We start from the raw sequence: 72089 nt of genomic DNA on the forward strand, positions 1-72089 counted from the left end.
AGTGGTAAAGATGAGACATTGAAATTGGGACATTATCATGGGCCGTCCACTTTGAACTGTAAAGCTATCTGAAGAAGAACGAAAGAGACGCCAGAAGAATCAGTGCCTGAGAGGGGGGGGGGGGGGTTGGTCAACTGTGCCATTAAATTGTTTTAATTTAGATTAAGAATGCATTGAGATACTGATCTGTATTATAATCATGATTTAAAAAGTTAATAGTAGAATGATGGAATAATTAGACTGAATGTAAATAAATCTGCTAATATTGATGTGTGTTAAATTGAGGTTTTTACTTTGTGTGATAAGACATTTGAATCACTGAGGAATGCTATTCTAAATATTGGTTGGATAAATAGTTGGGTTGTTACTTATGATTTGGAATAGGAATGATTTTACATTTACATTACATTTAAGTCATTTAGCAGACGCTCTTATCCAGAGCGACTCACAAATTGGTGCATTCACCTTATGACATCCAGTGGAACAGCCACTTTACAATAGTGCATCTACATATTTTAAGGGGGGTGAGAAGGATTACTTTATCCTATCCTAGGTATTCCTTAAAGAGGTGGGGTTTCAGGTGTCTCCGGAAGGTGGTGATTGACTCCGCTGTCCTGGCGTCGTGAGGGAGTTTGTTCCACCATTGGGGAGCCAGAGCAGCGAACAGTTTTGACTGGGCTGAGCGGGAACTGTACTTCCTCAGTGGTAGGGAGGCGAGCAGGCCAGAGGTGGATGAACGCAGTGCCCTTATTTGGGTGTAGGGCCTGATCAGAGCCTGGAGGTACTGAGGTGCCGTTCCCCTCACAGCTCCGTAGGCAAGCACCATGGTCTTGTAGCGGATGCGAGCTTCAACTGGAAGCCAGTGGAGAGAGCGGAGGAGCGGGGTGACGTGAGAGAACTTGGGAAGGTTGAACACCAGACGGGCTGCGGCGTTCTGGATGAGTTGTAGGGGTTTAATGGCACAGGCAGGGAGCCCAGCCAACAGCGAGTTGCAGTAATCCAGACGGGAGATGACAAGTGCCTGGATTAGGACCTGTGCCGCTTCCTGTGTGAGGCAGGGTCGTACTCTGCGGATGTTGTAGAGCATGAACCTACAGGAACGGGCCACCGCCTTGATGTTAGTTGAGAACGACAGGGTGTTGTCCAGGATCACGCCAAGGTTCTTAGCGCTCTGGGAGGAGGACACAATGGAGTTGTCAACCGTGATGGCGAGATCATGGAACGGGCAGTCCTTCCCCGGGAGGAAGAGCAGCTCCGTCTTGCCGAAGTTCAGCTTGAGGTGGTGATCCGTCATCCACACTGATATGTCTGCCAGACATGCAGAGATGCGATTCGCCACCTGGTCATCAGAAGGGGGAAAGGAGAAGATTAATTGTGTGTCGTCTGCATAGCAATGATAGGAGAGACCATGTGAGGTTATGACAGAGCCAAGTGACTTGGTGTATAGCGAGAATAGGAGAGGGCCTAGAACAGAGCCCTGGGGGACACCAGTGGTGAGAGCGCATGGTGAGGAGACAGATTCTCGCCACGCCACCTGGTAGGAGCGACCTGTCAGGTAGGACGCAATCCAAGCGTGGGCCACGCCGGAGATGCCCAACTCGGAGAGGGTGGAGAGGAGGATCTGATGGTTCACAGTATCGAAGGCAGCCGATAGGTCTAGAAGGATGAGAGCAGAGGAGAGAGAGTTAGCTTTAGAGTTTGATTTCACTGACCTATTCTCTATTCCTGAGTATATTTCTGAGCATGAGGACTTAGAGGGATGTCTGTCCTATATGTTGTGAGGAGGCCTGTGTTTAGACACTGGTTCTCATGTAACTTAGGGAGCATTTATAAATATTGGTTATGTTTTTATTTTCCTCAAATGGATTATTCTGTGTTATTAAACATGTGCACGTTTGTCTTGTAGAATAACGGTTGTAAACTTTGTTTCAGAAGGGAGAAAGCTTATATGTAAGCTAAGGTATTTGACATTGAGGGGATTTTAATTTTAGTTTCCTTTTAAATATTGAGTTTGTAATTAATATTCTGATTCTTTAGAAGGGACAATGTCCCTGAGAGGGGAATGTTGGGGAATAATTAGAATTAGTTTGTAACATAGATAATATGTTTTATATTCATCATATGTTTGTAAGTTACTTCTCATCAGAATGTTTATTTTTGTATAATACTGTGGCGGGGTTGCAGTTATCTGGTCTCTGTCAGGACTAAATTGCTTGGGCCGCAGAGAGGGGAGAGGTCAAGCGTGTATCTCTTGGCTCCACAATGTCTGAGTGCCAGTCAATGTGTCTCTGTGATCTTGTCAAGGAGGGGTGGATTTGATATATGCCTGTTGATATAAGGATTTGTTTATGGTTCTGAATTTGAGAAAAGGACATAGCTTAGAAGACAGCTGAACGATAAATTATGGCCAATGCTGTCTGGCTATGTGTGTCTTTGCTATAAAGGATCTCAGTTGCAATGTGGAGGGGACTCTCAGATAATTCATTTATAGACACTGAATTGATCTGAGAGTCACAGGGTTGTGATAGAGCTCATATAATTAAAGATGGACTTTGTGATAAACTCTGACTTGTGTGTGGTTTGCTCTCATGATTTGGTAAATACAGGAAATTTCCACGACAGGCCACTTTTGTTCGTTGTAATCAGTATGACCTACAGGAACTGATGGAAGAGGTATAAAAAAAAATGTATAATGGCACTTACACATGCAATGAAACTACGCATATTTTTTTTTGTTCGCACTTCAATGCTAAAAACAAGCTGGTTAGCAGAGAATGGTTTCGATCCATCGACCTCTGGGTTATGGGTCCAGCACGCTTCCGCTGCGCCACTCTGCTTTCAGACACCTCAGAAAAGACTAGAACTCACAATCCATGGCTTAGGAGGCCAGCGTCTTAGGCCACATTTGTTCTTTGTAATCAGTATGACTTATACGAACTGATGGAAGAGGTATAAAAATATATAATGGAAATGACACATGCAATGAACCTACGCATTTTTTAAAATGTATGTTCCCACTTCAATGCTAAAAATGAGCTGGTTAGCAGAGAATGGTTTTGATCTATCGAGCTCTGGGTTATGGGCCCAGCAGGCTTCCGCTGCGCCACTCTGCTTTCAGCCATTTCAGAAAAGACTAGAACTCACAATCCATGGCTTAGGAGGCCAGTGTCTTAAGCCACTTTTGTTCTTTCTAATCAGTATGACCTATATGAACTGATGAAAGAGGTATAAAACATTTTATAATGGCAATTACACATGCAATGAAACTATGCATTTAAAAAAGAAAATTGTTTGCACTTCAATGCTCAAATTTAAATGGTTAGCAGAGAATGGTTTCGATATATTGACCTCTGGGTTATGGGTCAAGCACGCTTCGGCTGCGAAAATCTGCTATCAGCCACCCCAGATGTGACTTGAACCCAAAATTCCTGGCTTAGGAGGAGAGTGCCTTATCCATTAGGACATTGGGGAAATGTCTATCTTTCACAACCATTACGAACTGATAGAAGCAGGAAAAACAATGTCTAATGAATGGCACTGACACGTGCCCATGAAATTACCCTTTCTTTTATCTGTTTGCATTTCATTTTTAAAAATAGACTGATTAGCAGAGGATAGTTTTGATCCATCGACCGCAGGGTTATGGGCCCAGCACGCTTCCGCTGCGCCACTCTGCTTTCAGCCATTTCAGAAAAGACTAGAACTCACAATCCATGGCTCAGGAGGCCAGTGTCTTAGACCACTTTTGTTCTTTGTAATCAGTATGACCTATACAAACTGATTGAAGAAGTATAAAAAAATGTATAATGGCAATTACACATGCAATAAAACTATGCATTTTTTATATTTTTGTACACACTTAAATGAAGCTGGTTAACAGAGAATGTTTTCGATCCATCGACATCTTGGTTATGGGCCCAGCACGTTTTCGCTGCGCCACTCTGCTTTTGTGACAGGTTAAAGGAAATATTCATAGCCAGTTATACATTAAAAAGTATTAGTAAGTTCATAGTATGTGAGGATCTTAAAACATCTAAGGTTAAAAAAACGCATTCAGTATTAGTTGATAGAGATTGATAACATTCATATAATTGTGTTAAAGTTAAAATCTGTCAAAGGGTACGAATTGTGAGAGTAATGTGTAAACGTTATATTGATTACTTTATTTTGTGGTGCCTAAAAGTGTTAATCTGTGATCTACGAAATGCTCTTAATCTATGAGCCGGAGATCGATTGCTCTAGTCTCCACCCATATTCATGGGGAAAATCCCGGTCTTTTCTCATTACACTAAAATTTGAATTGAGAATATAACACCGTGTCATTCTCGTGATTATTTCTCCCCTGTTTTCAGGTACTTTATTGATGATAAAAATAGTAATTTAAATGTTATAACTCGCTAACATGTCAAGTGTTTAAGGTGTGTCTTAGTAACATCTTGAGGAAGTTAGTTAAGTTCGGTTGAAGTGAAGAATAGCATCGTACTGAGAGTAGCTGCCATTTTATGTCGATTGTGAATGAACATGTGCGTTGTTAATAAGATATTTTGCTGTGTTATTTGTATAATGGGTTTTCTGTTGTTTTGTAATGCGTTACTTTTGTAAAGATTACACTAAAAGTTGAATTGAGAATACAACACCGTATCACTCTCGTGAGTATTTCTCCCCTGTTTTCAGGGGCGTAACACTTTCAGCCACTTCAGAAAAGACTACAACTCACAATCCATCGCTCAGGAGGCCAGTGTTTTAGGCCACTTTTGTTCTTTGTAATCAGTATTACCTATACGAACTGATGGAAGAGGTATAAAAAAATGTATATTGGCACTTACATGGAAAAAAGACAGAGCCGGGAGGCTGTGTATCCTAGGCAGCAATGTAAGAGTAATGCTACAATGAATGTGGAAAAGACCTGCCTGCATGCAAAACAAGAAGAAGACGGACAACTCCAAGGATCAACTGTACCACTTTGACTCTATGGACACCAGACTCACTTGAACCTGTGTTTATATCTAAATAAAGCACAATTACTGTACATGAACCAATCTCTTCCATTAATTTCCTTTACCAAGTACCCTCATATGAATAAAAACAACCAAGGAGACAGTGTAACGGGTGTGATATAGTTTATTGTACAGTGACATAGAATAACACAAGCCTTGCGCACCAATATGTGAACATCACAGCATTGACAACATATACACAGAGCAACATTGACCTGGCCTTGCCGCTGCTGTAAGCGCATCACCTTCCCATCCACTCTCCCCTCGTGCATTTAGTAGCTAGCGGATCCATTATTACCATGACTACCGGGACTCTTGTCCCTAAAACTGATTAAAGACTCAATTCAAAATACTGTGTCCATGTGTATAGGATGCAAGTACTTTGAAATTAAATATATTTCTTGTCAACTTTCACTTTCAACTACAGCTTATATTGTACATTGGGCATAGTCTTATTTTCACCAACATTTTGCTAGGTGGGATATCCCCAATGTCACAGTTTAAAGTTGTCCAAATCAATAGTCCAAATCCAGAAAGTTTGTGATAAATTGAAAACCTAAACATAAAATGTGCTAAATACACAAACATCTGCCACAATAATCATATTAAGTATTTATTTAAACAAGCACCTTACAAACTGCACAAGCACCAAAAACGCTAAAACAAACAGCTCAAAAACAACACGGATTCTGCAAATGATGTATACATCACTGGTTAGAGGACAACTTGTAGAAAACAGTTATCTACATTTTGAAGTGTTGCATTAAATCACATAAATAGTACTCTTTCAATTCAGAGCCTGGATCTTTCCCCTGATGCTAATATCCATATCATGTCAAAATCAATAGAACAGGGGTAGACATTTAGGGTTCGACATTGTGACATCAAAATACTCCTACTACTATGTTACAACATTCTACATTATTTCACTGATGTCATGAAACAACTACTTCATGTATGTATTTTCTGATGTTTGATCAGATATCTTTTACGAGGGTATCTCATTTCACACTGATCACAGCTGAAAGGTTTCTCTCCTGTGTGTGTTCTTTGGTGCATAATCAGATTGCTAGATGTTGTAAAACTCTTCCCACATTGATCACAGCTATAAGGTTTCTCTCCTGTGTGTGTTCTCTGGTGTACCTTCAGCTGGCTAGATATATTAAAACTCTTTCCACATTGATTACAGCTAAAAGGATTCTCTCCTGTGTGTGTTCTATGGTGTACTTTCAGCTGGCTAGATATAATAAAACTCTCTCCACATTGATTACAGCTAAAAGGTTTCTCTCCTGTGTGTGTTCTATGGTGTACCTTCAGCTTGCTAGAACAAACAAAACTCTTCCCACATTGAGTACAGCTATATGGTTTCTCTCGTTTCTCTCCTGTGTGTGTTCTCTGATGTGATATCAGGTTTCTTGACTGGGTAAACCTTTTTCCACACTGAATACAGCTAAAAGGTTTCTCTCCTGTGTGTGTTCTCTGGTGTCTCTTCAGACACCAAGAATCAACAAAACTCTTCCCACATTGAGTACAGCTAAAATATTTCTCTCCTGTGTGTCTTCTCTGGTGTCTCTTCAGACACCAAGAATCAACAAAACTCTTCCCACATTGAGTACAGCTATATGGTTTCTCTCGTTTCTCTCCTGTGTGTGTTCTCTGATGTGATATCAGGTTTCTTGACTGGGTAAAGCTCTTTCCACATTGATTACAGCTAAAAGATTTCTCTCCTGTGTGTGTTCTCTGGTGTCTCTTCAGACAGCTAGAACGAACAAAACTCTTCCCACATTTGGTACAGCCAAAAGGTTTCTCTTCAGTGTGAATTCTTTGATGTATTTTAAGTTTCACTGAGGAGTTTAATATTTTCCCACAGTCAGAGCAGCAATGAGATTTCTTTCCTGTGGGTCTCTGCAGGTGTTTCTTGAGGAGTTCTGGTGTGGAGAGACTCTTCTCTGCCTCATCAGCATCATGATGTTGTTGAGGCTCCCCAGAGGATCCACGATAGTCCCGTATCTGTCCTGTGTGAACAAATAAGTCAGACAGATGGTTAAATGCCCACAACAGCAGAAATCCACTGTTTATTTGAGGTAAAAAGGGATAACCAGAGAGTACCCATGAAGTTGTACAACAATTGACATCTGTTAAATGATTTGACAATCTATCTTAAGACAGTCAAGACGTAAGCAGTGTGCCAGATGACTTTTGGCCTCCAATATAGGCCATTTCCATTTCTGCAGCGATGCACATGCAATTTGGTTGCAGAAACTCCTCCATGCTAATGAGAAAACCACTAGTTATGGATGTAGTATATCTGCAAGGAGCAAAAATGGTGAGCGAAGATGATCGTTTTTCAATGTATTCTGAATATTACATCTCACTATCAGTGTAAGATCAGGAGTGCTACTCAAGGAAACTCACATTAAGCTCTGTGTCTATTCACTAATTCACCACCATGGGGGAAAACTCAGGGGAGTTCTCATAGGCTGACAGAATAAAATAGCCTCCATTTACCGGTTGCATATGAGAGCATTTCACATTACTTTTGGATTACAATTGTAAGGCTCGTTTGAATCTCCTGCTTAATATATTTGTGTTATTGTCGCAAATCATCTGCTTTACACTTAAAAAACACTTCAACCAGTAATATGCTCTTTGGCTAGCTTTTTCATCTGCCTGACAAAAAGGGTTTGTACACTAAGTGTTTAACAAATTGGCCAATAACATCACCTAACAATAACATAAACCTACTGTAAGACCCATGACTTCACTAAACAATAACTTAGACCTACTGTAGGACCAATAACTTCCCCTAACAACAATATATACCTAATGTAGGACCGATAACTTCCCCTAACAACAACATAGACCTACTGTAGGACCCATAACATCACCTAACAATAACATAGACCTACAGTAGGACCCATAACATTACCCAACAACATAGACCTACTCAAAACTTCACCGAACCACAATAACTACAGACATACTTGAGCACAGCATACCGGTCTTTACCAGTGCAATGAATGAAGAAGCACTGGTTGTGGTTGCATGTCGTGATGTTTGTCATGTGACTGTATCTGGATTAGCTGATGATAGTTGAACATGTGACTAACTAAACAGCTACATTATTAAGTATTATGTGCAATTATTGAAGAGCCGCATTAATCACAGTATCCATTTGGGTGTTGTCAATAAAGTTAAGGTGACTCTCAGTTAAAACCATTCGATAAAGGAAACTCTGAAATGATTTAGGATTTCTGTGCCCATGAAAACTGTTTTCCCAGCGTAACATAAGGAGACACTAAATGTTACGTAGTTAGAGAGCATTTCAGAGATCTGAATACAAAGAAACTGTCCGACCGTATTTAAGTTGAAGTTCATCAAATGACAAGCTTAACGTTACGACTATAACTACTGTTCCCCGAAGGAGGGAAACTAGGTACAACATACTATTAAATCCGCACCTCACTGGAAGCCCCGCCTTCCACAGGTCATGAGAGTGAGGCTTGGATTCATTCCTTCAATTTAATACCGCTCTTCACCGACCCAGGAAGGTGGGGGGGGGGGGGGGGGGAACTCAACAGGTGTTGTACCATGTTTCAATTTATTAATTGTCTTTTGTTTGAAACACTCCTGTCAATGTTGAATAAGGGCATACACCTGATTACGCATATAGAAGTAGGATTAGTCTACCTGGCTGGATACATAGTAGACACTGAAGGGTTGTGGTATAATACTACCACTGACCTTTATTACCAAGCTGGATACATGTTCCTCTTCCTGAAATGTAACACGGACCAACCCATTGATTGGCTGTGAATATGTCTCATATATCTCAGTTCAAGACGACGTGGTGGGGAAAGGGGGGTGTTAGGGGGTGTTAGGAACATTTGGGGTTAAAAGATGTGTGATATGTGCTCAACATAATATTGGGCTTTGGGATAAAGGCTTTGGGAATCTCCAAGGCTTTTAGTTGTCTGTATAGGCCGGAAGCAGCGGGAATTACGGAGCGTCAGAATCGTTAGATTAAGGAGAAATTGGCCAAGACAAGCTCCGAAGGGAAAGAGTGGGTTATGAATTTACCCGTGGTACTTATGTCAAGGAGGGTGTCACTACTGGACTCACACCACATGACTCACACCACATGAAGTGGTAACTGGCAGACTGATGATACTGGACTCACACCACATGAAGACCGATGAGAGTACTGGGGGCTGTTATTCACGTCACAAATTAATGATGTGGCAATAATGGGAGAATCTATGTCAAATCAAATCAAATTGTATTTGTCACATACACATGGTTAGCAGATGTTAATGCGAGTGTAGCGAAATGCTTGTGCTTCTAGTTCCGACAATGCAGTAATAACCAACGAGTAATCTAGCTAACAATTCCAAAACTACTACCGTATACACATAAGTGTAAAGGGATAAATAATATGTACATAAAGATATATGAATGAGTGATGGTACAGAACGGCATAGGCAATATGCAGTAGATGGTATCGAGTACAGTATATACATATGAGATGAGTATGTAAACAAAGTGGCATAGTTTAAAGTGGCTACTGATACATGTATTACATAAAGATGCAGTAGATGATATAGAGTACAGTATATACGTATGTTGCCCTATTGTTAAAAAATGACCCATGCGTTGCAGTGTGTGTATTCTCAGGTGAAAGCAGCACATGATGATCATGTGTCAGGAGATAACCGAGAGCATGGGCTGAATCCTGGAGATGGAGAGCATGTCAGAATCCACCCGGCTGTTGTTCTGGACGACACAGTACAAGTGGTCTGGGAGAGTATTATTCACCAGTAATGTCCTTTAGTACAGCAACTAGAGGAGTGGTCAGGGAGAGTTTTATTCACCAGTAATGTCCTTTAGTACCACAACTAGAGGAGTGAAGTGGTCAGGGAGAGTTTTATTCACCAGTAATGTCCTTTAGTACAGCAACTAGAGGAGTGGTCAGGGAGAGTTTTATTCACCAGTAATGTCCTTTAGTACCACAACTAGAGGAGTGAAGTGGTCAGGGAGAGTTTTATTCACCAGTAATGTCCTTTAGTACAGCAACTAGTGTGGTGAAATTGTCTGGGAGAGTTATTTTCACCAGTAATGTCTTTTAGTACAGTAAGTAGAGGAGTGGCCAGGGAGAGTTTTATTCACCAGTACACCACGAGCCTGGGGAGAGAGAGCTTGTTGGGGTAATTATAATCTGGACCACATCCTAAGGAGGGAATACATGACTGTAAGTCGCTTTGGATAAAAGCGTCTGCTAAATGGCATATATTATTATTATTATATTAATATGGGAACAAAACTATTGTTACAGTTAAGCATCAGGGGGAAGAAGATGCATATGGGCAGATTAAGACAGACTTACAGACTCACTTAGGGGCTGAACTAGTGACTGACAGAGATCCAACAGTGTAGACCGTATGATGGGGGGTCAAGGGTCAGTCTTATGGAGTGTTAGTTGCAGATTCTGGCAGGACCAATATCAGTCATTCTATGGAGTCCCAAAAACCAAGGTATTAATGTTACAAGGAATTGGGAGAGCAGAATGTAATATGACTGGAGACCAAGGCATTAGCTGGTAGTAGAGGAAGGACAGCTAATAGAGTCTGGGGAACGACACCACTCCTCTGTGTATATTGTTACAGGGGATAGCTGGTAGGAGAGGAAGGACAGCTAATAGAGTCTGGGGAATGACACCACTGCTCTGTGTATATTGTTACAGGGGATAGCTGGTAGTAGAGGGACAGCTAACTGTGTACAATACACAGACTATGACGTTAAATTGAACGTTACACATAACCAGATCACAGTGAGAATAGCAGAGATAGTGTTGTCATTTCAGACACTTGTCAACTTTCAGTAATGGGTTTGTCAGAGAAGGCACCACGCTTGAAAGACTAGCTAGAGATCCCTGTAATACAGGAGGCCACCTCACCAGAAAGACTAGCTACAGATCCCTGCATACAGGAGGCCACCTCACCAGAAAGACGAGCTACAGATCCCTGTATACAGGAGGCCACCTGACCAGAAAGACTAGTTACAGATCCCTGTATACAGGAGGCCATCTCACTAGGAAGACTAGCTACAGATCCCTGTATACAGGAGGCCACATCACCAGAAAGACGAGTTACAGATCCCTGTATACAGGAGGCCACATCCCCAGAAGTGAGGTTCTCTGTAATAATACTGTCACATCTCCTGCATACAGGAGGCCACCTCACCAGACGTGAAGAAACAACAGAGATAACAGGACTGAAGGAGACAGATTTCATGCAAAAGCTATTCTCAATGCAGTCGCTGTGGGGACAGAACTGAAGAAGCAGTCATAGTATCGAAAGGATCTTAATGGATCTTAATGTTTTTCCTCATAATCCTGGACTATCGGACCACCATTTTATTACGTTTGCAATTGCAACAAACAATCTGCTCAGACCCCAACCAAGGAACATCAAAAGTCGTGCTATAAATTCACAGACAACACAAAGATTCCTTGATGCCCTTCCAGACTCCCTCTGCCTACCCAAGGACGCCAGAGGACAAAAATCTGTTAACCACCTAACTGAGGATCTCAATTTAACCTTGCGCAATACCCTAGATGCAGTTGCACCCCTAAAAACTAAAAAAATGTCTCATAAGAAACTAGCTCCCTGGTACACAGAAAATACCTGAGCTCTGAAGCAAGCTTCCAGAAAATTGGAACGGAAATGGTGCCACACCAAACTGGAAGTCTTCCGACTAGCTTGGAAGGACGGTACCGTGCAGTACCCGAAGAGCCCTTACTGCTGCTCGATCATCCTATTTTTCTAACTTAATTGAGGAAAATAAGAACAATCCGAAATTCCTTTTTGATACTGTCGCAAAGCTAACTAAAAAGCAGCATTCCCCAAGAGAGGATGACTTTCACTTTAGCAGTGATAAATTCATGAACTTCTTTGAGGAAAAGATTATGATTATTAGAAAGCAAATGACGGATTGCTCTTTAAACCTGCGTATTCCTCCAAACCTCAGTTGTCCCGAGTCTGCACAACTCTGCCAGGACCTAGGATCAAGAGAGACGCTCAAGTCTTTTAGTACTATATCTCTTGACACAATGATGAAAATAATCATGGCCTCTAAACCTTCAAGCTGCATACTGGACCCTATTCCAACTAAACTACTGAAAGAGCTGCTTCCTGTGCTTGGCCCTCCTATGTTGAACATAATAAACGGCTCTCTATCCACTGGATGTGTACCAAACTCACTAAAAGTGGCAGTAATAAAGCCTCTCTTGAAAAAGCCAAACCTTGACCCAGAAAATATAAAAAACTATCGGCCTATATCGAATCTTCCATTCCTCTCAAAAATTTTAGAGAAGGCTGTTGCGCAGCAACTCACTGCCTTCCTGAAGACAAAACAATGTATATGAAATGCTTCAGTCTGGTTTTAGACCCCATCATAGCACTGAGACGGCACTTGTGAAGGTGGTAAATGACATTTTAATGGCATCGGACCGAGGCTCTGCATCTGTCCTCGTGCTCCTAGACCTTAGTGCTGCTTTTGATACCATCGATCACCACATTCTTTTGGAGAGATTGGAAACCCAAATTGGTCTACACGGACATGTTCTGGCCTGGTTTAGATCTTATCTGTCGGAAAGATATCAGTTTGTCTCTGTGAATGGTTTGTCCTCTGACAAATCAACTGTAAATTTCGGTGTTCCTCAAGGTTCTGTTTTAGGACCACTATTGTTTTCACTATATATTTTACCTCTTGGGGATGTTATTCGAAAACATAATGTAAACTTTCACTGCTATGCGGATGACACACAGCTGTACATTTCAATGAAACATGGTGAAGCCCCAAAATTGCCCTCGCTAGAAGCATGTGTTTCAGACATAAGGAAGTGGATGGCTGCAAACTTTCTACTATTAAACTCGGACAAAACAGAGATGATTGTTCTAGGTCCCAAGAAACAAAGAGATCTTCTGTTGAATCTGACAATTAATCTTAATAGTTGTACAGTCGTCTCAAATAAAACTGTGAAGGACCTCGGCGTTACTCTGGACCCTGATCTCTCTTTTGAAGAACATATCAAGACCATTTCGAGGACAGCTTTTTTCCATCTACGTAACATTGCAAAAATCAGAAACTTTCTGTCCAAAAATGATGCAGAAAAATTAATCCATGCTTTTGTCACTTCTAGGTTAGACTACTGCAATGCTCTATTTTCCGGCTACCCGGATAAAGCACTAAATAAACTTCAGTTAGTGCTAAATACGGCTGCTAGAATCCTGACTAGAACCAAAAAAATTGATCATATTACTCCAGTGCTAGCCTCTCTACACTGGCTTCCTGTCAAAGCAAGGGCTGATTTCAAGGTTTTACTGCTAACCTACAAAGCATTACATGGGCTTGCTCCTACCTATCTCTCTGATTTGGTCCTGCCGTACATACCTACACGTACGCTACGGTCACAAGACGCAGGCCTCCTAATTGTCCCTAGAATTTCTAAGCAAACAGCTGGAGGCAGGGCTTTCTCCTATAGAGCTCCATTTTTATGGAACGGTCTGCCTACCCATGTCAGGGACGCAAACTCGGTCTCAACCTTTAAGTCTTTACTGAAGATTCATCTCTTCAGTGGGTCATATGATTGAATGTAGTCTGGCCCAGGAGTGGGAAGGTGAACGGAAAGGCTCTGGAGCAACGAACCGCCCTTGCTGTCTCTGCCTGGCCGGTTCCCCTCTTTCCACTGGGATTCTCTGCCTCTAACCCTGTTACGGGGGCTGAGTCACTGGCTTACTGGGGCTCTCTCATGCCGTCCCTGGGGGGGGGGTGCGTCACCTGAGTGGTTTGATTGATTCACTGTTGTGGTCAAGCCTGTCTGGGTTGGCGCCCCCCCTCCCCCCCCTTGGGTTGTGCCGTGGCGGAGATCTTTGTGGGCTATACTCGGCCTTGTCTCAGGATGGTAAGTTGGTGGTTGAAGATATCCCTCTAGTGGTGTGGGGGCTGTGCTTTGGCAAAGTGGGTGGGGTTATATCCTTCCTGTTTGGCCCTGTCCGGGGGTGTCCTCGGATGAGGCCACAGTGTCTCCTGACCCCTCCTGTCTCAGCCTCCAGTATTTATGCTGCAGTAGTTTATGTGTCGGGGGGCTAGGGTCAGTTTGTTATATCTGGAGTACTTCTCCTGTCCTATTCGGTGTCCTGTGTGAATCTAAGTGTGCGTTCTCTAATTCTCTCCTTCTCTCTCTCGGAGGAACTGAGCCCTAGGACCATGCCCCAGGACTACCTGACATGATGACTCCTTGCTGTCCCCAGTCCACCTGGTCATGCTGCTGCTCCAGTTTCAACTGTTCTGCCTTACTATTATTCAACCATGCTGGTCATTTATGAACATTTGAACATCTTGGCCACGTTCTGTTATAATCTCCACCCGGCACAGCCAGAAGAGGACTGGCCACCCCACATAGCCTGGTTCCTCTCTAGGTTTCTTCCTAGGTTTTGGCCTTTCTAGGGAGTTTTTCCTAGCCACCGTGCTTTTACACCTGCATTGTTTGCTGTTTGGGGTTTTAGGCTGGGTTTCTGTACAGCACTTTGAGATATCAGCTGATGTACGAAGGGCTATATAAATAAATTTGATTTGATTTGATTTGAAAGAAGCTACAGTAACAGCATGGAACTAGTTTAAAGTAACAGCATGGAACTAGACTATAGTAACAGCATGGAACTAGACTATAGTAACAGCATGGAACTAGACTATAGTAACAGCGTGGAACTAGACTATAGTAACAACGTGGAACTAGACTATAGTAAAAGTGTGGAACTAGACTATAGTAAAAGCGTGGAACTAGACTATAGTAAAAGCGTGGAACTAGACTACAGTAACTATAGTAACATGGAACTAGACCATAGTAACAGCATGGAACTAGACCATAGTAACAGCATGGAACTAGACTATAGTAACAGCATGGAACTAGACTATAGTAACAGCATGGAACTAGACTATAGTAACAGCATGGAACTAGACTATAGTAACAGCATGGAACTAGACTATAGTAACAGCATGGAACTAGACTATAGTAACAGCATGGAACTAGACTATAGTAACAACATGGAACGAGACTATAGTAACAACATGGAACGAGACTATAGTAACAGCATGGGACTAGACTATAGTAACAGCATGGGACTAGACTATAGTAACAGCATGGGACTAGACTATAGTAACAGCATGGAACTAGACTATAGTAACAGCATGGAACTAGACTATAGTAACAGCATGGAACTAGACTATAGTAACAGCATGGAACTAGACTATAGTAACAGCATGGAACTAGACTATAGTAACAGCATGGAACTAGACTATAGTAACAGCATGGAACTAGACTATAGTAACAGCATGGAACTAGACTATAGTAACAGCATGGAACTAGACTATAGTAACAGCATGGAACTAGACTATAGTAACAGCATGGAACTAGACTATAGTAACAACATGGAACTAGACTATAGTAACAACATGGAACTAGACTATAGTAACAACATGGAACTAGACTATAGTAACAACATGGAACTAGACTATAGTAACAGCATGGAACTAGACTATAGTAACAGCATGGAACTAGACTATAGTAACAGCATGGAACTAGACTATAGTAACAGTATGGAACTAGACTATAGTAACAGTATGGAACTAGACTATAGTAACAGTATGGAACTAGACTATAGTAATAGCATGGAACTAGACTATAGTAATAGTAACATGGAACTAGACTATAGTAATAACATGGAACTAGACTATAGTAACAACATGGAACTATAGTAACAGCATGGAACTAGACTATAGTAACATGGAACTAGACTATAGTAACAGCATGGAACTAGACTATAGTAACAGCATGGAACTAGACTATAGTAACAGCATGGAACTAGACTATAGTAACAGCATGGAACTAGACTATAGTAACAGCATGGAACTAGACTATAGTAACAGCATGGAACTAGACTATGGTAACTATAGTAACAACATGGAACTAGACTATGGTAGACTATAGTAACATGGAACTAGACTATAGTAACAGCATGGAACTAGACTATAGTAACAACATGGAACTAGACTATAGTAACAACATGGAACTAGACTATAGTAACTATAGTAACATGGAACTAGACTATAGTAACAGCATGGAACTAGACTATAGTAACAGCATGGAACTAGACTATAGTAACAGCATGGAACTAGACTATAGTAACAGCATGGAACTAGACTATAGTAACAGCATGGAACTAGACTATAGTAACAGCATGGAACTAGACTATAGTAACTATAGTAACAGCATGGAACTAGACTATAGTAACAACATGGAACTAGACTATAGTAACAGCATGGAACTAGACTATAGTAACAGCATGGAACTAGACTATAGTAACAGCATGGAACTAGACTATAGTAACTGCATGGAACTAGACTATAGTAACAGCATGGAACTAGACTATAGTAACAGCATGGAACTAGACTATAGTAACAGCATGGAACTAGACTATAGTAGCATGGAACTAGACTATAGTAACAGCATGGAACTAGACTATAGTAACAGCATGGAACTAGACTATAGTAACAGCATGGAACTAGACTATAGTATGGTAACTATAGTAACAGCATGGAACTAGACTATAGTAACAGCATGGAACTAGACTATAGTAACAGCATGGAACTAGACTATAGTAACAGCATGGAACTAGACTATAGTAACAGCATGGGAACTAACAGCATGGAACAGACATGGAACTAGACTATAGTAACAGCATGGAACTAGACTATAGTAACAGCATGGAACTAGACTATATAGTAACTAGACTATAGTAACAGCATGGAACTAGACTATAGTAACAGCATGGAACTAGACTATAGTAACAGCATGGAACTAGACTATAGTAACAGCATGGAACTAGACTATAGTAACAGCATGGAACTAGACTATAGTAACAGCATGGAACTAGACTATAGTAACAGCATGGAACTAGACTATAGTAACAGCATGGTAACTATACATGGAACTAGACTATAGTAACAGCATGGAACTAGACTATAAGACTATAGTAACAGCATGGAACTAGACTATAGTAACTATAGCATGGAACTAGACTATAGTAACAGCATGGAACTAGACTATAGTAACAGCATGGAACTAGACTATAGTAACAGCATGGAACTAGACTATAGTAGCATGGAACTAGACTATAGTAACAGCATGGAACTGGAACTAGACTATAGTAACAGCATGGAACTAGACTATAGTAACAGCATGGAACTAGACTATAGTAACAGCATGGAACTAGACTATAGTAACAGCATGGAACTAGACTATAGTAACAGCATGGAACTAGACTATAGTAACAGCATGGAACTAGACTATAGTAACAGCATGGAACTAGACTATAGTAACAGCATGGAACTAGACTATAGTAACAGCATGGAACTAGACTATATAGCATGGAACTAACAGTAACAGCATGGAACTAGACTATAGTAACAGCATGGAACTAGACTATAGTAACAGCATGGAACTAGACTATAGTATGGTAACTATAGTAACAACATGGAACTAGACTATAGTATAGTACATGGAACTAGACTATACATGGAACTAGACTATAGTAACAGCATGGAACTAGACTATAGTAACAGCATGGAACTAGACTATAGTAACAGCATGGAACTAGACTATAGTAACAGCATGGAACTAGACTATAGTAACAGCATGGAACTAGACTATAGTAACAGCATGGAACTAACTATAGTAACAGCATGGAACTAGACTATAGTAACAGCATGGAACTAGACTATAGTGGAACTAGACTATAGTAACAGTATGGAACTAGACTATAGTAATAGCATGGAACTAGACTATAGTAATAACATGGAACTAGACTATAGTAACATGGAACTAGACTATAGTAACAACAGTATGGAACTAGACTATAGTAACATGGAACTAGACTATAGTAACAGCATGGAACTAGACTATAGTAACAGTAACATGGAACTAGACTATAGTAACTATAGTAGCATGGAACTAGACTATAGTAACAGCATGGAACTAGACTATAGTAGACTATAGTAACAGCATGGAACTAGACTATAGTAACAGCATGGAACTAGACTATAGTAACAGCATGGAACTAACTATGGTAACTATAGTAACAACATGGAACTAGACTATAGTAATAGTAACATGGAACTAGACTATAGTAACAGCATGGAACTACTACTATAGTAACAGCATGGAACTAGACTATAGTAACAGCATGGAACTAGACTATGGTAGACTATAGTAACAGCATGGAACTAGACTATAGTAACAGCATGGAACTAGACTATAGTAGTGGAACTAGCATGGAACTAGACTATAGTAACAGCATGGAACTAGACTATAGTAACAGCATGGAACTAGACTATAGTAACTATAGTAGCATGGAACTAGACTAGTAACAGCATGGAACTAGACTATGGAACTAACTATAGTAACAGCATGGAACTATAGTAACAGCATGGAACTAGATAGTAATAGCATGGAACTAGACTATAGTAAGTAACTAACATGGAACTAGACTATAGTAACAGCATGGAACTAGACTATAGTAACAGCATGGAACTAGACTATAGTAACAGCATGGAACTAGACTACAGTAACAACATGGAACTAGACAATAGTAACAACATGGAACTAGACTATAGTAACAACATGGAACTAGACTATAGTAACTATAGTAACATGGAACTAGACTAGTAACAGTGGAACTAGACTATAGTAAAATCATGGAACTAGACTATAGTAACAGCATGGAACTAGACTATAGTCCAAAGCGACTTACAGTCATGGAACTAGACTATAGTAACAGTCTACCAACTGAGCTACAGAAGGGTAACTAGACTGTAGTAACAGAATGGAACTAGACTATAGTAACAGCATGGAACTAGACTATAGTAACAGCATGGAACTAGACTATAGTAAGTAACAGCATGGAACTAGACTATAGTAACAGCATGGAACTAGACTATAGTAACAGCATGGAACTAGACTATAGTAACAGCATGGAACTAGACTATGGAAGTAACTATAGTAACAACATGGAACTAGACTATAGTAACAACATGGAACTAGACTATAGTAACAGCATGGAACTAGACTATAGTAACAGCATGGAACTAGACTATAGTAACAGCATGGAACTAGACTATAGTAACTAGACTATAGTAACAGCATGGAACTAGACTATAGTAACAGTGGAACTAGACTATAGTAACAGCGTGGAACTAGACTATAGTAACAGCATGGAACTAGACTATAGTAACAGCATGGAACTAGACTATAGTAACAGCATGGAACTAGACTATAGTAACAGCATGGAACTAGACTATAGTAACAGTGGAACTAGACTATAGTAATGGAACTAGACTATAGTAGCGTGGAACTAGACTATAGTAACAGACTATAGTAACAGCATGGAACTAGACTATAGTAACAGTAACATGGAACTAGACTACAGTAACAGCGTGGAACTAGACTATAGTAACAGTAGACTATAGTAACAGCGTGGAACTAGACTATAGTAACTATAGTAGCATGGAACTAGACTATAGTAACAGCATGGAACTAGACTATAGTAACTATAGTAGCATGGAGCATGGACTATAGTAACAGCATGGAACTAGACTATAGTAACAGCATGGAACTAGACAAGTAGTGGAACTATAGTAACATGGAACTAGACTATAGTAACTATAGTAACATGGAACTAACCTATAGTAACAACATGGAACTAGACTATAGTAACAGTATGGAACTAGACTAGTAACAGCATGGAACTAGACTATAGTAACTATAGTAACATGGAACTAAACTATAGTAACAACATGGAATAGACTATAGTAGACTATAGTAACAGTGTGGAACTAGACTATAGTAACAGCGTGGAACTAGACTATAGTAACAGCGTGGAACTAGACTATAGTAACAGCATGGAACTAGACTATAGTAACAGCATGGAACTAGACTATAGTAACAGCATGGAACTAGACTATAGTAACAGCATGGAACTAGACTATAGTAACAGCATGGAACTAAACTATAGTAACAGCATGGAACTAAACTATAGTAACAGTATGGAACTAGACTATAGTAACAACATGGAACTAGGCCATAGTAATAACATGGAACAAGACTATAGTAACATGGATTAGACTATAGTAACAACATGGAACTAGACTATAGTAACTATAGTAACTAGACAATAGTAACAGGATGGAACTAGACTATAGTAACAACATGGAACTAGACTATAGTAACAACATGGAACTAGACTATAGTAACAACATGGAACTAGACAATAGTAACTATAGTAACATGGAACAAGACTTTAGTAACTATAGTAACATGGAACAGACTATGTAACTAGACTATAGTAACAGCATGGAACTAGACTATAGTAACAGTATGGAACTAGACTATAGTAACAGCATGGAACTAGTATGGAACTAGACTATAGTAACAGTATGGAACTAGACTATAGTAACAGTATGGAACTAGACTATAGTAACAGCATGGAACTAGACAATAGTAACTATAGTAACATGGAACAAGACTATAGTAACTATAGTAACATGGAACTAGACTATAGTAACAGCGTGGAACTAGACTATAGTAACAGCATGGAACTAGACTATAGTAACAGCATGGAACTAGACTATAGTAACAGCGTGGAACTAGACTATAGTAACTATAGTAGCATGGAACTAGACTATAGTAATTATGGAACTAGACTATAGTAATGGAACTAGACTAGTAGTAGCATGGAACTAGACTATAGTAACTAGCATGGAACTAGACTATAGTAACAGCATGGAACTAGACTATAGTAACTATAGTAGCATGGAACTAGACTATAGTAACAGCATGGTGGAACTAGACTATAGTAACAGCGTGGAACTAGACTATAGTAACAGCATGGAACTAGACTATAGTAACTATAGTAACATGGAACTAGACTATAGTAACAGTGGAACTAGACTATAGTAATTATAGTAGCATGGAACTAGACTATAGTAACTGCATGGAACTAGACTATAGTAACAGCATGGAACTAGACTATAGTAACTATAGTAACATGGAACTAGACTATAGTAACAGCATGGAACTAGACTATAGTAACAGCATGGAACTAGACTATAGTGGAACAGACTATAGTAACATGGAACTAGACTATAGTAACAGCATGGAACTAGACTATAGTAACTATAGTAACATGGAACAAGACTTTAGTAGCTATAGTAACATGGAACTAGTCTATAGTAACAGCATGGAACTAGTCTATAGTAACAGTATGGAACTAGACTATAGTAACAGTATGGAACTAGACTATAGTAACAGTATGGAACTAGACTATAGTAACAGTATGGAACTAGACTATAGTAACAGTATGGAACTAGAATATAGTAACAGTATGGAACTAGACTATAGTAACAGTATGGAACTAGACTATAGTAACAGTATGGAACTAGACTATAGTAACAGTATGGAACTAGACTATAGTAACAACATGGAACTAGGCTATAGTAATAACATGGAACAAGACTATAGTAACATGGATTACATTTACATTTAAGTCATTATTAGACCATAGTAACAGCATGGAACTAGACTATAGTAACAGCATGGAACTAGACTATAGTAACAGCATGGAACTAGACTATAGTAACAGCATGGAACTAGACTATAGTAACAGTATGGAACTAGACTATAGTAACAGTATGGAACTAGAATATAGTAACAGTATGGAACTAGACTATAGTAACAGCATGGAACTAGACTATAGTAACACTATAGTAACATGGAACTAGACTATAGTAACAGCATGGAACTAGACTATAGTAACAGCATGGAACTAGACTATAGTAACAGCATGGAACTAGACTATAGTAACAGCATGGAACTAGACTATAGTAACAGCATGGAACTAGACTATAGTAACAGCATGGAACTAGACAATAGTAACAGCATGGAACTAGACTATAGTAACAGCATGGAACTAAACTATAGTAACAGTATGGAACTAGACTATAGTAACAGTATGGAAAAAGACTATAGTAATAGCATGGAACTAGACTATAGTAATAACATGGAACTAGACTATAGTAATAACATGGAAATAGACTATAGTAACAGCATGGAACTAGACTATAGTAACAGCATGGAACTAGACTATAGTAACAGCATGGAACTAGACTATAGTAACAGCATGGAACTAGACTATAGTAACAGCATGGAACTAGACTATAGTAACAGCATGGAACTAGACTATAGTAACAGTATGGAACTAGACTATAGTAACAGTATGGAACTAGACTATAGTAATAGCATGGAACTAGACTATAGTAATAACATGGAACTAGACTATAGTAATAACATGGAAATAGACTATAGTAACAACATGGACTGAGACTATAGTAACTATAGTAACATGGAACTAGACTATAGTAACAGCATGGAACTAGACTATAGTAACAGCATGGAACTATACCATAGTAACAGCATGGAACTAGACTATAGTAACAGCATGGAACTAGACTATAGTAACAGCATGGAACTAGACTATGGTAACTATAGTAACAACATGGAACTAGACTATAGTAACTATAGTAACATGGAACTAGACTATAGTAACAGCATGGAACTAGTCTATAGTAACAGCATGGAACTAGACTATAGTAACAGCATGGAACTAGACTATAGTAACAGCATGGAACTAAACTATAGTAACAGTATGGAACTAAACTATAGTAACAGTATGGAACTAGACTATAGTAACAGTATGGAACTAGACTATAGTAACAGTATGGAACTAGACTATAGTAATAGCATGGAACTAGACTATAGTAATAACATGGAACTAGACTATAGTAATAACATGGAAATAGACTATAGTAACAGCATGGAACTAGACTATAGTAACAGCATGGAACTAGACTACAGTAACAACATGGAACTTGACTATAGTAACAACATGGACTGAGACTATAGTAACAACATGGAACTAGACTATAGTAACTATAGTAACATGGAACTAGACTATAGTAACAGTGTGGAACTAGACTATAGTAACAGCATGGAACTAGACTATAGTAACAGCATGGAACTAGACTATAGTAACAGTATGGAACTAGACTATAGTAACAGCATGGAACTATACCATAGTAACAGCATGGAACTAGACTATAGTAACAGCATGGAACTAGACTATAGTAACAGCATGGAACTAGACTATGGTAACTATAGTAACAACATGGAACTAGACTATAGTAACTATAGTAACATGGAACTAGACTATAGTAACAGCATGGAACTAGACTATAGTAACAGCATGGAACTAGACTATAGTAACAGCATGGAACTAGACTATAGTAACAGCATGGAACTAAACTATAGTAACAGTATGGAACTAGACTATAGTAACAGTATGGAACTAGACTATAGTAATAGCATGGAACTAGACTATAGTAATAACATGGAACTAGACTATAGTAACAGCGTGGAACTAGACTATAGTAACAGCGTGGAACTAGACTATAGTAACTATAGTAGCATGGAACTAGACTATAGTAACAGCGTGGAACTAGACTATAGTAACTATAGTAGCATGGAACTAGACTATAGTAACAGCATGGAACTAGACTATAGTAACAGCATGGAACTAGACTATAGTAACAGCATGGAACTAGACTATGGTAACTATAGTAACAACATGGAACTAGACTATAGTAACTATAGTAACATGGAACTAGACTATAGTAACTGCATGGAACTATACCATAGTAACAGCATGGAACTAGACTATAGTAACAGCATGGAACTAGACTATAGTAACAGCATGGAACTAGACTATAGTAACAGCATGGAACTAGACTATAGTAACAGCATGGAACTAGACTATAGTAACAGCATGGAACTAAACTATAGTAACAGCATGGAACTAAACTATAGTAACAGTATGGAACTAGACTATAGTAACAGTATGGAACTAGACTATAGTAATAGCATGGAACTAGACTATAGTAATAACATGGAACTAGACTATAGTAACAGCGTGGAACTAGACTATAGTAACAGCGTGGAACTAGACTATAGTAACTATAGTAGCATGGAACTAGACTATAGTAACAGCGTGGAACTAGACTATAGTAACTATAGTAGCATGGAACTAGACTATAGTAACTGCATGGAACTAGACATAGTACTAGACTATAGTAACAGCAGAACTAGACTATAGTAACAGCATGGAACTAGACTATAGTAACAGCATGGAACTAGACTATAGTAACAGCATGGAACTAGACTATAGTAACTATAGTAACATGGAACTAGACTATAGTAACTATAGTAACATGGAACTAGACTATAGTAACAACATGGAACTAGACTATAGTAACAGCATGGAACTAGACTAGTAACAGCATGGAACTAGACTATAGTAACTAGTAGCATGGAACTAGACTATAGTAACAGCATGGAACTAGACTAGAACTATAGTAACAGCATGGAACTAGACTATAGTAACAGCATGGAACTAGACTATAGTAACAGTATGGAACTAGACTATAGTAACAGCATGGAACTAGACTATAGTATAGTGGAACTAGACTATAGAACTAGACTATAGTAACATGGAACTAACTATAGTAACAGCGTGGAACTAGACTATAGTAACAGCGTGGAACTAGACTATAGTAGTAGCATGGAACTAGACTATAGTAACAGCGTGGAACTAGACTATAGTAACTATAGTAGCATGGAACTAGACTATAGTAACTGCATGGAACTAGACAATAGTAACTATAGTAACATGGAACTAGACTATAGTAACAGCGTGTAACTAGACTATAGTAACAGCGTGGAACTAGACTATAGTAACAGCATGGAACTAGACTATAGTAACAGCATGGAACTAGACTATAGTAACAGCATGGAACTAGACTATAGTAACAGCATGGAACTAGACTATAGTAACAGCATGGAACTAGACTATAGTAACAGTATGGAACTAGACTATAGTAACAGTATGGAACTAGACTATAGTAACAGTATGGAACTAGACCATAGTAACAGCATGGAACTAGACTATAGTAACAACATGGAACTAGGCTATAGTAATAACATGGAACAAGACTATAGTAACATGGATTACATTTACATTTAAGTCATTATTAGACCATAGTAACAGCATGGAACTAGACCATAGTAACAGCATGGAACTAGACTATAGTAACAGCATGGAACTAGACTATAGTAACAGCATGGAACTAGACTATAGTAACAGCATGGAACTAGACTATAGTAACAGCATGGAACTAGACTATAGTAACAGCATGGAACTAGACTATAGTAACAGCATGGAACTAGACTATAGTAACAGCATGGAACTAGACTATAGTAACAGTATGGAACTAGACTATAGTAACAGTATGGAACTAGACTATAGTAACAGTATGGAACTAGACTATAGTAACAACATGGAACTAGGCTATAGTAATAACATGGAACAAGACTATAGTAACATGGATTACATTTACATTTAAGTCATTATTAGACCATAGTAACAGCATGGAACTAGACCATAGTAACAGCATGGAACTAGACTATAGTAACAGCATGGAACTAGACTATAGTAACAGCGTGGAACTAGACTATAGTAACTATAGTAGCATGGAACTAGACTATAGTAACTGCATGGAACTAGACTATAGTAACAGCATGGAACTAGACAATAGTAACTATAGTAACATGGAACTAGACTATAGTAACAGCGTGTAACTAGACTATAGTAACAGCATGGAACTAGACTATAGTAACAGCATGGAACTAGACTATAGTAACAGCATGGAACTAGACTACAGTAACAACATGGAACTAGATATAGTAACAACATGGAACTAGACAATAGTAACAACATGGAAGTAGACTATGGTAACTATAGTAACATGGAACTAGACTACAGTAACAGCGTGGAACTAGACTATAGTAAAATCATGGAACTAGACTATAGTAACAGCATGGAACTAGACTATAGTAACAGCATGGAACTAGACTATAGTAACAGCATGGAACTAGACTATAGTAACAGCATGGAACTAGACTATAGTAACAGCATGGAACTAGACTATAGTAACAGCATGGAACTAGTCTATAGTAACAGCATGGAACTAGACTATAGTAACAGCATGGAACTAGACTATAGTAACAGCATGGAACTAAACTATAGTAACAGCATGGAACTAAACTATAGTAACAGTATGGAACTAGACTATAGTAACAGTATGGAACTAGACTATAGTAATAGCATGGAACTAGACTATAGTAATAACATGGAACTAGACTATAGTAACAGTAACTATAGTAACAGCGTGGAACTAGACTATAGTAACTATAGTAACAGCATGGAACTAGACTATAGTAACAGCGTGGAACTAGACTAGTATGGAACTAACTATAGTAGCTATGGAACTAGACATGGAATAGACTATAGTAACTGCATGGAACTAGACTATAGTAACTATAGTAGCATGGAACTAGACTATAGTAACTGCATGGAACTATACTATAGTAACAGCATGGAACTAGACTATAGTAACAGCATGGAACTAGACTATAGTAACAGCATGGAACTAGACTATGGTAACTATAGTAACAACATGGAACTAGACTATAGTAACTATAGTAACATGGAACTAGACTATAGTAACTATAGTAACATGGAACTAGACTATAGTAACAGCATGGAACTAGACTATAGTAACAGCATGGAACTAGACTATAGTTACAGCATGGAACTAGACTATAGTAACAGCATGGAACTAGACTATAGTAACAGCATGGAACTAGACTATAGTAACAGTATGGAACTAGACTATAGTAATAGCATGGAACTAGACTATAGTAATAACATGGAACTAGACTATAGTAACAGCGTGGAACTAGACTATAGTAACAGCGTGGAACTAGACTATAGTAACTATAGTAGCATGGAACTAGACTATAGTAACAGCGTGGAACTAGACTATAGTAACTATAGTAGCATGGAACTAGACTATAGTAACTGCATGGAACTAGACAATAGTAACTATAGTAACATGGAACTAGACTATAGTAACTATAGTAACAGGAACTAGACTATAGTAACAGCATGGAACTAGACTATAGTAACAGCATGGAACTAGACTATAGTAACAGCATGGAACTAGACTATAGTAACAGCATGGAACTAGACTATAGTAACAGCATGGAACTAGACTAGTAACAGCATGGAACTAGACTAGCATGGAACTAGACTATAGTAACAGTATGGAACTAGACTATAGTAACAGTATGGAACTAGACTATAGTAACAGTATGGAACTAGACTATAGTAACAGCATGGAACTAGACTATAGTAACAACATGGAACTAGGCTATAGTAATAACATGGAACAAGACTATAGTAACATGGATTACATTTACATTTAAGTCATTATTAGACCATAGTAACAGCATGGAACTAGACCATAGTAACAGCATGGAACTAGACTATAGTAACAGCATGGAACTAGACTATAGTAACAGCATGGAACTAGACTATAGTAACAGCATGGAACTAGACTATAGTAACAGCATGGAACTAGACTATAGTAACAGCATGGAACTAGACTATAGTAACAGTATGGAACTAGACTATAGTAACAGTATGGAACTAGACTATAGTAACAGTATGGAACTAGACTATAGTAACAGTATGGAACTAGACTATAGTAACAACATGGAACTAGGCTATAGTAATAACATGGAACAAGACTATAGTAACATGGATTACATTTACATTTAAGTCATTATTAGACCATAGTAACAGCATGGAACTAGACCATAGTAACAGCATGGAACTAGACTATAGTAACAGCATGGAACTAGACTATAGTAACAGCGTGGAACTAGACTATAGTAACTATAGTAGCATGGAACTAGACTATATCAACTGCATGGAACTAGACAATAGTAACAGCATGGAACTAGACAATAGTAACTATAGTAACATGGAACAAGACTATAGTAACAGCGTGGAACTAGACTATAGTAACAGCATGGAACTAGACTATAGTAACAGCATGGAACTAGACTATAGTAACAGCATGGAACTAGACTACAGTAACAACATGGAACTAGACAATAGTAACAACATGGAACTAGACAATAGTAACAACATGGAAGTAGACTATGGTAACTATAGTAACATGGAACTAGACTACAGTAACAGCGTGGAACTAGACTATAGTAAAATCATGGAACTAGACTATAGTAACAGCATGGAACTAGACTATAGTAATAATAATAATAATAATAACTGCCATTTAGCAGACGCTTTTATCCAAAGCGACTTACAGTCATGTGTGCATACATTCTACGTATGGGTGGTCCCGGGAATCGAACCCACTACCCTGGCGTTAGAAGCGCCATGCTCTACCAACTGAGCTACAGAAGGACCATGTAACTAGACTGTAGTAACAGAATGGAACTAGACTATAGTAACAGCATGGAACTAGACTATAGTAACAGCATGGAACTAGACTATAGTAACAGCATGGAACTAGACTATAGTAACAGCATGGAAGACTATAGTAACAGCATGGAAGACTATAGTAACAGCATGGAACTAGACTATAGTAACAGCATGGAACTAGACTATAGTAACTATAGTAACATGGAACTAGACTACAGTAACAACATGGAACTAAACTATAGTAACAACATGGAATAGACTATAGTAACAGCGTGGAACTAGACTATAGTAACAGCGTGGAACTAGACTATAGTAACAGCGTGGAACTAGACTATAGTAACAGCGTGGAACTAGACTATAGTAACAGCGTGGAACTAGACTATAGTAACAGCGTGGAACTAGACTATAGTAACAGCGTGGAACTAACTATAGTAACAGCGTGGAGACTATAGTAACAGCGTGGAACTAGACTATAGTAACAGCGTGGAACTAGACTATAGTAACTATAGTAGCATGGAACTAGACTATAGTAACAGCGTGGAACTAGACTATAGTAATTATAGTAGCATGGAACTAGACTATAGTAACTGCATGGAACTAGACTATAGTAACAGCGTGGAACTAGACTATAGTAACTATAGTAGCATGGAACTAGACTATAGTAACAGCGTGGAACTAGACTATAGTAACAGCGTGGAACTAGACTATAGTAACAGACTATAGTGGAACTAGACAATAGTAACTATAGTAACATGGAACTAGACTATAGTAACTATAGTAACAGCATGGAACTAGACTATAGTAACAGCATGGAACTAGACTATAGTAACAGCATGGAACTAGACTATAGTAACAGCGTGGAACTAGACTATAGTAACAGCATGGAACTAGACTATAGTAACTATAGTAACATGGAACAAGACTTTAGTAGCTATAGTAACATGGAAACTATAGTAACAGCATGGAACTAGACTATAGTAGTAGACTATAGTAACAGTATGGAACTAGACTATAGTAACAGTATGGAACTAGACTATAGTAACAACATGGAACTAGGCTATAGTAATAACATGGAACAAGACTATAGTAACATGGATTACATTTACATTTAAGTCATTATTAGACCATAGTAACAGCATGGAACTAGACTATAGTAACAGCATGGAACTAGACTATAGTAACAGCATGGAACTAGACTATAGTAACAGCATGGAACTATACCATAGTAAGAGCGTGGAACTAGACTACAGTAACAGCGTGGAACTAGACTATAGTAACAGCGTGGAACTAGACTATAGTAACAGCGTGGAACTAGACTATAGTAACAGCGTGGAACTAGACTATAGTAACAGCGTGGAACTAGACTATAGTAACTATAGTAGCATGGAACTAGACAATAGTAACAACATGGAACTAGACTATAGTAACAACATGGAAGTAGACTATGGTAACTATAGTAACAACATGGAACTAGACTATAGTAACAGCATGGAACTAGACTATAGTAACAGGATGGAACTAGTCGATAGTAACAGCATGGAACTAGACTATCGTAACAGCATGGAACTAGACTATCGTAACAGCATGGAACTAGACTATCGTAACAGCATGGAACTAGACTATCGTAACAGCATGGAACTAGACTATAGTAACAGCATGGAACTAGACTATAGTAACAGCATGGAACTAAACTATAGTAACAGTATGGAACTAGACTATAGTAACAGTATGGAACTAGACTATAGTAATAACGTGGAAATAGACTATAGTAACAACGTGGAACTAGACTATAGTAACAGCGTGGAACTAGACTATAGTAACAGCATGGAACTAGACTATAGTAACAGCATGGAACTAGACTATAGTAACAGCATGGAACTAGACTATAGTAACAGCATGGAACTAGACTATAGTAACAGCATGGAACTAGACTACAGTAACAGCATGGAACTAGACTACAGTAACAACATGGAACTAGACAATAGTAACAACATGGAACTAGACTATAGTAACAACATGGAAGTAGACTATGGAAGTAGACTATGGTAACTATAGTAACATGGAACTAGACTACAGTAACAGCGTGGAACTAGACTATAGTAAAATCATGGAACTAGACTATAGTAACAGCATGGAACTAGACTATAGTAATAATAATAATAAATGCCATTTAGCAGACGCTTTTAGACTTACAGTCATGTGTGCATACATTCTACGTATGGGTGGTCCCGGAATCGAACCCACTACCCTGGAACATGCTCTACCAACTGAGCTACAGAAGGACCATGTAACTAGACTGTAGTAACAGCATGGAACTAGACTATAGTAACAGCATGGAACTAGACTATAGTAACAGCATGGAACTAGACTATAGTAACAGCATGGAACTAGACTATAGTAACAGCATGGAACTAGACTATAGTAACAGCATGGAACTAGACTATAGTAAGAGCGTGGAACTAGACTACAGTAAGAGCGTGGAACTAGACTACAGTAACAGCGTGGAACTAGACTATAGTAACAGCTAGACTATAGTAACAGCGTGGAACTAGACTATAGTAACAGCGTGGAACTAGACTATAGTAACAGCGTGGAACTAGACTATAGTAACTATAGTAGCATGGAACTAGACTATAGTAACAGCGTGGAACTAGACTATAGTAACAGCGTGGAACTAGACTATAGTAACTATAGTAACATGGAACTAGACTATAGTAACAGCGTGGAACTAGACTATAGTAACAGCGTGGAACTAGACTATAGTAACAGTGGAACTAGACTATAGTAACAGCATGGAACTAGACTATAGTAACAGCATGGAACTAGACTATAGTAACAGCATGGAACTAGACTATAGTAACTATAGTAACATGGAACAAGACTTTAGTAGCTATAGTAACATGGAACTAGTCAATAGTAACAGCATGGAACTAGTCTATAGTAACAGCATGGAACTAGACTATAGTAACAGTATGGAACTAGACTATAGTAACAGTATGGAACTAGACTATAGTAACAACATGAACTAGAACTAGGCCATAGTAATAACATGGAACAAGACTATAGTAACATGGATTAGACTATAGTAACAACATGGAACTAGACTATAGTAACATGGATTAGACTATAGTAACAACATGGAACTAGACTATAGTAACTATAGTAACTAGACAATAGTAACAGGATGGAACTAGACTATAGTAACAACATGGAACTAGACTATAGTAACAACATGGAACTAGACTATAGTAACAACATGGAACTAGACAATAGTAACTATAGTAACATGGAACAAGACTTTAGTAACTATAGTAACATGGAACACGACTATAGTAACATGGAACACGACTATAGTAATAGCATGGAACTAGACTATAGTAACAGTATGGAACTAGACTATAGTAACAGTATGGAACTAGACTATAGTAACAGTATGGAACTAGACTATAGTAACAGTATGGAACTAGACTATAGTAACAGCATGGAACTAGACAATAGTAACTATAGTAACATGGAACAAGACTATAGTAACTATAGTAACATGGAAACATGGAACTAGACTATAGTAACAGAACTAGACTATAGTAACAGCATGGAACTAGACTATAGTAACAGCATGGAACTAGACTATAGTAACAGCATGGAACTAGACTATAGTAACAGCATGGAACTAGACTATAGTAACAGCATGGAACTAGACTATAGTAACAGCATGGAACTAGACTATAGTAACAGCATGGAACTAGACTACAGTAACAGCATGGAACTAGACTATAGTAACAGCATGGAACTAGACTATAGTAACAGCATGGAACTAGACTATAGTAACTATAGTAACATGGAACTAGACTACAGTAACAACATGGAACTAGACAATAGTAACAACATGGAACTAGACTATAGTAACAACATGGAAGTAGACTATGGTAACTATAGTAACAACATGGAACTAGACTATAGTAACAGCATGGAACTAGACTATAGTAACAGGATGGAACTAGTCGATAGTAACAGCATGGAACTAGACTATCGTAACAGCATGGAACTAGACTATAGTAACAGCATGGAACTAGACTATAGTAACAGTAACAGCATGGAACTAAACTATAGTAACAGTATGGAACTAGACTATAGTAACAGTATGGAACTAGACTATAGTAATAACATGGAACTAGACTATAGTAATAGACATGGAAATAGACTATAGTAACAACATGGAACTAGACTATAGTAACAACATGGAACTAGACTATAGTAACAGCATGGAACTAGACTATAGAACTAGACTATAGTAACAGCATGGAACTAGACTATAGTAACAGCATGGAACTAGACTACAGTAACAGACATAAACTGGAACTAATAGTAACATGGAACTAGACTACAGTAACAACATGGAACTAGACAATAGTAACAACATGGAACTAGACTATAGTAACAACATGGAAGTAGACTATGGTAACTATAGTAACAACATGGAACTAGACTATAGTAACAGCATGGAACTAGACTATAGTAACAGGATGGAACTAGTCGATAGTAACAGCATGGAACTAGACTATCTATAGTAACAGCATGGAACTAGACTATAGTAACAGCATGGAACTAGACTATAGTAACAGCATGGAACTAAACTATAGTAACTATAGTATGGAACTAGACTATAGTAACAGTATGGAACTAGACTATAGTAATAACATGGAACTAGACTATAGTAATAACATGGAACTAGAATAGACTATAGTAAGTAACATGGAACTAGACTATAGTAACAACATGGAACTAGACTATAGTAACAGCGTGGAACTAGACTATAGTAACAGCATGGAACTAGACTATAGTAACAGCATGGAACTAGACTACAGTAACAGCATGGAACTAGACTACAGTAACAGCATGGAACTAGACTACAGTAACAGCATGGAACTAGACAATAGTAACAACATGGAACTAGACTATAGTAACAACATGGAAGTAGACTATGGTAACTATAGTAAAATGGAACTAGACTACAGTAACAGCGTGGAACTAGACTATAGTAAAATCATGGAACTAGACTATAGTAACAGCATGGAACTAGACTATAGTAATAATAATAATAATAATAAATGCTATAGTAAGCATTTAGCAGACGCTTTTATCCAAAGCGACTTACAGTCATGTGTGCATACATTCTACATATGGGTGGTCCCGGGAATCGAACCCACTACCCTGGCGTTACAAGCGCCATGCTCTACCAACTGAGCTACAGAAGGACCATGTGGAACTAGACTATAGTAACAGCGTGGAACTAGACTAGTAGTGGAACTAGACTACAGTAACAGCGTGGAACTAGACTACAGTAACAGCGTGGAACTAGACTATAGTAACAGCGTGGAACTAGACTATAGTAACAGCGTGGAACTAGACTATAGTAACAGCGTGGAACTAGACTATAGTAACAGCGTGGAACTAGACTATAGTAACAGCGTGGAACTAGACTATAGTAACAGCGTGGAACTAGACTATAGTAACTATAGTAGCATGGAACTAGACTATAGTAACAGCGTGGAACTAGACTATAGTAATTATAGTAGCATGGAACTAGACTATAGTAACTGCATGGAACTAGACTATAGTAACAGCGTGGAACTAGACTATAGTAACTATAGTAGCATGGAACTAGACTATAGTAACAGCGTGGAACTAGACTATAGTAACAGCGTGGAACTAGACTATAGTAACAGCGTGGAACTAGACTATAGTAACTATAGTAACATGGAACTAGACTATAGTAACAGCGTGGAACTAGACTATAGTAACAGCATGGAACTAGACTATAGTAACAGCGTGGAACTAGACTATAGTAACAGCATGGAACTAGACTATAGTAACTATAGTAACATGGAACAAGACTTTAGTAGCTATAGTAACATGGAACTAGTCTATAGTAACAGCATGGAACTAGTCTATAGTAACAGCATGGAACTAGACTATAGTAACAGTATGGAACTAGACTATGGAACTGGAACTAGACTATATAACAGTATGGAACTAACTATAGTAACATGGAACTAGACTATAGTAACAGTATGGAACTAGACTATAGTAACAGCATGGAACTAGACTATAGTAACAGCGTGGAACTAGACTATAGTAACAGCATGGAACTAGACTATAGTAACTATAGTAACATGGAACAAGACTTTAGTAGCTATAGTAACATGGAACTAGACTATAGTAACAGCGTGGAACTAGACTATAGTAACAGCGTGGAACTAGACTATAGTAACTATAGTAGCATGGAACTAGACTATAGTAACTATAGTAGCATGGAACTAGACAATAGTAACAACATGGAACTAGACTATAGTAACAACATGGAACTAGACTATAGTAACAACATGGAAGTAGACTATGGTAACTATAGTAACAACATGGAACTAGACTATAGTAACAGCATGGAACTAGACTATAGTAACAGAATGGAACTAGTCGATAGTAACAGCATGGAACTAGACTATCGTAACAGCATGGAACTAGACTATCGTAACAGCATGGAACTAGACTATCGTAACAGCATGGAACTAGACTATCGTAACAGCATGGAACTAGACTATCGTAACAGCATGGAACTAGACTATCGTAACAGCATGGAACTAGACTATAGTAACAGCATGGAACTAGACTATAGTAACAGCATGGAACTAGACTATAGTAACAGCATGGAACTAGACTACAGTAACAGCATGGAACTAGACTACAGTAACAACATGGAACTAGACAATAGTAACAACATGGAACTAGACTATAGTAACAACATGGAAGTAGACTATGGTAACTATAGTAACATGGAACTAGACTACAGTAACAGCGTGGAACTAGACTATAGTAAAATCATGGAACTAGACTATAGTAACAGCATGGAACTAGACTATAGTAACAGCATGGAACTAGACTACAGTAACAGCATGGAACTAGACTACAGTAACAACATGGAACTAGACAATAGTAACAACATGGAACTAGACTATAGTAACAACATGGAAGTAGACTATGGTAACTATAGTAACATGGAACTAGACTACAGTAACAGCGTGGAACTAGACTATAGTAAAATCATGGAACTAGACTATAGTAACAGCATGGAACTAGACTATAGTAATAATAATAATAAATGCCATTTAGCAGACGCTTTTATCCAAAGCGACTTACAGTCATGTGTGCATACATTCTACGTATGGGTGGTCCCGGGAATCGAACCCACTACCCTGGCGTTACAAGCGCCATGCTCTACCAACTGAGCTACAGAAGGACCATGTAACTAGACTGTAGTAACAGCGTGGAACTAGACTATAGTAACAGCATGGAACTAGACTATAGTAACAGCATGGAACTAGACTATAGTAACAGCATGGAACTAGACTATAGTAACAGCATGGAACTAGACTATAGTAACAGCATGGAACTAGACTATAGTAAGAGCGTGGAACTAGACTACAGTAAGAGCGTGGAACTAGACTACAGTAACAGCGTGGAACTAGACTATAGTAACAGCGTGGAACTAGACTATAGTAACAGCGTGGAACTAGACTATAGTAACAGCGTGGAACTAGACTATAGTAACTATAGTAGCATGGAACTAGACTATAGTAACAGCGTGGAACTAGACTATAGTAACAGCGTGGAACTAGACTATAGTAACTATAGTAACATGGAACTAGACTATAGTAACAGCGTGGAACTAGACTATAGTAACAGCGTGGAACTAGACTATAGTAACAGCATGGAACTAGACTATAGTAACAGCATGGAACTAGACTATAGTAACAGCATGGAACTAGACTATAGTAACAGCATGGAACTAGACAATAGTAACTATAGTAACATGGAACAAGACTTTAGTAGCTATAGTAACATGGAACTAGTCAATAGTAACAGCATGGAACTAGTCTATAGTAACAGCATGGAACTAGACTATAGTAACAGTATGGAACTAGACTATAGTAACAGTATGGAACTAGACTATAGTAACAACATGGAACTAGGCCATAGTAATAACATGGAACAAGACTATAGTAACATGGATTAGACTATAGTAACAACATGGAACTAGACTATAGTAACATGGATTAGACTATAGTAACAACATGGAACTAGACTATAGTAACTATAGTAACTAGACAATAGTAACAGGATGGAACTAGACTATAGTAACAACATGGAACTAGACTATAGTAACAACATGGAACTAGACTATAGTAACAACATGGAACTAGACAATAGTAACTATAGTAACATGGAACAAGACTTTAGTAACTATAGTAACATGGAACACGACTATAGTAACATGGAACACGACTATAGTAATAGCATGGAACTAGACTATAGTAACAGTATGGAACTAGACTATAGTAACAGTATGGAACTAGACTATAGTAACAGTATGGAACTAGACTATAGTAACAGACTATAGTAACAGTATGGAACTAGACTATAGTAACAGCATGGAACTAGACAATAGTAACTATAGTAACATGGAACAAGACTATAGTAACTATAGTAACATGGAACTAGACTATAGTAACAGCGTGGAACTAGACTATAGTAACAGCATGGAACTAGACTATAGTAACAGCATGGAACTAGACTATAGTAACAGCATGGAACTAGACTATAGTAACAGCATGGAACTAGACTATAGTAACAGCATGGAACTAGACTACAGTAACAGCATGGAACTAGACTACAGTAACAGCATGGAACTAGACTATAGTAACAGCATGGAACTAGACTATAGTAACTATAGTAACATGGAACTAGACTACAGTAACAACATGGAACTAGACAATAGTAACAACATGGAACTAGACTATAGTAACAACATGGAAGTAGACTATGGTAACTATAGTAACAACATGGAACTAGACTATAGTAACAGCATGGAACTAGACTATAGTAACAGGATGGAACTAGTCGATAGTAACAGCATGGAACTAGACTATCGTAACAGCATGGAACTAGACTATAGTAACAGCATGGAACTAGACTATAGTAACAGCATGGAACTAAACTATAGTAACAGTATGGAACTAGACTATAGTAACAGTATGGAACTAGACTATAGTAATAACATGGAACTAGACTATAGTAATAACATGGAAATAGACTATAGTAACAACATGGAACTAGACTATAGTAACAACATGGAACTAGACTATAGTAACAGCGTGGAACTAGACTATAGTAACAGCATGGAACTAGACTATAGTAACAGCATGGAACTAGACTACAGTAACAGCATGGAACTAGACAATAGTAACATGGAACTAGACTACAGTAACAACATGGAACTAGACAATAGTAACAACATGGAACTAGACTATAGTAACAACATGGAAGTAGACTATGGTAACTATAGTAACAACATGGAACTAGACTATAGTAACAGCATGGAACTAGACTATAGTAACAGGATGGAACTAGTCGATAGTAACAGCATGGAACTAGACTATCGTAACAGCATGGAACTAGACTATAGTAACAGCATGGAACTAGACTATAGTAACAGCATGGAACTAAACTATAGTAACAGTATGGAACTAGACTATAGTAACAGTATGGAACTAGACTATAGTAATAACATGGAACTAGACTATAGTAATAACATGGAAATAGACTATAGTAACAACATGGAACTAGACTATAGTAACAACATGGAACTAGACTATAGTAACAGCGTGGAACTAGACTATAGTAACAGCATGGAACTAGACTATAGTAACAGCATGGAACTAGACTATAGTAACAGCATGGAACTAGACTACAGTAACAGCATGGAACTAGACTACAGTAACAGCATGGAACTAGACTATAGTAACAACATGGAACTAGACTATAGTAACAACATGGAAGTAGACTATGGTAACTATAGTAAAATGGAACTAGACTACAGTAACAGCGTGGAACTAGACTATAGTAAAATCATGGAACTAGACTATAGTAACAGCATGGAACTAGACTATAGTAATAATAATAATAATAATAAATGCCATTTAGCAGACGCTTTTATCCAAAGCGACTTACAGTCATGTGTGCATACATTCTACATATGGGTGGTCCCGGGAATCGAACCCACTACCCTGGCGTTACAAGCGCCATGCTCTACCAACTGAGCTACAGAAGGACCATGTAACTAGACTATAGTAACAGCGTGGAACTAGACTATAGTAACAGCGTGGAACTAGACTACAGTAACAGCGTGGAACTAGACTACAGTAACAGCGTGGAACTAGACTATAGTAACAGCGTGGAACTAGACTATAGTAACAGCGTGGAACTAGACTATAGTAACAGCGTGGAACTAGACTATAGTAACAGCGTGGAACTAGACTATAGTAACAGCGTGGAACTAGACTATAGTAACAGCGTGGAACTAGACTATAGTAACTATAGTAGCATGGAACTAGACTATAGTAACAGCGTGGAACTAGACTATAGTAATTATAGTAGCATGGAACTAGACTATAGTAACTGCATGGAACTAGACTATAGTAACAGCGTGGAACTAGACTATAGTAACTATAGTAGCATGGAACTAGACTATAGTAACAGCGTGGAACTAGACTATAGTAACAGCGTGGAACTAGACTATAGTAACAGCGTGGAACTAGACTATAGTAACTATAGTAACATGGAACTAGACTATAGTAACAGCGTGGAACTAGACTATAGTAACAGCATGGAACTAGACTATAGTAACAGCGTGGAACTAGACTATAGTAACAGCATGGAACTAGACTATAGTAACTATAGTAACATGGAACAAGACTTTAGTAGCTATAGTAACATGGAACTAGTCTATAGTAACAGCATGGAACTAGTCTATAGTAACAGTATGGAACTAGACTATAGTAACAGTATGGAACTAGACTATAGTAACAGTATGGAACTAGACTATAGTAACAGTATGGAACTAGACTATAGTAACAGTATGGAACTAGACTATAGTAACAGTATGGAACTAGACTATAGTAACAACATGGAACTAGGCTATAGTAATAACATGGAACAAGACTATAGTAACATGGATTACATTTACATTTAAGTCATTATTAGACCATAGTAACAGCATGGAACTAGACTATAGTAACAGCATGGAACTAGACTATAGTAACAGCGTGGAACTAGACTACAGTAACAGCGTGGAACTAGACTACAGTAACAGCGTGGAACTAGACTATAGTAACAGCGTGGAACTAGACTATAGTAACAGCGTGGAACTAGACTATAGTAACTATAGTAGCATGGAACTAGACTATAGTAACTATAGTAGCATGGAACTAGACAATAGTAACAACATGGAACTAGACTATAGTAACAACATGGAAGTAGACTATGGTAACTATAGTAACAACATGGAACTAGACTATAGTAACAGCATGGAACTAGACTATAGTAACAGGATGGAACTAGTCGATAGTAACAGCATGGAACTAGACTATCGTAACAGCATGGAACTAGACTATCGTAACAGCATGGAACTAGACTATCGTAACAGCATGGAACTAGACTATCGTAACAGCATGGAACTAGACTATCGTAACAGCATGGAACTAGACTATCGTAACAGCATGGAACTAGACTATAGTAACAGCATGGAACTAGACTATAGTAACAGCATGGAACTAGACTATAGTAACAGCATGGAACTAGACTACAGTAACAGCATGGAACTAGACTACAGTAACAACATGGAACTAGACAATAGTAACAACATGGAACTAGACTATAGTAACAACATGGAAGTAGACTATGGTAACTATAGTAACATGGAACTAGACTACAGTAACAGCGTGGAACTAGACTATAGTAAAATCATGGAACTAGACTATAGTAACAGCATGGAACTAGACTATAGTAATAATAATAATAAATGCCATTGGAACTTTTATAGACGACTTACAGTCATGTGTGCATACATTCTAGGTATGGGTGGTCCCGGGAATCGAACCCACTATGGAACCATGCTCTACCAACTGAGCTACAGAAGGACCATGTAACTAGACTATAGTAACAGCGTGGAACTAGACTATAGTAACAGCATGGAACTAGACTATAGTAACAGCATGGAACTAGACTATAGTAACAGCATGGAACTAGACTATAGTAAGAGCGTGGAACTAGACTATAGTAAGAGCGTGGAACTAGACTACAGTAACAGCGTGGAACTAGACTATAGTAACAGCGTGGAACTAGACTATAGTAACAGCGTGGAACTAGACTATAGTAACAGCGTGGAACTAGACTATAGTAACAGCGTGGAACTAGACAATAGTAACTATAGTAACATGGAACAAGACTTTAGTAACTATAGTAACATGGAACACGACTATAGTAACATGGAACACGACTATAGTAATAGCATGGAACTAGACTATAGTAACAGTATGGAACTAGACTATAGTAACAGTATGGAACTAGACTATAGTAACAGTATGGAACTAGACTATAGTAACAGTATGGAACTAGACTATAGTAACAGCATGGAACTAGACAATAGTAACTATAGTAACATGGAACAAGACTATAGTAACTATAGTAACATGGAACTAGACTATAGTAACAGCGTGGAACTAGACTATAGTAACAGCATGGAACTAGACTATAGTAACAGCATGGAACTAGACTATAGTAACAGCATGGAACTAGACAATACTAACTATAGTAACATGGAACAAGACTATAGTAACATGGAACAAGACTATAGTAACATGGAACAAGACTATAGTAACATGGAACTAGACTATAGTAACAACATGGAACTAGACAATAGTAACTATAGTAACATGGAACAAGACTATAGTAACTATAGTAACTATAGTAACATGTGACTAGACTATAGTAACAACATGGAACTAAACTATAGTAACAACATGGAACTAGACTATAGTAACAACATGGAACTAGACTATAGTAACTATAGTAACATGGAACTAGACTATAGTAACAGTGTGGAACTAGACTATAGTAACAGCATGGAACTAGACTATAGTAACAGCATGGAACTAGACAATACTAACTATAGTAACATGGAACAAGACTATAGTAACATGGAACAAGACTATAGTAACATGGAACTAGACTATAGTAACAACATGGAACTAGACAATAGTAACTATAGTAACATGGAACTAGACTATAGTAACAACATGGAACTAGACAATAGTAACTATAGTAACATGGAACAAGACTATAGTAACTATAGTAACTATAGTAACATGTGACTAGACTATAGTAACAACATGGAACTAAACTATAGTAACAACATAGAACTAGACTATATTAACAACATTGAACTAGACTATAGTAACTATAGTAACATGGAACTAGACTATAGTAACAGCATGGAACTAGACTATAGTAACAGTGTAGAAAAGGCCCATGGAGTTGGTGGAATACTCCTTTAATTCATTGCCATTTACTCAGCTGGGCCAGGGGCGCTTTAATTAGGTCAGGTGGAAATGTCCGACAGATCTCAACTCCATAAAAAGGAGGAAATTGCCATCGCCTGATCTCGCTGCTTTCTCTTCCTTAACTCCATCTGATCCAGAAGTTATGTGCGTCCATGAATCAACGTAAGTCCACCGACTCTTACCTTTCATCTGAATGATGAAACCCCACCTCTTTAAGGAATACCTAGGATAGGATAAGTATTCCCCCCCCCCTTTAAGATTTAGATGCACTATTGTAAAGTGACTGTTCCACTGGATGTCATAAGGTGAATGCACCAATTTGTAAGTCGCTCTGGATAAGAGCGTCTGCTAAATGACTTAAATGTAAATGTAAATGTGGTGATCGAGAGAGTGAGCCATTCAGTTATTGTTTATAGTTATCACCGCGGAGCGCGGCTTGGAGCGCAAGCTTCAAACATATTGTGTAATATGAATTGTCAATGATCACGGCCCTACAGATCCTCATAGGCCAATTACACAATTGATATGGTTCATGTGTATTGAAATTAATTATATGTACACATGAAGACTATTGAAAGCGTGAAATGAGAAACGTCATTGTTTGCTAACTGATTGACTTTGATCATGGGGATTATAGATTGGTCATACAATCACTGTTTGTATTCTATAATGATTTATGATAAATAGTTATGAGCCTAAATGACTCGCGGATGATTACTATTGACTTCTTAATGAACTGGACTGTTGAATTCCCTAACTTATGTTAATAATGACTGATATGATTTGATCTTTGATTATGAATTTGATTGTATACATGTTATTTGTTTCCTTTGTGATGCAGCACAGACTACCCAGTAAATATACCACTTTATGGTTAAAGGAATTCCTGCCTCAGTCTCATACATTCCTCTGTCACCTGACACGTGACCACCTGTTCACCTTCACTGTCAGTCATCCTACCTGTCCAGCTACCCACACAGATTCCACTAATCTTTCAAACAACATGGAACAAGACTATAGTAACATGGATTAGACTATAGTAACAACATGGAACTAGACTATAGTAACATGGATTAGACTATAGTAACAACATGGAACTAGACTATAGTAACAGTATGGAACTAGACTATAGTAATAGCATGAAACTAGACTATAGTAATAGCATGGAACTAGACTATAGTAATAACATGGAACTAGACTATAGTAATAACATGGAAATAGACTATAGTAACAACATGGAACTAGACTATAGTAACAACATGGAACTATAGTAACTATAGTAACATGGAACTAGACTATAGCAACAGCGTGGAACTAGACTATAGTAACAGCATGGAACTAGACTATAGTAACAGCATGGAACTAGACTATAGTAACAGCATGGAACTAGACTATAGTAACAACATGGAACTAGACTATAGTAACTATAGTAGCATGGAACTAGACTATAGTAACAGCGTGGAACTAGACTATAGTAACAGCGTGGAACTAGACTATAGTAACTGCATGGAACTAGACAATAGTAACTGTATGAAACTAGACTATAGTAATAGCATGGTCCTTCTGTAGCTCAGTTGGTAGAGCATGGCGCTTGTAACGCCAAGGTAGTGGGTTCGATCCCCGGGACCACCCATACGTAGAATGTATGCACACATGACTGTAAGTCGCTTTGGATAAAAGCGTCTGCTAAATGGCATGGCATGGCATGGAACTAGACATGGAACTAGACAAGAGTAATAACATGGAACAAGACTATAGTAACATGGAACTAGACTACAGTAACAGCGTGGAACTAGACTATAGTAACAGCGTGGAACTAGACTATAGTAACAGCATGGAACTAGACTATAGTAACAGCATGGAACTAGACTATAGTAACAGCATGAAACTAGACTATAGTAACAGCATAGAACTAGACTATAGTAACAGCATGGAACTAGACTACAGTAACAGCATGGGACTAGACTACAGTAACAGCATGGAACTTGACTACTGCACAAATGTGTGCCAGTACTTACTAGTGTTCATCAGGGCCCGGTTTCTCAAAACCATCTCATGGCCCAGATATCCAGTTTCCTCCTCCTCATTTCTCGATGTGACAGTCATCTCCCCCTCCTCCTCTTTAACTTCAAAAACGGCATCTTCCTCATCCTCTTCTACTTTTACTGTAACATCTTCCTCCACTCTGAACGCGTCTTCCTCTTCTTTCACTGAAACGTCTTTCTCTTCTTCTTTCACTGTAACAGCCTCACTCTCTACTTGTTTTTGTATTTTGACAGCCTCTTCCTCCTCTTTCACGACAACGTTCAGCCACATACCCTCTTTCTCCGTCCAGCAGACCTCCTCTTCTTTCTTAGGAGAGTACCTTAGTAAACTCATGGTCGGAATTGTTAGCTAGCTAGGCTAATGCGAACTTAACCAGCCCGCTAGCTGACTAATAACAACACCGTAAATATTAAATTAAATCGGATAACTTACTAGACGACAGAAGGGGGTTTAGAACATAGTGGTTAATATATACGAAAGCGTCTAAAGAGCTTTATTGGTTCGGCTATTTTGTCTAGCAAGCTACAGAGGTGTCTGGCTAACTTTTGCTGCTGTTGAAAGAAGCGTTCCGTCCACTAGAATATACGTCACACCAACAATATAACCTTAAATTCCCACACCGCCATCTGCTGACTGGAGTGGGTAATGAAGTTGAGTAAAATGTACATTTTATCTTCAGACAACAGGTTAAAGTGTAGAAAGCATTAGTTTTTACTCGCCAGTGTAACAAAACAGCGTGGTTGAAGCATTAGTAACTGGTTACCTATAAGCACAAACAGGTATGTTTTTGCGTCATTACATATTCATTCACTTATTTCCAGATATCTTCTCAACTTCCCACAATGCACTATTTCTCAATGCCATATGGAGGATGTACTCTGTGCTACAGTTTGTATGCTAGCTTGGTAGCTAGCTCAAGCTTGCAAATGTTAGCCACGCCTCATGCTTTCCATGTACCGTGTGGTTGTGTTATCTAGTGGAAACGCATTGGCATGGTAGGCTCTGGTGCCTTCTTGCCGTGGGCTCAAAACAAATGGTAAAATCATACCTGCTTGCTCCTTTTTGTTTTGTCAACTTTTCGGTAGGGAAGTTATGTTTATTCCGGAGCTACGAGGCAGTGTGTTTTGAAGTATTCACGCCCTAGAGTGTGCCGATATCACTTTATCAACAGCACTTCATCAATGACGTCTGAAACTTCATTTCATCGAACCTGATTTGTTTGGTATTGGGCTTGTTCGACACTGCAGGCGACTGGCAAATGACGGATTTTCAAATCACCTTACATCATAAATAATTACTCATTATTATTTATAAATCAGTCAGCCAATCACCATTTACTCACAATTCAGCATGGATTTCAATGCTCTCGAACATGGCCAGTGGTTTAGTAGATAACATAAAGGCTACGCCGCGCACGCTCGAGGGCGTGTGGGACGTCATCTATAATAATGTGACTCTTCTAAATTCTGTGTTGCTCAAACCTGTTGAACCTACATTACCGTTCAAAAGTTTGGGTTTAATTAGAAATGTCCTTTTTTTCCATGAACACATACATGAAATTATGTGCATAATGAATAGGAAATATAGTCAAGACTTTGACATGGTAATAAATAATGATTTATATTTGGAATAATAATTGTGTCCTTCAAACTTTGCTTTCGTCAAAGAATCCTCCATTTGCAGCAATTACAGCCTTGCAGACATTTGACATTCTAGTTGTCAATTTGTTGAGGTAATCTGAAGAGATTTCACCCAAAGCTTCCTGAAGCACCTCCAACCAATTGGATTGGCACTTCTTAAGTGTCATACCGTCAAGCTGCTCCCACAACAGCTCAATAGGGTTAAGATCAAGTGACTGTGCTGACCACTCCATTATTGACAGAATACCAGCTGACTGCTTCTTCCCTAAATAGTTATTGCACAGTTTGGAGCTGTGCTTTGGGTCATTGTCCTGTTGTAGGAGGAAATTGGCTCCAATTAAGCGCCATCTACAGGGTATGGCATTGCAAAATGGAGTGATAGCCTTCCTTCTTCAAGATCCCTTTTACCGTGTATAAATGTCCCACTTTACCACCATCAAAGCACCCCCAGACCATCACATTGACAACCACCATGCTTGACAGATGGCGTCAAGCACTCCTCCAGCATCTTTTAATTTTTTCTGCATCTCATGAATGTTCTTGTTTGTGATCCGAACACCTCAAACTGAGATTCGTTTATCAATAACACTTTTTTTCCAATCTTCCTCTGCCCAATGTCTGTGTTATTTTGCCCATCCTAATCTTTTCATTTTTTTTAAACGGTATTAGATATGGATTTTTCTTTGCAACTGCCTAGAAGGCCAACATCCCGGAGTTGCCTCTTCACTGTTGACATTGAGACTGGTGTTTTGCAGGTACTATTTGAAAAAGCTGCCAGTTGAAACCTTGTGAGGCATCTGTTTCTCAAATTAGACACTAATGTACTTGTCCTCTTGCTCAGTTGTGCACCTGGGCCTCCTTCTATTCTGGTTAGCGCCAGTTTGCGCTGTTCTGTGAAGGGAGTAGTACACAGCGTTGTACGAGATCTTCAGTTTCTTGGCAATTTCTTGCATGGAATAGCCTTCATTTCTCAGAACAAGAAGAGACTGACGAGTTTCAGAAGAAAGTTATGTTTCTGGCCACTTTGAGCCTGTAATCGAACCCACAAATGCTGATGCTCCAGATACTCAAGGAGTCTAAAGAAGGCCCGTTTTATTGCTTCTTTAACCAGAACAACAGTTTTCAGCTGTGCTAACATAATTGCAAAAGGGTTTTCTAATGATTAATTAGCCTTTTAAAATTATAAACTTGGAGAATATAAAATATTTGTAGAAAAGGCCCATGGAGTTGGTGGAATAATCCTTTAATTCATTAGGTCAGGTGGAAATGTCCGACAGATCTCAACTCCATAAAAGGAGGAAATTGCCAACGCCTGATCTCGCTGCTTTCTCTTCCTTAACTCCATCTGATCCAGAAGTTCTGTGCGTCCATGAATCCACGTAATATATAATGCCACGTAAGTCCACAGACTCTGTTACGTTTCATGTTACCTTTCTTCTGAACTATCTGTTGCGATCCGGAGATGGGCCATCAGTTATTGTTTATAGTTATTATCGCGGAGCGCGGCTTGTTGCGCACGCTTCAAACATATTGTGTAATGTGAATTGTCAATGATCACGGCCCTACGGATCCTCATAGGCCAATTATGCAATCGATATGGTTCATATGTATTGAAATTAATTATATGTAAACATGAAGACAATTGAAAGAGTGAAATGAGAAACGTCATTGTTTGCTAACTGATCAACTTTGATAATGGGGATTATAGATTGAAGAACCATTCACTGTTTGTATTCTTTCATAATTTATGATAAATAGTTACGATCCTAAATGACTCGCGGATGATTACTCTTGACTTCTTAATTAATGAACTGGACTGTTGAATTCCCTAAATTATGTTAGTTACATTTACATACATTTACATTTAAGTCATTTAGCAGACGCTCTTATCCAGAGCGACTTACAAATTGGTGCATTCACCTTATGACATCCAGTGGGACAGTCACTTAACAATAGTGCATCTAAAACTTAGGGGGGGTGGGGTGAGAGGGATTACTTAACCTATCCTAGGTATTCCTTAAAGAGGTGGGGTTTCAGGTGTCTCCGGAAGGTGGTGATTGACTCCGCTGTCCTGGCGTCGTGAGGGAGTTTGTTCCACCATTGGGGGGCCAGGGCAGCGAACAGTTTTGACTGGGCTGAGCGGGAGCTGTACTTCCTCAGTGGTAGGGAGGCGAGCAGGCCAGAGGTGGATGAACGCAGTGCCCTTGTTTGGGTGTAGGGCCTGATCAGAGCCTGGAGGTACTGAGGTGCCGTTCCCCTCACAGCTCCGTAGGCAAGCACCATGGTCTTGTAGCGGATGCGAGCTTCAACTGGAAGCCAGTGGAGAGAACGGAGGAGCGGGGTGACGTGAGAGAACTTGGGAAGGTTGAACACCAGACGGGCTGCGGCGTTCTGGATGAGTTGAAGGGGTTTAATGGCACAGGCAGGGAGCCCAGCCAACAGCGAGTTGCAGTAATCCAGACGGGAGATGACAAGTGCCTGGATTAGGACCTGCGCCGCTTCCTGTGTGAGGCAGGGTCGTACTCTGCGGATGTTGTAGAGCATGAACCTACAGGAACGGGCCACCGCCTTGATGTTAGTTGAGAACGACAGGGTGTTGTCCAGGATCACGCCAAGGTTCTTGGCGCTCTGGGAGGAGGACACAATGGAGTTGTCAACCGTGATGGCGAGATCATGGAACGGGCAGTCCTTCCCCGGGAGGAAGAGCAGCTCCGTCTTGCCGAGGTTCAGCTTGAGGTGGTGATCCGTCATCCACACTGATATGTCTGCCAGACATGCAGAGATGCGATTCGCCACCTGGTCATCAGAAGGGGGAAAGGAGAAGATTAATTGTGTGTCGTCTGCATAGCAATGATAAGAGAGACCATGTGAGGTTATGACAGAGCCAAGTCACTTGGTGTATAGCGAGAATAGGAGAGGGCCAAGAACAGAGCCCTGGGGGACACCAGTGGTGAGAGCGCGTGGTGAGGAGACAGATTCTCGCCACGCCACCTGGTAGGAGCGACCTGTCAGGTAGGACGCAATCCAAGCGTGGGCCGCGCCGGAGATGCCCAACTCGGAGAGGGTGGAGAGGAGGATCTGATGGTTCACAGTATCGAAGGCAGCCGATAGATCTAGAAGGATGAGAGCAGAGGAGAGAGAGTTAGCTTTAGCAGTGCGGAGCGCCTCCGTGATACAGAGGAGAGCAGTCTCAGTTGAATGACTAGTCTTGAAACCTGACTGATTTGGATCAAGAAGGTCATTCAGAGAGAGATAGCGGGAGAGCTGGCCAAGGACGGCACGTTCAAGAGTTTTGGAGAGAAAAGAAAGAAGGGATACTGGTCTGTAATTGTTGACATCGGAGGGATCGAGTGTAGGTTTTTTCAGAAGGGGTGCAACTCTCGCTCTCTTGAAGACGGAAGGGACGTAGCCAACGGTCAGGGATGAGTTGATGAGCGAGGTGAGGTAAGGGAGAAGGTCTCCGGAAATGGTCTGGAGAAGAGAGGAGGGGATAGGGTCAAGCGGGCAGGTTGTTGGGCGGCCGGCCGTCACAAGACGCGAGATTTCATCTGGAGAGAGAGGGAGAAAGAGGTCAGAGCACAGGGTAGGGCAGTGTGAGCAGAACCAGCGGTGTCGTTTGACTTAGCAAACGAGGATCGGATGTCGTCGACCTTCTTTTCAAAATGGTTGACGAAGTCATCTGCAGAGAGGGAGGAGGGGGGAGGGGGCGGAGGATTCAGGAGGGAGGAGAAGGTGGCAAAGAGCTTCCTAGGGTTAGAGGCAGATGCTTGGAATTTAGCGTGGTAGAAAGTGGCTTTAGCAGCAGAGACAGAGGAGGAAAATGTAGAGAGGAGGGAGTGAAAGGATGCCAGGTCCGCAGGGAGGCGAGTTTTCCTCCATTTCCGCTCGGCTGCCCGGAGCCCTGTTCTGTGAGCTCGCAATGAGTCATCGAGCCACGGAGCGGGAGGGGAGGACCGAGCCGGCCTGGAGGATAGGGGACATAGAGAGTCAAGGGATGCAGAGAGGGAGGAGAGGAGGGTTGAGGAGGCAGAATCAGGAGATAGGTGGGAGAAGGTTTGAGCGGAGGGAAGAGATGATAGGATGGAAGAGGAGAGAGTAGCGGGGGAGAGAGAGCGAAGGTTGGGACGGCGCGATACCATCCGAGTAGGGGCAGTGTGGGAGGTGTTGGATGAGAGCGAGAGGGAAAAGGATACAAGGCAGTGGTCGGAGACTTGGAGGGGAGTTGCAATGAGGTTAGTGGAAGAACAGCATCTAGTAAAGATGAGGTCGAGCGTATTGCCTGCCTTGTGAGTAGGGGGGAAGGTGAGAGGGTGAGGTCAAAAGAGGAGAGGAGTGGAAAGAAGGAGGCAGAGAGGAAAGAGTCAAAGGTAGACGTGGGGAGGTTAAAGTCGCCCAGAACTGTGAGAGGTGAGCCGTCCTCAGGAAAGGAGCTTATCAAGGCATCAAGCTCATTGATGAACTCTCCGAGGGAACCTGGAGGGCGATAAATGATAAGGATGTTAAGCTTGAAAGGGCTAGTAACTGTGACAGCATGGAATTCAAAGGAGGCGATAGACAGATGGGTAAGGGGAGAAAGAGAGAATGACCACTTGGGAGAGATGAGGATCCCGGTGCCACCACCCCGCTGACCAGACGCTCTCGGGGTGTGCGAGAACACGTGGGCGGACGAAGAGAGAGCAGTAGGAGTAGCAGTGTTGTCTGTGGTGATCCATGTTTCCGTCAGTGCCAAGAAGTCGAGGGACTGGAGGGAGGCATAGGCTGAGATGAACTCTGCCTTGTTGACCGCAGATTGGCAGTTCCAGAGGCTACCGGAGACCTGGAACTCCACGTGGGTCGTGCGCGCTGGGACCACCAGAGTAGGGTGGCCGCGGCCACGCGGTGAGGAGCGTTTGTATGGTCTGTGCAGAGAGGAGAGAACAGGGATAAACAGACACATAGTTGACAGGCTACAGAAGAGGCTACGCTAATGCAAAGGAGATTGGAATGACAAGTGGACTACACGTCTCGAATGTTCAGAAAGTTAAGCTACGTAGCAAGAATCTTATTGACTAAAATGATTAAAATGATACAGTACTGCTGAAGTAGGCCAGCTGGCAGTGGGTGCGTTGTTGACACTACACTAATCAAGTCGTTCCGTTGAGTGTAATAGTTTCTGCAGTGTTGCTATTCGGGGGCTAGCAGGCTAGCTAGCAGTGTTGTTTACGTTACGTTGCGTTAAAAGAACGACAATAGATGGCTAGCGAACCTAGAAAATCGCTCTAGACTACACAATTATCTTTGATACAAAGACGGCTATGTAGCTAGCTAAGTAGCTAGCTACGATCAAACAAATCAAACCGTTGTACTGTAATGAAATGAAGTGAAAATGTGATACAACCTGTGAATGCGACCGGGTAGTTGAGTTCTATACAGAAGACGTTGGCTAGCGTTGGCTAGCTGTTGGCTAGCTAGCAGAGTCACCTATGTTAGTAATGAATGATATGATTTGATCTTTGATTATGAATTTGGATGCATGTTATTTGTTTCCTTTGTGATGCAGCACAGACTACTCAGTAAATATACCACTTTATGGTTAAAGGAATTCCTGCCTCAGTCTCATCCATTCCTCTGTCACCTGACACGTGACCATCTGTTCACCTTCACTGTCAGTCATCCTACCTGTCCAGCTACCCACACAGATTCCACTAATCTTTCAATATTTAATATATTGTTTAACACTTTTTTTTGGTTACTAAATTATTACAAATGAGTTATTTCATAGTTTTGATGTCTCCACTATTATTGTACAATGTAGGTAAAATAAAGAAAACATTGAATGTGTAGGTGTGTCCAAACAATTGACCGGTACTGTATATGCATTGTGGAGGAGAACTGATCCTAGATCTGTACAAAAGCATAACATCTACAGCAGGAACAACTTTCTGTGTTAAAAAGGCCCAGCTGGATTGAATTGAGCTGTTTCAAATGACATATTTGAATGTTAAATGATTTGTTCTGTTTGTCAATACAAGACAGGGTCTGTGGAGGCTTTGCCTATTAGTGGTAAATTTGGGGGAGAATTGTAGGTTTGGGGAGTACTGAAGGAAGCATTGAACATGTTGGTCTGGAGGGAGGGGGGGTTGAGCGGTTTTCATCCTGGGTCCTATTCTTACAGTGCTGTAAAGATTCTTTAAAATAACTTTTACTTCAATACATTCCTAAAGAAAATATTATACTTATATATTTTCTCTGACAACCCAAAGTCCTTGTTATTTTGAATGCTTAGCAGGACACGAAAATGGTTCACTTATCAAGAGAACATCCCTGGTTATCCCTATATGGTTTCCTGTATAGGTCTGTGCTAAAGCCTCACTTCTCCCTCTTTATCAAAATGTCCAGATAACGTGTTTCATGTGCATCAAATGTTCACTGCTTGTATTGATGGAGTGGAATCAATTGTGATTTTGTCAGACAGCATAGACAGCAGCTATACACTTTATTGACTGACTGATCCATTCCTCCTTCCATCCCTCCTCAGCCTTCCTCTCCTCTGAAGACCCAGTGAGGGTGGAGCTCAGTCAGAAAGCTGTTGAGGGACTGGTTAGGAAGAACACTTCTACAGCCAGAAAGGTGAGGTCACATGGTTTAGATGGTAAATATTTATGTCCCCTTAGCGGTTCATCACGTAAGCAAAAGGGAATATGTTCCATCTATGTTTATTTACATTAGTGCAAGTTGTCCACTGATTGGTGTAATTTCTCACCCCTCTTGGCTGTATGACAGTTAATTTCCCCTCAGGCACACACATTTGTTCTTTGATATTATGAAGGTAATTTGTGTAAAATGTACTTTTCCCCACTCATTCACCCCATCTCGTTACATTGCTGATGCATATTTGGTGACCTGACTGCATCCAGACTGCATCCAGACTATGTCAAATGCCCATCCTGGTAGATCTGAACATAATGCTGCTTGGAGTGATCAGATGACAAGACGTCACATTTAGGTGCCAGGTGTAACTGAGAAAATAGATGATCCATATCCATTACTTTGAGTGATTTATATAATGTGACTAAATGTGTTTCTGTGTTGCAGTCAAGAAATGGAACAGCAAGGCCACAGAACATGACATAATCAGAGCTGTAGGAGACCACCTCAAGCCCCTGGTAGAGCCTGGGGTGGTGTTTACCACGCCTTCAGCAGACTGGAAAAGTGGGAGTGATACTGTTTTTCATACTAAGAGGGCCCAAGAGTCTGATTGGTCAACAGGTTCATTTGACTTACAATATGTTCAAATCCAGCTTTATTAATACAGCACATTTCAGACATGGATGCAACACAATGGAAACAGGAAAAGCAACACACACAAAAAAAATTAAAGACAGGAAGCAAACCAAAAAAGGTGGATCAACTAAAGGTGATGTGTAACACATACTGACTAACGAGGTGACCCCAATCAGTGCATCCTGCATGCTAACGAGCTAAAGTCCAACCTCAAAACATAGATGGAAAAACCAAAGACTGTAACACCTTCCCCCTTAAGAGAATGCTTACCACCAACAGAAAACAACTTCCATTTCACATTATAATCAAATACAATGCTTCACCTTCACCAATATAAAACATGGTGTCTACTCGCTGTCAACAAGAAATAAAGATGTTTTTCCCCACCAGCTTCTAGAACTCTCATCCCCTTGGAACGAGCCCAAACAAAACTCATCTCCAACAAGGAAAGACATCCAGTCAAAATAATTTGTGATCCATGGCAACTCACTGGCTAAACACACAACTTTTTGACTGCCCACCCTTGAGACAATCAGCAACCAAGTTGTGCTCACCACGGACATGTCTGATTTCAAGAAGAAACTCCTGCAATATCCATAGTAACTTTTCACCTCACTGCAGAGCTTCTCTCTCTTTTCACAAGATAGGCATGTTGTTGGTTCGGAGCCCAGACCCCAATGTCATGCTCTAGTACATTTGGATTGGCACATCTGAGAATTAACCCTAGGCTCTCCTGTGTGTACTTGCAGTTTTATTTTAAGTTCTGATGAAGATTTGCAATCTTTCCCACAGTCAGAGCAGAAGTGAGATTTCTTCCCTGTGGTTCTCTGCTGGTGTTTCTTGAGGAGTTCTGATCTGGAGAGACTTTTTTCTGCCTCATGATGTTGTTGAGGATCCACAATAGTCACATCTCTCTCCTGTGTGAACAACAAAGTCAGACAGATGGTTAAAGGCCCAGGGAGGAGATTCTATAACCAAATTGCATGTGCATCGCTCTCGTACCACAATTTTAGAAAACGCAGAAAGGGGCCTATATTGGAGACCAAATGTCGTCTGGCACACTGCTTAGGTTGACTGTCCTAAGACAATTGTAAAATAATTTAACAGACATCAATTGTTGTAGCAGAAATCCACTATTTATTTGAGGTAAAAGGTGATGCCCAGAGCATACCCATTAAGTTGTACAACAATTGACGTCTGTTAAATTATTATGGTACGAGAGCGATGCACATGCAATTTGGTTATAGAATCTCCTCCCTGTTAATGAGGAAACCACTAGTTATGGGTGTAGTATATCTGGTTGGAGCAAAAATGGTGAGGGTAGATTTTCATTTTTCACAATGTATTCTGAATATTACAGTGCAAGAACAGGAGAGCTACTGAAAGAAACTCACATTAAGCTCTGTGTCTATTCACTAATTCACCACAGTGGGGGAAAACTCAGGAGAGTTCTCATCGGTTGACAGCAAAAATAGCCTCCATTTACAGGTTGCTTTTGAGTGTATTTCAAATTACTTTTGGAATATAATTGTAAGGCCTGCTTGAATCTCCTGCTTAATATGTTTGTTATTGTCGCAAATCAACTGGTTTATACTTTTAAAAAACTTCAATTAGTAAAATGTTCTGTAACTAGCTTTGCCATCCGCATGAAACTGAGGGTTTGTAAATTAAGTGTTTAACAAATTGACCCATAACTTCACCTAACAACATAAAACCTACTGTAGGACCCATAACTTCACCGAACCACAAACTACAGACATTGTGGAACACACGTGTGTTGTACAATAGCCTATCCATCAAGGAACAGTTCTCCACACATTATGAGCTAAGTATCTCTGTGTCCAAACAGACTAACAAGACCCTATCTGTAAATCAAGCAGACACATTATAAACATCAATTTGTTTGGGATTATGGATCCAACGTGGAGCACGGCATAGCAGAGTAATGAATGAAGACGCACTTTGGTTGTTATTGCATGTTTGTCATTTGACTGTCATTCAGAAAATGATTTCTGATCAGCTGAACATGTGACTAACTAAACAGCTACAATATTAATTATATATATATATTTTAAACCTTTATTTAACCAGGCAAGTCAGTTAAGAACAAATTCTTATTTTCAATGACGACCTGGGAACAGTGCCTGTTCAGGGGCAGAACAACAGATTTGTACCTTTGTACCTTGTCAGCTCGGGGGTTTGAACTTGCAACCTTCCGGTTACTAGTCCAACGCTCTAACCACTAGGCTACCCTGCCGCCCCGTGTATGTGGTATGTAAGAAGACACGAAATGTTACATAGTTAGAGAGCATTTCAGAGATCTGAATACAAAAAAAGCTAACCCACTAATTAACTACAAGCTATTCAGTCATTGTTAGCCACTGCTAGCGGCTTTTACCTTCTGCACAAATACCAGCCCTGTTATTAGCCTGGATAATACTCGCCAGTCTACCAGTATCGGACTGTCTCTCCACAACAACGCCGGATTCCTGCCGTAATCCCTGGACCACTACTTCTAATCTTCACAGCTAGCTAGCTCACAGCTTGCAGCTAGCTAGCTCGCAGCTAGCTAGCTCGCAGCTAGCTAGCTCGCAGCTAGCTTGCACTCACCGTGGCATCCAGTACCGAAACTATCCCTGAGGCCCACCTCCCGGCCTACTCAGCTGTTCACCCGAACCCCACTCATACATGGCTGGAGCTCAATACTCCACCGGATCCTTGCTGTAAACTCTGGACCTTGGCACCGGTTCACCGCTGCTACCGATTGGCTACAGTGGCTAACGCCACTGCCACGAAGCTAGCACCAGTTAGCCGTGAGCCAGGCGCATCTCCCAGCTAGCAAACTAAATTCTACAATACCTCTTTCGCCACTGGTCTGCCGACGAATACTCCATCCGCTGTGCCTTCAACCGGCCTCCATCAGAGGGCTACTAACTTTAAACGCAGTGTTGCTCGCGTATTGGCGGCTCCCCTGTTCCATCTACTGCTGCCCTCTGGACACTATGATCACTTGGCTACATAGCTGATGCCTGCTGGACTGTCCATTAATCACGGTACTCCATTCTGTTTATTTATTTTTTATCTGTTGGCCTCAGCCGCGAACTCAGGCTCTGTGTGTAGTTTTTATTATTATTTTTTTTTCACCTTTATTTAACCAGGTAGGCTAGTTGAGAACAAGTTCTCATTTGCAACTGCGACCTGGCCAAGATAAAGCATAGCAGTGTGAACAGACAATATAGAGTTACACATGGAGTAAACAATTAACAAGTCAATAACAAAGTAGGAAAAAAGGGGGGGAGTCTATATACATTGTGTGCAAAAGACATGCGGAGGTAGGCGATATCTCTACCTGTACATGACCATCGGTCAACCTCTAATTCACATATGGTGTCCAGGGCACAGCTGGGAGCTGAGGGAGGTCTATAACAGGCGGCAACAGTGAGAGACTTATTTCTGGAGAAATTAATTTGTAAAATTAGAAGCTCAAACTGTTTGGGCATGGACTGGAAAGTATGACAGAACTCTTTGCAGGCCATCACTACAGTAGATTGCAACTCCTCTCTTCTTGACGGTTCTATCTTGACGGAAAATGTTGTAGTTGGGGATGGACATTTCAGAATTTTTGGTGGCCTTCCTAAGCCAGGATTCAGACACGGCACGGACATTAAGGTTGGCGGAGTGTGCTAAAGCAGTGAGTAAAATAAACTTAGGGAGGAGGCTTCTGATGTTAACATGCATGAAACCAAAGCTTTTTCGATTACATTATTCAAGAAATGAGAGCGCCTGGGGACACACAGGGCCTGGGTTAACCTCTACGTCACCCGAGGAACAGAGGAGTAGGATGAGGGTACGGCTAAAGGCTATCAGAACTGGTTGTCTAGTGGGTTGGGAACAGAGAATAAAAGAAGCAGATTTCTGGACGTGGTAGGATAGATTCAAGGCATAATGTACAGACAGGGATATGGTAGGGTGCGGGCACAGTGGAGGTAAACCTAGACATTGAGTGACAATAAGAGAGGTTGCTTCTCTGGAGGCATTAGTTATGCTAGGTGAGGTCACCGCATGTGTGGGAGCTGGGACAAAAGAGCTCTCTGAGACATGTTGAGTGGGACTAGGGGCTCCGCAGTAAAATAAAACAATGATAACTACCCTAAACAACAGTATACAAGGCATATTAACATTATAGAGATATAAAGTGAGGCATAAAGCAATCACAGGTGTTGATTGGGAGAGCTAGCTAAGACAACGGGTAAGACAACAGTTAATCATCTAAGACAACAACAACATGTAAAATGGCGATGAATGGGCAGAGCGGGTCAGGTAACTACACACAGGGCCTGAGTTCGAGGCGGTGGCCAACAGATAAATAAAATAAACAAAATGGAGACCCGTGATTAATGAACAATCCAGCAGGCATCAGCTATGTAGCCAAGTGATCATAGGGTCCAGTGAACAGCAATATATGAACCAGGGAAGCCGTTAGGTAGTCATTACTATGCTAACCGGTTGAGGGCACATCGGACGGAATTACGTCGGCAGACCAGTCGTGATGGATCGGTGGGGCTCCGTGTTGACAAAGGGTCCAGGCCAATTGGCAAAAGAGGTATTGTAGCTGGAGTAATTTTGTTTGCTAGCCGGGAGATGCACCTGGCTCGAAGCTAACTGGTGATAGCTTCGGGACAAGGGCGTTAGCCACTATAGCCACTCCGTTGCTCAGGTCCAGAGCTTACGGCAGGAATCCGGTGATGTAGTGGCTTCTAGTCGTCTTAGTGAAGAGTCTGGGAGGCATCAGCCTGGCTCAAGGCTAGCTTCGAGGCTGGGCCATTCGGTAGCAGGTAGCTAGCTGCGATTATCCGGTGTAATGATCCAGAGCTCACGGCAGGAATACGGTGATGTAGTGGAGAAAAACATCCGATATGCTCAGGGTTGATATTGCGTTGTGCTGACTGGCAGGTATTATCCAGGCTAAAAGCGGCTGGTGTCTAACAATGACTACATAGCTACTAGATAATTAGCTGGTTAGCTTCTGATGGCTAGCTTCTGATGGAGGTTCTAGCTATAAGGTCTAAAAAATAGCAGATCCGTATCACACTGGGTGAGGCGGGTTGCCGGAATGTATATTTAATTTAAAAATGGAAAAAGAGATTGCAATATATACTAAAAAATAATTTAAAAAACATAACATTTACAACAACAAACACGTCTTACTGCTACGCCATCTTGGATTACAAGATGACTCTGTTAAAAACCATTGGATTTAGCAAACTCTGAAATTATTTAGTATTTCTGTGCCCATGAAAACGGTTTTTCCAGCGTAACATAAGAAGCCACTAAATGACACATAGTTCGAGTGCATTTCAGAATAGAAAAAAACTGTCCGACAGCAAGATTGCGTATTTAAGTTGAAGTTCATCATATGACAAGCGTAACGTTATGACTATAACTACTGTTCTCGGAAGGCTGGAAACTAGGTACAACATACTATTAAATTCACGCCTTCCACAGGTGATGAGCGTGAGACTGGATTTATTCCTTAAATTGAATACCACTCTTCACCGACTCAGGAAGGGGTGGGGCCAAACAGGTGTTGTACCTCATTACCCTCCTTCAGGGAATAGTAATGTCACGAACCGGCTCAAAGCCCGTAACAAAGGGAGACAACGTGGAGATAAGGAGTAACAAAAGATATATTTATTAACTAAAGCAACTAAGGAAAATATCCAATGGTGTGTGTAATCAGTAGTCCGTAGTGTAAGTGAGTGTTTTGCATGCATGAATGTGATAATGCAGGGTGTTGAAAGGTGCCAAAGCACACAAACAAAAGGCCACCAAGAACCACAACACAATCTACAAAAGGTGTCTGCATGGAGAGAGTCTCCTCCATGAATGTTGAAGAGGTCTATTTATCCTGGGAGACACCTGGCCCAGGTGTTTCCCATGTAGCTGACGACCCTCTCAACTCCGCCCACTGGCATCCTAATAAGGAAACAAGAACAAAGACAGAATACGGCAGACAGAGTGGGAGGGTCGTCACAGTAATGATAATGTTAGGTTCTAATTTTTCAGAGTGAATAATTCACGGACACTAGAGAAGCTTAACCAAGTTCAATTCAGCCATAGTTCAGAAAAAAAAACATTTTCTCACCATCACAAGTAAATATACCTCACTTTGGATACTCCTTCTCTCCAATCCTTACATCTTCTGGGTCGACAGGAAGAGGGTAACACGATACTAAACCCTTATTACTCCCTTCAGGAGATCTGATCTGACCTGACCTCAACCCCTCCTTCGCCTAATCCACAGATGTCCATCCGCTTCCCCTATAGCAGTCCTTCTCAAATAGTGGGGCATGCCCCCCTGTGGGGGCTCAGGGCGATGCCAGGGGGGCGCGTGTGACCCCGGGGAACATGCTTTTTTTTGCTCAGGGAGCAGTTTTATTTTGCACTGAACAAGAGCACACAGCACAGAGCAGGAGATATGAAGTGTAGATAACAAAACCTTAAGAGACACCGTGGAAAAATATTTAACAGGGATGAAAAGAAAGGCAGAGAGAGACTGAGATAATGAGACAAATGTAAGTCTCCCAAAAGCTAAGACGAGGAAATATGACGAAGCTTATGTAGCGCTTGGCTTTACTATGACTACGGTGGGAGATGAGGAAAGACCGGTATGTTTACTGTGTCTAAAAATTTTGGCAGCGGACAGCATGAAGCCAAATAAATTAAGGCGTCACATAAAGACATCACACCCCAATCACGCTGATAAACCGCTGTAGTTTTTTCAGCGAAAATGTGCCGAATATTGCCAACATTCGTCCGGCTTTGTGAATGCTACTTCAGTAAACCAGCGAGCACTGTTAGCATCATATAAGGTGGCGTACCAAATTGCTCAGTGCAAAAAACTCCACTCCATAGCAGAGGAGCTGATACTGCCTGCAGCATTAGACATGGTCTCTGTCATGCTGGATGACGCAAGTGCTGCAAAAATAAAAACGATCCCTCTGTCCAATGACACTGTTGCCAGACGTATAAATGACATTGCTAACGATCTTAAAGAACAGCTGGTAGATAAACTCAAAGACAAACGTTTTGCCTTACAGTTCGATGAATCAACTGACAGCAACAAAGACTGTTTGTTTATCGCTTATGTACGTTTTTACTTGACAAACTCCCTGTGTGAAGATCTGCTTTTTTGTAAATATGTCAGAGACAGAGCCACAGCTGAAGAGATATTCAAAATGCTGGACTGCTTCCTGACTGAGAATGGGCTAAAGCGAGAGAACTTCATTGGTGTTTGCAGTGATGGTGCACAGACCATGGCAGGGATGAGAAAAGGACTTCGGGCACACTGTGTTTTACACAGAGAAGCACTGGCACCAAGGCCCCTTTCCTCTGAATTAAGTGAGGTTATGACTGACATTGTAGGTGTAGTCAATTGTATAAAGACCAAACCAAAAAAAACAAGAATCTTCTCTGCTATCTGTGAGGAAATGGGAGCTGAACATCAAGCTGTGCTATTTCACAGTGAAGCAAGGTGGCTGTCACGAAGAAAAGTATTGTCCCGGGTTTTTGAGCTCAGAGAGCAGATAAGAATGTTTTCGGAGCAGGGGCACAAGTATGACCTCGCAGAAAAAATTAGTGATGAGAACTTCCTGGCAAAACTGGCCTACCTGAGTGAGATATTTGGAAAGCTAAATTAACTAAATCTACAGCTTCAAGGGAAAGATAAACACCTCCCTCAGGTCACAGACAAGATCAGCTCTTTCACTCGAAAACTTGCAATGTGGGGCAGGCGACTTGATGAAGGAAATACTGATTCATTCGAGAATCTGCATGAATTTGTTGACACTACTGACTATGATGCCACCTCAGTGATTCCATATATTAAGGAGCATATTTCATCACTGATGGGATTCTTTAAAAAGTACTTCCCTGAAAACAGTTCCCAATTTGACTGGGTGAGAGATCTGTTCAATGCACCAGCTCCAACTGGTTTCAGCTCTGCAGAGGAGGACCAGTTAACTGATATTACATTTACATTTACATTTAAGTCATTTAGCAGACGCTCTTATCCAGAGCGACTTACAAATTGATATGACGTCTGACTCCACATTGAGACTGAGGTTCATATCACAGACACCGAGTGAATTCTGGCTGAGTGTAGAGAGGCAGGATCCACTCTTAGGGCAGAGGGCCATGGGCATTCTTCCTTTTGCAACATCTTATCTTTGTGAGACTGGCTTCTCTGCTGTTGCTGCACTGAAGTACAGGTCCCAGCTAAACATTGAGCAGGAGCTGAGAGTTTCAGTATCATGCTTCAAACCCTGCTTCAAAAAGCTGTGCTCTGCAAAACGTGCTCATTGTAGTCATTAATCCTGACTTCCTCATTTAGATTTTTTTTAAATCAGCAAAAATTGTTTTATTCATTTTTGTTTTATAGGTCAAAGTGTGTCATATATTGTGCTCCTGAGTTAATGTTGCTGATCAATTTGAAATTATTACTATTTATTGATTATATTTTATTTTTCAGTATCAAATGGTCAAAAAATGTTTACAGTTTAAATAAGGATTGAATTATTTTTTAAATTTCAGGCAAATGAATTTACTTTAAGTCTTTTCTGTTACAGACTAAAAAACAATGTTAATAAAGTTATTATTTGATGTAAGTTGATCTATATTTATTTTTCTTCTTTTGTTTTCTTTAATGTTAATAAGGATACAAAGTTATGCAGAGGTGTACTTATAATTTTATAGACAAATTATACTATTTACAGTCGCGGAGGAAAGTTGGGGGGTGTGAAATGTTTACTTGAGAAGCACTGCCCTAAAGCAATCCTTTGTTCTCCTCCCGTCCACCCTGCACATTCCACAGCCACTCTGTCTTTCTACAGATCTCACTCCTTTATATACTCTGAGCCTGACCTATCATGTCTTTTAATATCTCAATGTTCAAAGTTTAGAATCCAACAATAGTCAAAGTTACACTCCCTTTCAGTCGGTCAACTTCGGTACAACATACTATGGGAAAATACAATCATTCCCCATGCAGATCCAAACGGACACTAAATGAAACGGCCCCTGGCAGATCACCCAGACCCGACTCTACAAAACACGTTAATGTATTGTCTTTTGTTTGAAACACTCCTGTCAATGTTGAGTAAGGACACACACCTAATTACGCATACAGAAGTAGGACTAGTCTACCTGGCCTGTGTTGCAAATGTAGGCCTATAAATGTGCCCATTTGGGGATGTCTGATAGTATTTCTGATTGTCTTAATGCACCACCACTAATGAGCTGTGGAGCTTCTCGAAGTATTTTTTTCTTCACCTCCAACAGCAAGTAAACAAAGTCTAATCAAAATCAATTGTGGGGCCTCCTTGGTGGCGCAGTGGTTAAAGGCACTGCACTGCAGCGCAAGCGGTACCAAAGTGCCAAGTCTAGGAAAAAAGGCCTCTCAACAGGTTTTACCCCCAAGCCATAAGACTCCTGAACAGGTAATCAAATGGCTACCTGGACTATTTGCATTGTGTGCCCCCCAAACCCTCTTTTATGCTGCTTCTACTCTCTGTTTATCATATATGCAAAGTCACTTTAACTGTACATACTACCTCAATTGGCCCAACCAACCAGTGCTCCCGCACATTGGCTAACCGGGCTATCTGCATTGTGTCGCGCCACCTACCAACCACTCTTTTACGCTGCTGCTACTCTGCCATATATGCGTAGTCACTTTAACCATATCTACATGTAAATACTACCTCAATCAGCCTGACTAACCGGTGCCTGTATGTAGCCTCTCTGCTGTATATAGCCTCCCTACTGCTATTTTATACCTAATACCTTTTTTTTTACACTGTTGGTTAGAGCCTGTAAGTCAGCATTTCACTGTAAGGCCTGTTGTATTCGACGCACGTGACAAATACACTTTGATTTGATCACAACCGGCCGTGATTGGGAGTCCGTGATTAGGGCGGCGCACAATTGGCCCACTGTCGTCTTGGGTAGGCAGTCATTGTAAAAAAAAATATTTTTAACTGACTTGCCTAGTCAATCAAAGGATACATTTTAAAAAATTAAAAAATTAGTGTTTTGTGACAAATAGTTTTTTTACAAAACAGTCAAGGCACCAACTTTGAGAAGGGTATAAAACAAAGTTTCAAACCAATTCATGAATGTAATTGAATCTAGGTATGTTTCGTCAACAAGATGTCTGAACTTCTTGACGAGGTCGCTAGGTGTTGGGTTAAGGTTGATACAATAGTTTTCTCTATGAATTTGAGTGGTTACATTTCTTCAGCCCCCATCCCTTAGCTGTTTACCAAACCAAGTCTCTGTGCAGCCATTTTGTTGCTGTTTAAAAAACCCACACATCAATCAATCAACCAATCTGCAGTACAAACACTGTTTTGGTAATAAGATGATGGATGCAGCTGGAGAAATGTAACTACTTTCAAATCCATAGACAGACCTATGGATGCAAGGATAGACACCTGCAGACACACAGTATAGTGCCTCCCATGTACTCTCCTAAGATTGGACTTTTCTATATCACATGACTGTGTACAAAACTGCCAATGGTAGAAAACTCTGCCAGCAATATACAGTGCATTTGTAACTTTTAAAAAAATGTGTAAAAAGTGAAGGGGTCTGAATACTTTCTGAATGCACTGTATATATATATATATATATATATATATATATATATATAGGGGCAGTACTTAGTGACATCACTTTATGAAACAGGAGGTACAAATATATAACATAGGTTCAAAATATCAACATTCAATGTATCAAAATATATGATCATGCTGGAAGTGGAAACGCCAGCCCAGCCACAATCCTAGAGGTTCACTGATGATCAACCTCCTCCTTCACATCTGACTACTGATGATCAACCTCCTCCTTCACATCTGACTACTGATGATCAACCTCCTCCTTCACATCTGACTACTGATGATCAACCTCCTCCTTCACATCTGACTCCTGATGATCAACCTCCTCCTTCACATCTGACTCCTGATGATCAACCTCCTCCTTCACATCTGACTACTGATGATCAACCTCCTCCTTCACATCTGACTACTGATGATCAACCTCCTCCTTCACATCTGACTCCTGATGATCAACCTCCTCCTTCACATCTGACTCCTGATGATCAACCTCCTCCTTCACATCTGACTCCTGATGATCAACCTCCTCCTTCACATCTGACTCCAGTGATCAATCCAGACGGTCTTATTTTTGGGGGGAATCCCGATGGACGATGTCATCCAATAGGCCGTCATCACGACCACCGCCCACAAGATAATTGTCATTCAGGTTATCAATAGGAAGAGCATCAGCAATATTTCCTGTCTGGTAACTTGTCTCATTTAATGGATTTAAATTGGCAGGTGCACAGGGAGAAACTCCATTAAAACACGTTTGGAAGTCTTTAACTGTGGCCTGTGATGTTGGGACAAATGATAGTCCCTTATTATACAAGAGACAAAATTCACAAATTCTACAGCACAACGGCAGAGTCATGTCTTCAGTGTAAAACTAACAATGACCCAATAATCCTTCTGGGAATGCTATGATGTCATAAAGTTATGGGAGGAGTTAGAAAGTTGGCTGTCAGAAGTACAGCTATATAATGTAAAATTACTTTTTATCCGTCTGTCTGTATATTTCAAGACATGGCATATGAGATACCCGATGGTTGGATGATACTTTTCTAATCAGTCAACTTAAATATTATACTTAAAACCTGGAAATCAACCAATCCTCTGTTGTTAATTCAATATAATGGTCAAATGCTTTATTATCTAAAAGTTGAAAGTGAGTAGGTGGAGATAAATAAAATGGTGCTGATGCGGGCGCTGGGTGTGTGTTCTAGTGGGTCTGGGCAGGTGTGATGTAGTTAATGGAGATGGAGGTGTGTTCTAGTGCGTCTAGGCAGGTGTGATGTAGTTAATGGAAATGGAGGTGTGTTCTCGTTGTCCTGGGCAGGTGTGATGAAGTTAATGGAGATGGAGGTGTGCTTAACATTTGCAAGCTTGAGCTAGATATCGACCTAGTGTGACCTTCCTAGTCCGGTCTCTCAAGTCAGTGAGTCAACACAGGAAGGTGCAATGGATGGATAGTTAATTTATTTCCAAAGCTGCAATGATGGGACACACACAGTATGGATGAATGATCAGTAGTGACGGGATATAAATAGCACTCCCACAGCAATTCTACATAAATCTGCCCTATTATTATATATTATACTACTAACAAAAAAACAGTTGAAATGTCTATCAAAGTTATTGTGATCGTATAGTGGATTTAACAATTCCTACTTATTCATAATTTCCTATAATAAAATAAATACATTATTTCCATGTGTCTCATATTCACTACATCAGAATAAACTGTCGTCCATTTTAGTATCAAAAATTTATCAAATTAAAGTGAAAAAATACTAAATGTTCCCCTACTGGTGGCGAAGAAGTATAATACACCTAAACTAACAAAAATGGGCTAATAAACTCGCTGGTGTTCATGAGTTTATAAAACATGTACTTTATACATTTGTCATAAATTACCTGCATTGATGAGACACACAGTGTGGATGAATGATTAGTAGTCGACAGGGTAAAAATAGCACTCCTAAAGAAGATGCATTTTCCAGTTAGATACCAATTTGAAAGAGGGAACTTTAGCATAAAACCCACATGGAAATCTGAGATTTGGCAAGTAACATATAAAGAGAGGATTATTTGACGCCAAACCAACAACAGTACTTACTAAAACATCAATTGCGAATGTATGATTTAAAACGTGGATTTTATGATGTAATGTCAACCTTATACATTTCTATCCCAGGACCACTCAATTTTCAAATTCTCCAAAAACCTGCTGTGGATTACCCAGAATCCCATACCTTTATCACTGAGTGTATTACATTGAGTGTAATGTAAACACACAAGCAGCGCAGCAGTCTAAAGTACGGAATCTCAGTGCTAGAGGCGTCACTACAGCCCCTTGTTCAAAACCAGGCTGTATCATAACAGGCCGTGATTGGGAGTCGCATAGGGCAGCGGACAATTGGCCCAGCATCATCTGGGTTAGGGTTTGGCAGGGGCAGTCTGTCAATTGTAAATAAGAATTTGTTAAAGGTTAAATATATATATTTTTTAATGTAACTTCATTACACGTTACACTGGCATACAAACTCAGTAGCACAGAGTTGATCATCCATATGACGTGAAGAAATACTGCATTGTGGGTAGTTTGGAAGAGTTCACAAAATAAGTTAATAAATATGTAATAACGCAAAAACATAACTGTTTGTACTTATAGGTAACCATATCGTGACTACAACTAGCTTACTAAGTCTTTAACCACACTGTATTGTTACACTGGTGAGTAAAAACTCATGCTTCCTACACTTGAACTTGTTGTCTGAAGATATAATCTACATTTTACTAAACTGCGTTACCCACTCCAGTCAGCAGATGGCGGTGTGGGAATTTAAGGCGATGCTGTTGGTGTGACGTATAATGTAGTGGACAGAATGCTTCTTTCAACAGCAGCAACAGTTAGTCAGACACCTCGATAGCTAGACAAAATAGCCAAACCAATAAAGCTCTTTTGACGCTTTAGTGTATATTAGTCACTGTGTTTTAAACCCGCTTCTGTCGTCTAGTTAGTTATCAGATTTAATTCCATACTTACGGTGTTGTTATTATTCAGCTAGCAGTCTGGTTAAGTTAGCATTAGCCTAGCTAACATCTCCGACCATGAGGTTACGAAGCTACTCTCCTTCTAATGAAGAGGAGGATATCACAGTAAAACAAGAAGTAGAGGGTGAGGCTGTTACTGTGAAAGAAGAGGAAGATGCGATCAGAGTGAAAGAGGAGGAGGATGTTACAGTAAAAGGAGAGGAGGATGCAGTTTATGGTGTGAAAGAGGAAGAGGTGGAGATGACTTACATCGAAAAGGAGGAAACTGGATATCTGGGCCCGGTTTCCCAAACGCATCTTAAGGCATCCAATGGTTCTAATGATGAATTTAGCCAATAGATGGTTTTGAGAAACCGTTTAAATCAACACATTTTATTCTGTTTAGAAACAATGTAAAGCAACACTGTATAGCCTCAAAATGGTTAAAACTATAATGTTGACATCATGGATGGTCAGTCCTTGCATCCATAGGTCTGTCTGTCTGTAGTTACATTTCTCCAACCCCATAATAACTTTATTACCAAAACAGTGGTGGAATGACATATTTGTTATTGTTTGAACTGCAGATTGCTGGTTTGTGTGTTTTTTTTTAAACAGCAACAAAATGTCTGTCCAGAGGCTTGGTTTGGTAAACAGCTGAGGGATGGGGGAAGGAGAAGTGTAACCACTCTCAAATTCATAGCAAACGCTATTGTAGAAACCGTAACCCAACACCTAGCGACATCTTCAAGAAGTATAGACATCTTGGAGTAAGAGTTATAAGGTGTTGGCTTGACAGTCGCTGGACCCAGGTTTGAGTTCAGCTCAAGGCTACCCCCCGAATTCACTACACTATGAGTACAAGGACTGGCCATCCTTGAGGTCAAAATTATATAGTATATATAGTATATTCTAGAATTCATCTATGATGTCATAATGATAGTTTAACCATGTTTCTAGGCTACATAGTATATTCTAGAATGACCAGTGTAGATTTCCTGTGTGGGGGTCAAATTGTTAGAGCTGTTGATAAGTCATTGTATAATATTCAGCCAATTTATTTTCATGCCATTACATCAATATGCCCAACCAGAAGAGAGAGAGAGAACTCTTCCCGAACTACCTCCTCCTGGTGGCCTTTGTAAATTCTGACGTTGGCTACACAAGCAGTCGGCAAACTACATTTGGAGTGCAAATTTATCTGACCATTTCTACCAAGGGCCAGCTAACGAGAGCATACAGGTCGCAATGGTGGGTAGTATATGGGGCTTTGGTGACAAAACGGATGGCTCTGTGATAGACTGCATCCAATTTGTTGAGTAGGGTGTTGGAGGCTATTTTGTAAATTACATCGTCAAGGATCGGTAGGATGGTCAGTTTTACGAGGGTGTGTTTGGCAGCATGAGTGAAGGATGCTTTGTTGCGAAATAGGAAGGCAATTCTAGATATAACTTTGGATTGGAGATGTTTGATGTGAGTCTGGAAGGAGAGTTTACAGTCTAACAAGACACCTAGGTATTTGTAGTGGTCCACATATTCTAAGTCAGAACCGTCCAGAGTAGAGGTCGACTGATTATGATGTTTCAACGCCGATACCGATACCGATTACTGGAGGACCAAAAAAAAGCCGATACCAATTAGTCAGACAATTCTTTTACAATTATTTGTAATAATGACAATTACAACCATACTGAATGAACACTTATTTTAACTTACATTTTACATTACATTTAAGTCATTTAGCAGACGCTCTTATCCAGAGCGACTTACAAATTGGTGCATTCACCTTATGACATCCAGTGGAACAACCACTTTACAATAGTGCATCTAAATATTTTAAGGGGGGGAGGGGGGGTGAGAAGGATTACTTTATCCTATCCTAGGTATTCCTTAAAGAGGTGGGGTTTCAGGTGTCTCCGGAAGGTGGTGATTGACTCCGCTGTCCTGGCGTCGTGAGGGAGTTTGTTCCACCATTGGGGAGCCAGAGCAGCGAACAGTTTTGACTGAGCTGAGCGGGAACTGTACTTCCTCAGTGGTAGGGAGGCGAGCAGGCCAGAGGTGGATGAACGCAGTGCCCTTATTTGGGTGTAGGGCCTGATCAGAGCCTGGAGGTACTGAGGTGCCGTTCCCCTCACAGCTCCGTAGGCAAGCACCATGGTCTTGTAGCGGATGCGAGCTTCAACTGGAAGCCAGTGGAGAGAGCGGAGGAGCGGGGTGACGTGAGAGAACTTAATATAATACATGAATAAAAATATATTTAGCCTCAAATAAATAGTGAAACATGTTCAGTTTGGTTTAAATAATGCAAAAACGAAGTGTTGGAGAAGAAAGTAAAAGTGCAATATGTGCCATGTAAAAAGGCTAACATTTAAGTTCCTTGCTCAGAACATGAGAACATATGAAAGCTGGGGGTTTCTTTTAACATGAGACTTCAATATTCCAATGTAAGAGGTTTTAGGCCCTACCTGGGCTCGACCCAGGAACACATCGACAACAGCCACCCTCGAAGCATCGTTACCCATCGCTCCACAAAAGCCGCGGCCCTTGCAGAGCAAGGGGAACAACTACTCCAAGTCTCAGAGCGAGTGACGTTTGAAACGCTATTAGCGTGCACCCCACAAACTAGCTAGCTGTTTCACATCGGTTACACCAGCCTAATCTCGGTAGTTGATAGGCTTGAAGTCATAAACAGCTCAATGCTTGATGCACAGCGAGGAGCTGCTGGCAAAATGCACGAAAGTGCTGTTTGAATTAATGATTACGAGACTGCTGCTGCCTTCCATCGCTGAGTCAGACTGCTCTATCAGATATCAAATCCTAGACTTAATTATAACATAATAACACACGGAAATACGAGCCTTTGGTCAGTAATATGGTCGAATCCAGAAACTATAATTTGGAAAACAAAACGTTTATTATTTCAGTGAAATACGGAACCGTTCCGTATTTTATCTAACGGGTGGCATCCATAAGTCTAAATATTGCTGTTACATTGTACAACCTTCAATGTTATGCCACAATTACGTAAAATTCTGGCATATAAGTTCGCAATGAGCCAGGCGGCCCAAACTGTTGCATATACCCTGACTCTGCGTGCAATGAACGCAAGAGAAGTGACACAATTTCACCTGGTTAATATTGCCTACTAACCTGGATTTCTTTTAGCTAAATATGCAGGTTAAAAAATATATACTTCTGTGTATTGATTTTTTAGAAAGGCATTGGTGTTTATGGTTAGGTACAGTCCTACAACGATTGTGCTTTTTTCGCAAATGCACTTTTGTTAAATCATCCCCCGTTTGGCGAAGTTGACTGTCTTTGTTAGGAAGGAATAGTCTTCACACAGTTCGCAACGAGCCAGGCGGCCCAAACTGCTGCATATACCCTGACTCTGTTGCAAGAGAAGCGACACAATTTACATAGTTAAAAGAAATTCATGTTAGCAGGCAATATTAACTAAATATGCAGGATTAAAAATATACACCTTTGTATTGATTTTAAGAAAGGCATTGATGTTTATGGTTAGGTACACATTGGAGCAACGGCAGTCCTTTTCCTCGATTGCGCACTGCATCAATTATATGCAATGCAGGACACGCTAGATAAACTAGTAATATCATCAACCATGTGTAGTTAACTAGTGATTACGATTTGATTGATTGTTTTTTTATAAGATAAGTTTAATGCTAGCTAGCAACTTACCTTGGCTTCTTACTGCATTTGCTAAACAGGTCTCCTCGTGGAGTGCAATGAGAGGCAGGTGGTTGGAGCGTTGGACTAGTTAACTGTAAGGTTGCAAGATTGAATCCCTGAGCTGACAAGGTAAAAATCTGTCATTCTGCCCCTGAAAAAGGCAGTTAACCCACCGTTCCTAGGCCGTAATTGAAAATAAGAATGTGTTCTTAACTGACTTGCCTAGTTTAATAAACGTAAAATAAAAACTCACTTCAATTTAAATCCTATAAATAAAGGCGTAAAAAAATCAGCCTAATCTGTGTCCAAAAATACCGATTTCCGATTGTTATGAAAACTTGAAATTGGCCCTGATTAATCGGCTATTCCGATTAATCGCTCGACTTCTAGTCCAGAGTAGTGATGCTGGGCAGGTGTAGGCAGCAATCGGTTGAAGAGCATGCATTTAGTTTTACTTGTATTTAAGAGCAGTTGGAGGCTACGGAAGGAGAGTTGTATGGCATTGAAGCTCGTCTGGAGGGTAGTTAACACAGTGTCCAAAGAAGGGCCAGAAGTATACAGAATGGTGTCGTCTGTGTAGAGGTGGATCAGAGACTCACCAGCAGCAAGAGCGACATCATTGATGTATACAGAGAAAAGAGTTGGCCCAAGAATTGAACCCTGTGGCACCCTCATAGAGACTGCCACAGGCCCGGACAACAGGCTCTCCGATTTGACACACTGAACTCTATCGGAAAAGTAGTTGGTGAACCAGGCGAGGCAATCATTTGAGAATCCAAGGCTGTTGAGTCTGCTGATGAGGATGTGGTGATTGACAGAGTCAAAAGCCTTGGCCAGGTCAATGAATACAGCATCACAGTATTGTTTCTTATCGATGGAGGTTAAGATATCGTTTAGGACCTTGAGCGTGGCTGAGGTGTACCCATGACCAGCTCTGAAACCGGATTGCATAGTGGAGATGGTACGGCGGGATTCGAAATGGTCAATAATCTGTTTGTTAACTTGTCTTTCGAAGATCTTAGAAAGGCAGGGTAGGATAGATATAGGTCTGTAGCAGTTTGGGTCAAGAGTGTCCCCCTCTTTGAAGAGGGGGATGACCGCAGCTGCTTTCCAATCTTTTGAGATCTCAGACAACACGAAGGAGAGGTTGAACAGACTAGTAATAGGGGTTGCAACAATTTTGGGCAGATCATTTTAGAAAGAGGGGATCCAGATTGTCTAGCCCGGCTGATTTGTAGGGGTCCAGATTTTGCCGCTATTTCAGAACATCAGCCGACTGAATTTGGGAGAAGGAGAAATGGAGAAGGCTTGGGCGAGTTGCTGTGCTGTTGACCGGGGTAGGGGTAGCCAAGTGGAAAGCATGGCCAGCCGTAGAAAAATGCTTCTTGAAATTCTCAATTATAGTGGATTTATCAGTGGTGTCAGAGTTGCTCTTATTCTCCATGGACTTTACAGTGGCCCAGAACATTTTTGAGTTTGTGTTGCAGGAAGCAAATTTCTGCTTGAAAAAGCTAGCCTTGGCTTTTCTAACTACCTGTGTATATTGGTTTCCAACTTCCCTGAAAAGTTGCATATCACGGGGGCTGTTTGATGCTAATGCAGAACGCCATGGGATGTTTTTGTGCTGGTTAAGGGTAGTCAGGTCTGGAGAGAACCAAGGGCTATATCTGATCCTGGTTCTAAATTTCTTGAATGGGGCATGCTTATTTAAGATGGAGAGGAAGGCATTTTT

At 40.1% G+C, this 72089-nt stretch overlaps 1 protein-coding gene across 1 annotated transcript; it reads right to left on the bottom strand.

Moving 5' to 3' along the window:
- Positions 1-5103: 5103 nt before the first annotated feature.
- Positions 5104-44892, bottom strand: LOC124018187 (zinc finger protein with KRAB and SCAN domains 7-like). The gene is made up of 2 exons (XM_046333453.1): positions 44043-44892; positions 5104-7012 (listed from the first exon to the last, which is right to left on the bottom strand). The coding sequence occupies exons 1-2, from the start codon at positions 44401-44403 to the stop codon at positions 5949-5951; spliced, it is 1425 nt and encodes a 474-aa protein (XP_046189409.1). The 5' UTR covers positions 44404-44892; the 3' UTR covers positions 5104-5948.
- Between the last annotated feature and the right edge of the window lie 27197 nt (positions 44893-72089).

The sequence above is a fragment of the Oncorhynchus gorbuscha genome, unplaced genomic scaffold (genome assembly GCF_021184085.1).
Source record: "Oncorhynchus gorbuscha isolate QuinsamMale2020 ecotype Even-year unplaced genomic scaffold, OgorEven_v1.0 Un_scaffold_428, whole genome shotgun sequence".
In the NCBI taxonomy this organism is placed as follows: Eukaryota; Metazoa; Chordata; class Actinopteri; order Salmoniformes; family Salmonidae; genus Oncorhynchus; species Oncorhynchus gorbuscha.

Excerpts from the sequence above, each read along its gene's own strand:
- LOC124018187 (XM_046333453.1), bottom strand. The coding sequence starts at position 44,403 with ATGAGTTTACTAAGGTACTCTCCTAAGAAAGAAGAGGAGGTCTGCTGG. Across the intron at positions 7,013-44,042 it reads CCGGGCCCTGATGAACACTA|GACAGATACGGGACTATCGT; the intron begins GTAAGTACTGGC and ends TTGTTCACACAG.